The following is a 70,500-nucleotide window of genomic DNA, read 5'->3' on the forward strand; positions in this document are numbered from 1 at the left end:
TAGCAAAACTTAAAAGGCTACGTATTAAGACCCTTATTATTTCAGAGAAAGAAGATACCACACCCAATGCGTTAGGGCACAGCATTCTAATTTTCCCCGAAAAATGAATTGGGCCAAAATACTTGTACAATAAAACTTTAAAAGAATATCCACTTATCCAAGATTTAAGAAATCACACCCAATACGTTAGGGCACGATTCCTCTAGAATCCTAAACTCAGAATATTTCCTTTACTTTAAAAGAACATCCACTTATCCAAGATTTAAGAAATCACACCCAATACGTTAGGACACAATTCCTTTAAAATCCCAAACTCGGAATATTTCCTTTATAATTTTTAAAAAATCTTCATTTCGAGAAATCAATGCGTCACATCCAATACGTTAGGACACAACGTGTTGAATTCCCAATAATGAGTTTTTAGTTGGTTTAAAGAGCAATCCTCGATTGTTAGATTTTCAAAAAAATCGGAACCCAATACGTTAGGGCTCAATTTCCTTGAGCAATCCTAAATACGAGTATTATCTCAATTTTGAAAATTATATTTTTAAATTTGAGTTTTTTTAAAAAAAATAAAAATTAAAATGATGTAACATTATTTTATATGCGCAAATGTCATAATAACAATGATAACAAGTACAATAATAGCATGGAAATAATACAAACAAATGAATATAAATAATGACATGCAAAAGATATAAAATAAATGAGCAGAAAATATGCAAACATAAATTAATAAGCAAATAATTAAAATAAATAACATAAAAATACATACAAGTACACATAAAATACATAGGTTTGAAATAAATAATATCAAAGATAATTAAATAAATAAAACAAGTATATATATAAGTACATGAAAAAAATACTAATTTAAAAAGGGCATAACTACATGTTTTTTAAAAAAACATATATACAATATAATAATAATTACATATAAGAATTATAAGATAAGATAAAAACAATTGCATTATCAAAAAAAAAGGAAAAAAATAATGATTTTTGAAGAAAATATGAAAAAAAGGACTAAATTGGATTACAAAGAAAAAATATGGGGTAATTTTGCAAATAAATAAAGTCTGGAGGACTAAATTGAATACGCGAATTACATAGAGGGGCTGGAAGGGAAATTTTCCCTTCTCCTCTAAAACGGTGTCGTTCAAGAAGGGTTAAATTGAAATTAAAATAAATTAAAGGGGGAATTTTAAAAAAAAATAAAAAACCTAATTATAAAGATATTTGAAGGCGGAGGGGCTAAAAGCGCAATTTGCCCCTCCGCATAAAAACACATGGATCCTGGGTCCGAGTCGGGTCGACGCGCGGATCCTCCCCTCAATTAAAACCAAATTTCATTTCAAAACCCATTTTAAAAAAAATCAAATCTTTCAAAAAAAAAACCTCTTAGCCCTTCAGTCCTCCGACCATCAGTCGGTCATCGGATGATCACCGGCCACCGCTACGGCCACTGCTTCTCGGCCGGCACCACCGTCATGGTGGTAGAAAAAGGAAAAATCCTCCTTTTAGCCTTCTCGACCCCCTTTGCCCAAATCTGGGCTTAAAACTTTCAAAATAAAGGCAGAGACGCCTCAAAAACTCGAGAAACCTTTCGGTTTCTAACCGTCTTTCCTCGGAGACGGTTACCTCGGAGGCACACGACGGTTTAGGCTCCGAACGCAGGTTGTTTCCTTCATTCCCTTATCTATTTTATTCGTACGTAAATAAAAAAATACATGTAACAGTAGAAAAATAAATAGAAATTGCAAGTATCAACCTTTGCTTCAATCTTTGCTTTTGATATTGTGTAAGTAGTAGTTTGTATTTTTTTATTTCGAAAATCCCGACCCCTTTTACAGTATTGTCTATGGCTTTATATAGCCGAATGAAAATACAACAGGAGAAACAAGAAATTTGCTTGATTTGATCTTGATTCGATTTGATTTTTCTTTCCTTTCTTGTGTTTGCGGTGAAGATTCGCTACACAAGTAAACGAGCTTGGTGGTTCTTGTGTAGATGACCTAGAAACCCTAGGGTTTCTAATTTTTCGCCATTGTATTTGGGCTGTTTTATTTCAGTTTGGGCCATGTATTTTGGGCCACCTTATCTGGTTTTGGACTTGTAAAAAAAACTGAACTTTTATTTATTAAGGGCCGGGCGAAATTTAGGCATTACAAAATTCATATATCTTTTGTATTGATCGATGACATCAACCGATATTACAAGAAAATAATTTTAATAGCATTGAAAGAAATTATATAAATTGTGATTTAAAAACATTTTTATGTTTTAGCCAGGGTATTGAGAATAAGAAACTCTCATATATCTTATTAAATAGCTTTTAAGATTATATTTCATCCTATTAATCTAGTTAAATGGTTGTGGAAAATAATTTCTTGTTTCAGAATGAGAAGCTTGGTGATGGGCTAATTTGTTTTTGTTTTTTCCTTTAATTCTAGTGGAAAGTTGTGATAAAAACTTGAAATAGACAGAAAGGAAAATAAAAAGAAAAGGCAGGAGAGTGAAAAGAAAAGAAAAAGGAAGAAAAAGGACCATTGATTGATGCCCCCAAGAAGGTGAGACAGTCCATGATACAAAAGTCATCATCATGTCCTCTAAAGAGAGACCCCAATCTCAATCAATATTCAATACTGATCTCCCACAGTGAATTCCTAATTTGCGCCATCTTCTAAAACCTTATGAATTCAATAGGTTTTGATTAAATTTGAAGATAAATTGGATTAAATTTGAAATGGGAAAAAATATTTTTTATTATTTATTTCAGTTTAAAATAGGGAATATCAAATCTTAAACCTTAAGCTATTATTAATGGAGATTGCTATAGTGAGTTAGTCATTATTAACAATCATGTCAGCATAATAATAATCAAAAGCAATTTTTATCGATTAAATGTTAATTCAGAAACATTTTTAACATTATTTTGGTGGTAGCATAAAACTGAGAAATACCAAAAAGAAAGTTGGGAGGTTTACCCCACAAGCCATCTCCACTTGCGCGTGCCGTTGGTTGGACGGTGGGGCGATCCCGCCCTTGAAATGTTTCGAACAAAGGCGTGGAGGGAAAGCCAAAAAGGAAAGTGTAGCTATGCCTGATTTGATACGATTTTCTACTACTTTTGAAATTAATGTAACTCTCATGTTAATGAAATATTTATGTACGTGCTGACATATACACCCAAGTATTCCACCGGCATGCAAATATATATGTATGAAGAAATAGTGTGATTATTGTTGTGGCTTTAATTGCTTTCTGAAGTTGATAATATATTTGGATAGAATTCCACAATAGGAATAGTGTTAAGAAGGGAAAATATAGATTTGATTGTAGGGTAGGGTAGGGTAGGGTAGGGTTGGGTTGGGTTGGGTCTGAAATGATGGGTTACAGTTGAGTTGTTTGTAAATTGGAGCAGATTGAACCCTCACTTCTGCTGCACTGCACCACCCGAACCGCGGCCGCACGCACCTGACCATGCCTTGGATGCTGCTACCACCCTCCCAAAAGTGTTTTGTTTCCTAGTAAAATTTCAGAACAAAGAATCACTTTCCACCCTCCCAATACCAAGACTGAAACAAAGGTGAAACTAAACTTCAACACCACTGTTCATTCATGATTCATGTCGTTGACTGTTCAAGCCTCGAGGGATTATCTTCATATCAATTATTACAACCATTTTAATTATGTTAAGCCTATGCATCTTTAATCCATAAGCCTTTATTATTGTAATTACAATCTAATAAATATAATCATGATTAATTATGATTATTGATGATATCTATGTAAAATAAAATAAAAATTGCTGGTAGCTGTAATTAGTAGATACATAGTACCATTTAATATTTGTTTAATTATTACTTTGTTTTGCTTAATTTAAAATAATAATAATAAAAAGCTTTGCATAGTTGGAGACATTAGCTTTACAAGCAAGCATTCCTAAGAGAAAAGCCTTTTTTCTTTAAATTTCTTTTTTGCATGTGAAGTCAAATATATGGTGAGAGGCTACCATTGAAGCCATAATCACCCCCTATTGATTTTTCTTGACTTAATTGCTCCTCTATAAATCACACCATTATGCCAAATTAGAAAAATTGATCTGCTCATAAATCTTGCCAACTTTTTCTTTAAAAGAATTGAGAGTAATTACGTAAAAAAAAGTTAATTATACGGTTGAAAATTGGGACTAATAGCCAGGGAGGGAGAGAGCTTTTTGTTTTCTTTTTCAAGGAATAGTATTTTGATATTTGTAATTGAAGCATATGAGCAAAAAAGTGATAAATACGGTATGAAATTGTGATTCTATGTCATCATTATCTTTTTCAATAGGAGAATGATAAATTAGATTTTTCTCCTAATTTTTAATTTTTTTCTCTTGCAAAATTTAAATTCAACTAAAATACTAAAAATCAAGAGAAAAATATAATTTATCATTTTCCTATTATAAAAGAATAAAGATAATATCAACTCTCAGTTTCATACCATTTTTCTCATTATTGTATTTGGCTTTATTAAAAATTGTTTTAGAACGAATTTTGAATGTTGGTGACATTCTTTATATATATATATATATATATATATATATGCAATTATCTAATGTAACACTAAATCTATGATGTTTACATAAGATGGTGGGTCAGTTTAGCGTCAAATAGACAAGTCATGTCCCCACTTGTCTGAAAGATGTCGCAATTAAAAAACAAAAACAAAAACAAAACCCTTTTTTGAGGTCCCACATTCCTGATGAAATAATTCATCTAGCTTAGGCTTTCCCCCCCTTTTTTTTTTTATTTAGGAAAAAAAAGGGAGGAGGTTTCAATTTCTAGGGGACATTAGCTTCATCAATAATTTAGATAGTAACAAACAAGAAGTCACAATATTTGACTACAAACCTGTTGCCCAAAGTATATATTTGACAGGGAAATAAAAGTTTCTACACTATGTAGCAGCTACTTATTGTTAATTTCACAAATTTTGTATTGCTTTATTATCTTGGATTTTATATATATATATATATATATAAATAACTCAAAGATATTAATTAATTACAAGAATAATTTGGAGAAAAAATTATATACGAAAATGATTCGTTTGCTATAGTATCAATCAGTGTTGCCTGACCAATCAGTAGTACCACTTCCTTTTTCCTAATCATGATCCAATCATCAATTTAAAAAAAAAATTGTATATTCACTGTGTCGAGAGGCACCTTATGTATTTTTAAAATACCCGTAAAAAATACAGATATTCACGGTGAAGAAAAAAAAATATTTTTAAATGGGCACCATCGATTTGTTAGGCGACACAAGTCCATTTTTTTCTAAAAAAAAATTCTATCAAAGGAAAAAAGGGAAAAAATTAATAGCAACCAATTTCCAATTTCATTATAAGTTCAACTAACATTTTATAAATCTCAATTTCATAATCATGTAAGCCATGCAACTTTCTATTCTACTTAATTTAGTCCTCTATCTCAATATATCGTATCAATCATCTCAACTTAACTCATACAAGTATTATATTCTTACCTCATGACTAAGTCATGCAATTTAACATGAATAAGCAATAATTAAATTGAATCGAATCGTAGAAATACAAATTGAAAGCTTGCACACTCATCGTCGACTCTCTCCTTTCCTTTCTCTCTCGACAGTCCTGCGTCGTCTTTAACTACAAATAATAGTTCAATAATAATCCAATATCAAATTCCATATCAAAATACATTCAATTTCACAGCATATATATTTTACAATTTATTCAATTTAATCCAAAAAAGCGGGACAAGCACAACTTCCAATTTAAAACTCCAAATTGAAAATCTATTTCACTATTACCCATTAGAGACCTCCTAATTCTTATTCCTACAATAAATTTTACATTTGATTCAATTTGGTCCTTATGAACAAAACTAACAATTAAATTTTACAATCTAGTCATTTTTCTCATCTAAGCTTAAAATCTATTAATTTAACACCAATTTCTTTAAGAAATTAGCAATGACAACTTTTAAAAACTTTAACAATTTTGCAAATTGGTACATGAGCTAGCTAAATCAAACTCTCACAACTTCAAAAACATAAAAATTATAAGAAAATGAATTGAAAACTTACCAATTTGAAAGGCTGAATAGTTTGAAACTGAAAACTCTTTTCTCTTTTTCTCTTACACATGAATGGTGGAGAAGAAGAACATGTCAATTCTCCACCATTTTATCTTTTATATTGTAATTAAAATCTTAATTACTTAATTAAATTAACTTACTTATTCATTAAAAATTATAAGTGGATTCAAACATCATATTCCACTATCTATTAATAAGAACTGGTTTAATTACCAATTTAGTCCTTTAGCCAATTAAAGTTTTATAGTGATAATTTTTTACAATTTAATCCCTACACCTTAATTAACTATTAATTCAACAAAATTAGTGAACCAAATTTTAATATATTTCTATATTAATCTCGTAAATATAAATATTTAATATTTACGTACTCAAACTACAGAAATGGTGTTTTAAAACTGTATTTTTTAACATCACTGGCTTTCAAAGCGCTACATAAATTAAGCTCTCATAATCTTAAATTCATAAAAATTACAATAAAACGACTTAAATTTACCTACCACATCATGGTCAAATGGTTTTAAGCTCCCTTAGGTTTTTCTTCTTCATGCAAAGCAATGAGATGAAGATGAAGGATGAACTTCACATGTTTTCCCACTAACTTGGCTGATATAGTTTTATTAAAGTTTAATTAAACTAATTTAATTAACATAATCATGGTTTAATTAACTTAATCTAACTTTAATCAACTTTAGTGGATTTTACCATCATCATCCACCTTCTCTTAAAAATGGTCTAATTTCCATTTAGGACCTTTGACTATTTGCTATTTTAATCCTCAAGTTGTGTGTTAATTAAAAATCTATACTGATTGGAATTTTACAATTTAGTCACTAAGCCTTAATTAACTATTAATTCGAAAAAAATTATTGGACCAATCTTTAATATATTTTTATATTATCTCCATAAACATTTATATTAAATATTTGCAGACTCAATTTGCAGAAATTGAGTTTTGAAACCGCATTTTTCGATACCACTGAAAATCGAATCGTTACAATCTCCACATCCATTTGATGCAAATCAAAGTCAAAATGGGCAACTACTATCATGATAATATAAAAGAAATCTTTTTTTGGAAATGAGAGAAAATGTTTCCTTATAATCAATTGCTTCTTTTTGAGTTAATCCTTTAGCAACAAGTTTAGCTTGGTGTCTTTTCATGTTGCCTGTTGAATCACTCTTGGTCTTAAATATTCATTTACAACTAATGAGTTTCTTTCCTTAAGGCAAATCAACAAGGTCTCTAACTTGATTATCTGACATGAATTTCATCTCATCATTCATAGCATCGTATACAATTTAGATTTACTAGTTTCCATAGTAACAAACGTAATCACATAAATAATCTTGTTTTTTTTTTTTATTCTAGCCAATTGCGCAGTGACCTTAGGTCGACAATCGACCCTCCTTCATCCCTAACCATCTTCATTCTATTTCCCTTTCCCCTTTCTTTTCCTCCCCTGTTCCTTTACTTATATGTTTTTGTTTCCTTCCTTTCTTGCCCCACAACAAGGCTGCTAGAACACCTCTAATGAGACTATTTCGTTGGTAGCAACCTTGTCCTTCCTTCTACCCCCTCATTTTCCACCCTTTCTCATTCTTTCTCCTTATTTTTTGTATATTGTATGTTTGTTTTATAATCTATATTTGGGTTCGTGGTTGTCCCTCCCAATAATATCATCTCCAAATAATGAACTTGCATTCTCGAAAGTGCAATGTGCATTGAACCCAACATCTGTTGATTTTATGGCTTTATGTCTTTGATTGTAACGATTCTACATATCAATGAAATTTTCTCTCCAAAAAAAAAAAATCACAATTAATTACGTGTTTTATTGCTAAAAGTGTTTAGTGTTTTTGAAATAAGTTTAAAGGTCTTATTCACAATTTAGCCTCCAAACTATATTCGTTTTTTATTTTGGTACATAAACTTTTTGTTTCATTTTGATACCTACACTATTGCTCCATTATATTTTTTGGTCAAAAAGTTCATGGTGTTAAAAATATGTGGCAAATTCAACCAACCAGATCATGCCAATTGTCCAACTCTGACAGATGATATGGCCAATGACCATCGTTGACTAATAAATAAGAAAAAAATTAGGAGCAAAAATGAAAAAAAAATTATAAAATAGATGTTTTTAATAAAAAAATGACATAATAGTTCATAAGGTAAATTACATGTGCTTTATAAAAATTTACAAAATATAAAAATTATTAAAAATCAAAAAATTAATAAATATTTTAATAAAATTTCTACTTTCGACGTGAATTGTTACACAAGTTGTCATGTCAATATTATATTTTAATCATTTAATTAGTTTTTGCTTTAAAAGATAAATTTATTAATATTTAAAAATTAAAAACTAAAATAATCTAAAAAATTAGGAAAAAAATATTAAATTAATGATTATGAAAGTAAAAATAAAAAGATTTTTAAAATAATATTGTTACTTGTGATTAAAATTAAGAGCTTTCATAAATGAAAATAAGAAAATAAGGTTATTTAATTAGTAAAGAAACAAAGAATTAGTTTGAAAAAAATATAGTAATTATAATATATTAACATTCCATATTTGAAGACTGACCAGACAGATTATCGAATAAAAAAAAAAAAAGACCTTGGCAGTATCATGTCTGATGACACTTATTCAGGAGAGTGCAGTGCAGCCTCATTCACTCACCCCTGCTCTTTTCTCGTGACAAAGCCCTTTACGTGAACTCCTCGTTTTTCTTTTCTTTTTCAGACCACCTCTCCTTCCCTCTCTTTTGTTTCTGCGCAACAATATTACAAACCATCTTCTTCTTCCTTATATAACCAACATGCCCATCTACCCTCCTCTCTCTCTTTTGTTTCTTTCCCTTTCTCTCTCATTCAACCCTTTCTTTTCCTAAAACTATGGGCTCCTCTCCTTGGATTCTGATACTATCTCTACTGGGATTTCCTGCAAAAAAAACTTTCATCTTTTATTTAGGTTTTCAATCTCCAGCTTTATCTCCCTTCTTTTTGTAAGCTGTGATGTTTTTCATCCATATGAAAGTTGCTGTCTTTAGCTCCAACCTCACAGCTTCTTCGTCTAAAATTTGAGATTTGGAGCCAAAATTGAAGGGAAAACGTAATGTGGGTTCTAATCAGCAAGTGATTGTATTTGTTGTTGAATTTTCATTTGATAAAAAGATAAAGCTCAAATAATGGCATATTTGTACTTGTCATTTTTGCTTGTTTGGTTTCTATCGAAATCATTTCTTGGGGAGGCTCAGCTCAATGACCAAGCTACATTGTTAGCCATTAAGGAAGAGCTTGGGGGTGTAGCAGGTTGGGGTGATAACCAAACAGATTACTGCCGCTGGGAAGGTGTTCGTTGTGGCTTGAACCATTCCCTTGTTGAAAGACTGGATCTTTCTAGGCGTATGCTTAGAGGTAATGTTACTCTCATCTCTAATCTTAAAGCATTGAAGGAGCTTGACCTTTCTTATAATAACTTCAATGGACGGATTCCTTCAGCTTTTGGGAATTTATCTGAGCTTGAATATCTGGATCTGTCATTGAATAAGTTTGAAGGTTCTATTCCAGTGGAGTTGGGTGGCCTTAGAAACCTTAGATCATTGAACTTGTCAAACAACTTTCTTGTAGGAAAGATACCTCAAGAACTTGAGATGCTAGCAAAGTTGCAGGATTTTCAGATTTCTGGCAATAGATTGAATGGTTCTATTCCCCATTGGGTTGGCCGTTTGACCAATTTGAGAGTTTTTACAGCCTATGAGAACCAGTTTGTTGGTAAGATTCCTGATAATCTAGGTTTGGTTTCTGAACTGGTGTTGCTAAACCTTCATTCAAACCAGCTTGATGGGTCAATACCAAAAAGCATATTTGCCATGGGGAAGCTTGAAATTTTGGTTCTCACCCAGAATGGACTTACTGGTGAGCTTCCTGAAGAAGTTGGTAATTGCAGAGGCCTTTCTAGTGTTCGTATTGGGAATAATAAACTTGTTGGCACCATTCCCAGGACCATTGGAAATGACACTAGCCTCACATACTTTGAGGCAGATAACAACAACCTCTCTGGTGAAATTGTCTCGGAGTTTGCGCTGTGTACTAATCTTACACTCCTAAACTTGGCCTACAATGGATTTACAGGAATAATTCCGCCGGAGATTGGACAACTTATGAATCTTCAAGAGTTGATTCTTTCTGGAAACAGTCTGTCTGGGGATATTCCGAGATCAATTCTGGGGTGCAAGAATCTTAACAAGCTTGATTTAAGCGAGAACCAGTTTAATGGTACTATACCAAATAAAATTTGTAATATGACAAGATTGCAATACTTGCTCTTGGATCAGAACTCATTCAAAGGGGAAATACCTCATGAGATTGGGAATTGTGTGAAACTGCTTCATTTGCAGCTTGGCAACAACTTTTTCACTGGAAGCATTCCTCCTGAGATCGGTCGTATTCGCAACTTGCAGATAGCTCTAAATTTGAGCTTCAATCGTCTCCATGGTCAATTGCCATCGGAATTAGGGAAACTAGATAAGTTGGTCTCTCTGGATGTCTCCAGTAATCAGCTTACTGGTAATATTCCACCAGCATTTAAAGGCATGTTGAGCTTGATAGAAGTCAATTTCTCAAATAATTTTCTCACTGGTCCGATCCCGACATTCGTACCATTCCAGAAAAGTCCGGATTCAAGCTTTCAAGCAAATAAAGGGCTCTGTGGGGAGCCATTGAGCTTCACATGTGCAAACTCTGATCCCGCGGACTACCACCATACTGTCTCTTACAGGATCATACTAGCTGTTATCGGTTCAGGTCTAGCGGTGTTTGTATCGGTCAGTGTAGTGGTGGTCCTGTTTATGATGAGGGAGAGACAAGAGAAGGCCGCAAGAAGCGTAGAGATTGAAGATGAAGGAACCAGTGACCAGCCAACCATCATAGCAGGGACTGTGTTTGTCGAGAATCTCAGGCAGGCTGTAGATCTAGATGCTGTAGTCAAAGCCACTTTAAAGGATTCAAACAAAATCAACAATGGGACTTTCAGCACCAGTTACAAGGCAGTTATGCCTTCCGGATTGATTTTGTCAGTAAAGAGACTGAAGTCGATGGATAGGACCATAGTTCATCATCAAAACAAGATGATTAGGGAGCTGGAAAGACTAAGCAAGCTTTGTCATGATAATCTCGTACATCCTATTGGTTTCGTCATCTATGAAGATGTCGCTCTTCTGTTACATCATTATTTACCAAATGGCACACTTGCACAACTTCTTCACGAATCGTCGAAGCAGTCAGAGTATCAGCCAGACTGGCCCAGAAGACTATCAATAGCCATTGGAGTAGCAGAAGGATTGGCTTTTCTCCATCATGTGGCAGTTATCCACCTTGATATATCTTCGAGCAATGTACTTTTAGATGCGGACTCTAAGCCATTGGTTGGGGAGATCGAAATATCAAAGCTCTTAGATCCATCCAAAGGTACTGCAAGTATCAGCGCTGTTGCTGGTTCCTTCGGCTACATTCCCCCAGGTAAATTAACTTACTGTATTATCCTGTTTCCTTGTCGCCATTTTTATGTAATTTTGAATTTGTTTATCTGTTTTTATTTTTCGTCCAGAATACGCATATACAATGCAAGTCACCGCTCCTGGAAATGTGTATAGCTATGGTGTGGTGTTGCTTGAGATCCTCACCACACGATTGCCAGTGGATGAGGATTTTGGGGAAGGAGTAGACTTAGTAAAATGGGTTCATGGTGCTCGAGCAAGAGGGGAGACCCCTGAGCAGATACTTGATGCAAGGCTTAGCACGGTTTCCTTTGGGTGGAGGAGAGAAATGCTTGCAGCTTTGAAGGTAGCTTTACTCTGCACTGACACCACACCTGCAAAACGACCCAAGATGAAGAAGGTAGTGGAAATGCTCCAAGAAATAAGGCAAAATTGATCCACAATTATCTTATCTGCTTTCTCAGCCATTTAAGACGGGAATATATCCATATTGAGGCTTGGATATGTATGTCCCAACCAACTCCATTTTGAGTAATTCATTTATCTAAACAAGTGGGCGAAGGGGGTGGCAGGAGGGCGGCTCAAACAAGAACAACCTACCTTAAGATGCCTTCGATTGTAATATCCAAAGTTTTTGGTTTCTGAACTTGCTAGATATGGTTTTCTTTTCTTTAACGGAGTTTCACTCGTATACTAAATTATCAAAATCAACATTCTCTGATTGTCGCATTGCAGTATGCTCTGTGTCAAAACACCAAACAGTTGAGACATAATGCAGGGAGTGACTTAAGTTCGGATCAAACCAACTCGTAAGTGTTGTACAACTTAATATTATAAACAGTAAAGTAATAAACAACCCAGCCGTTGGGTTGTCCACCTCGATCTGCTCAGACAACTACAATTTGCGTCCAAAAACAATTGGGAGAGTTGGAACTGATGATAGATGAGAATCCGAAACAACCCATTTGTATTCATTCATTGACTATATATTAAGGAGTGATCCCACACACCTTCATTAATGCAAACCAAACTGCAAATGATTTTTTCCTGTAACCACACTCCAAGCATTTGATTATACGAGGCCAGATGTCACTATTTATTTGCCTTGCAATATAAAAGGAAGTTATCAGCCTTCTGTTACACCATTAAAATTTGTTTTGTCAATGAAACCTGGAGTGCCAAAACAAAAGTTTGGTACTGCTTTGCAGATGCTTATTAAGATCTTGTACGATTGACAACATCTGGTCGATCTGACCGAATTTTGACCTTTTAAAAGAGTGCAGACATATTTAGGAACCAAGAACTACTCTTAAATGCAAAGCCGGATTAACCCAAGTCTAATACAACAATTTCTTCACAGCGAATGTAGAATCAAACTGAAACTTTGACTAAAATACAAGCAAATATTACGTCATTCAGAACCCGACTTAACAATGAAATTCTGGCGGCTGATGGGATTCATCACCACAGGTGGACCGGCAGTGCGTGGCCATGCCTGAAATTTCTTGTTAGTTCTTCCCACCATTCCTTGTTGGAAACAGTGTTGGGTGTAGTCCCTGCGTTAGAGCAGAAAGCAATCATTAAAACCCTGGAAATGAAATAGCCAATAACAAAATCTGCAAAAAGTAAACAGCCTACCTCCAAAAATCTTCTCATCAGCAACAAGTTTATCAGCTACATAAGCAACAGCAAATGATGCCGCAACAGAACCAATAATATATTTTGCCGCCATTTTCAAGCTGCGATGGTAAGACAATAAGCCGTGAAAAGAATAAGTAAAAGTTGCAACTTGCAACTGTTGTATGTAACAAAACTTATTGCCCAATACTGTAGTCCTTGTTTAATGCCTTTAGACTAACCGCACTTGGTTCGCTGTATTGAAATAGAAGCGTAATGGAATAGAGGAGTAATAATAAATCAATTATTTGGTTAAATGTAATGGAATAGAGGCGTAATACTATTCTTGTGTTTGGTTGAATGGAATAGAGGTGTAATAGCATAATGGAAAAAACTAAAATGACTAGAATACCCTAAGCATAAATTTGTATGGGTAAATGATTATTATTGTTATTTAAAGTTTAATAACATTATTAATATCAATAATAAATAATTTAATCATATTAATTATTATTAAATATATTATAATTAAAATATATAATTTAAGAAAATTCTTAATAATCAATATTCTTATATGAATTTACTCAAATCATAATATATGATACTATAAAATATAATTTAACATAATTATTATTAAATATATTTTAATTAAAATATATAATTTAATAAAATTCTTAATAATCAAAATTTTATATGAATTTACTAAAATCATAATATATGATACTATAAAATATAATTTGAAATAATTAAAATTAAATATATTTTAATTAAAATATATGATTTAATAAAATTAAAATAAATATCACTAATAAATTTTTATATGAATTTGTATAATTTAAAATAATTATTATTAAATATAATTTAATAATAATATATAATTTCATAAAATTCGTGATAATAAATTTTCTTATATGAATTTATATAATTTAAAATAATTAATATTAAATATAATTTAATAATGATATATAATTTCATAAAATTCTTGATAATAAATTTTCTTATATGAATTTATACAATTTAAAATAATTAATATTAAATATAATTTAATAATGATATATAATTTCATAAAATTCTTGATAATAAATTTTTTATATGAATTTATACAATTTAAAATAATTAATATTAAATATAATTTAATAATAAAATGTTCTTATATGAATTTACTAAAATCAAAATATAACTTGAGAATTATATTCTGCATAAACATAATTAACTTATATTAAGAAAATGTTAGATGAAAATGAAATTCTACATCATAATCCATATGTTATATAGTTTTTCAACATCAAAAAGTTTGAACATTGATTTTTAATGGTCAGAAAGAAATCTTCTGACCCATTCCAATCGCGCAACAGAAGTTAAACTAAAAAAAGCGATCATTTGAGTTGGATGATTTGGAATTTTGCTCAAAGCTCGATACCGCTCATCGTCGATTAAACCTTCAATTTCCCATAAGGTTGAATATAAATTTGAAGCTTTCTCTTGCATGATCTGAAATTCTTCTAACTTCTGCTGAACTACCACATCGGAGGCAATACTCCTACTGATTTTATCGCCAACGGCCTTGATGTTTTCGGCCAATAAAGTGGCAGCCTCATCAAATGAAGAAGACATATTATCACGAGCATCAGATTTCTTCTTTCTCTTGTTTGAAGATGAGGAACCCCCTTGGTCTCTATCTCGTTGCGGCTCCGCAGTAGAAACATTCATGTCATCCAAAGAGACGTCAGCTTCGTAGTCATAGAATGAGTTTCTTTCTTCATCCATACCTGTAATATGTACATCCTCAGCATTTATTTCTTCAAGAACATTAGCAGTTGTTTGAGCATCTTTCCCAGTTGCTCAATCTCTTGCGTATTTTAAAAATACGCACAATCAATCTGTGCTATAGATTGGTTTTTTGAAGTTTTATTGTGATTAGAATTAAAAATGTTTTAAAAATTTCAAGTATTAATATGAACATGCATACATGGTTATTGTACAAATTTATGTGTGTATGTGTGTGAAAATATATGATATATATAGATGTAAATCAATGCTATATTGGATTGGACAAGCTAAACGGAAAACTGATTGAGATATCAAATCGGTTAAATCACGAACAGTTATGGACTGATTGAATAGACTAACAAACTGATTGAGCCAAATTTTTTTACTTTAAATTTTTTAGTTAAATCGATAATATCGGTTAAACAGACAAACTAATGACCTGATCGATTCAACCATCAATCCAATTCTAAAACCGATATAAATTAATTAGACAAGATTTTGATATTTTGATTGAAAATGTTGACACTTTGATGAATTTTTCACAAGTCGCACCAGTTTTAAAGGTTTAGAAAGAGATGCTTGGAGTTGATTCTAACCTTCAAATCCTAAACCAATGACAACAAATTTAAAGTCAATTTAGATGGACGATGAATTTACCTAGTGTAAAAATAACAGTGACAATAAGATTAAATATTATAGCATGAAGCACAAAATAAGTTAAACACACCGTACCCCACCGCCCATTCAAACCTACCCTTAGAATTGGTGACATCTTTTGTGTATCTATATGTATACTGATTGAGTTGATGTCACGAGAATAGAAATATAGACTTTATAATAAGTATAGATGATATTTAATTTAGTCCTTTTTTAACTAAATATATTTACATGTTTGGATTAAGTCTACAAATAGTTCAAATATATAATTGGTTCCAAAAATAGAAATATATCATGAAGAACGATATGCAATGGGTTCTCAAAAGTATATAACATGAAGAACAACATGCAATATAGATTTTAAAAATGTTATCAATATGTAGAGAATCTCTCATCATCTTCTTCGACTGTCCCGGTAATCTTCTTCGCTTTCTTTATCCTTTAGGAAGCCTAAAAACGCGAGGAATCCGAAAAGGAAGAATCCACCTGACCAGTTGCCCCCACCACCTCCCCCGCCACCTCCACCACCATCATCGTCACGGGGAGGAAATCCTGAATCACCATCATCTAGCTGCGGTGACTTCTCCTTTGCTGCATTTCAATACATGATGTTAGCTACGCTTTTTTTAAAATTATATGCTGTTCAAGCCAGTTGGATATATGATATATCCCACCATAGGTAAGGGAGTTCCTTAGGGCCAGGGATCTATCCCTGTCACCTGAAGGCTTAGGTGTTCATCACCAGGACAATAGTACACCGAAACTACGAAAAAAGGTAACAAAAGAATTGCTAAGAGCTCATAGTGATACGTTTATCACACGAATAAGATTTTTGCTAAAGAGAGGCAGTAGAGAAACCAGAAACCACAAAAGGTACATTGTCAATGCTTTTAGCCAACAAGCAGCATCTGGATTCTAATGTACTGAAATCAAACATTGGTCATCCCTACTAAAGATGGAGCATGAAAGTGCAAGCATCGACACGGTGAGACTTAAGTTTCCAAAACTAGTATGAGATGATACATGACCTATCGGTCATTCTGGCAAAATCAGTTTAACCCACCGTGACCTTCCTAACCACAATTCAAACCTAAGTTGGGGTGCCTAAAGTCGAACTAGAAAATCACGAAAAGGAATACATCTAATGAATATTGACAAACTACTGAAAGAGAGTATGTGTTTGTTCTTACAATGAACAGGAGCTTGGGTGATAATTGGTGCCTCACGAGTAACAGTTTGAGTTTGTCCTGATGCACTGCAAGTTGCATTCTGCTGGAAAAAAGGAAACCAGAATCAGAAACTCCGAATTCCAATATCATTAAAAATCGAGTATAAGCACGCGCAAAGCACACACAGAGCCATAACATACGTGCACGCATGTAATGATTTGTCACTAAATCTAATATCAGGATTTAATACCGTTTACATTGACAAAAAGATGAGCAACAATTCTCAATTTCTTCTGTAAAAATAAAAGTAAGCGATTAGTTATGGCGACAAAACGTACCAAAGCAGTTGCGGTGCATGCAATGGATGAAGATTGTTTTCTACTTCTTCCTACACTAGGTTGTGATTGCAAGCCAAGTTCCCATGGCCTAATCCGAGCCGGAATTCTAACCAAGCCACAACGGCTACTGCATTCAATTCGTGACTTTAATCGATGTCCTGCCGAAAACCAATAGCAAATTTTATCATCATTAATCTAAGAAAATTGAATGAAAAATAAAATAAAGTTCCAAGAAAATACCAGTAGATAATGAAGGCCGCAGAAAGCAGTAACACTAGCAGCCAGCATTTTGCAAATAGCTACAACAAAGGCTATTCAAATAAGAACAAACCCTGAAAAATATACGAAAGATTGCATTATTAGATAAAATTTCAACGTTTAAAATAATGAAACCCCATCAAAAGAAACTGAAAAACAAATGAACATGTAGGGATTAATAATTAGCAACCCTATAGAGGCTAAAAGAACACAAAAGAAACTGAAATAAAAATGACCCAATTATTTTTTATGATTCTCAAGAGCAAAAACAACCTCAATAGGCATAATTAAATCCAAATTAAAATAACATCCATGGAATTCAATACAACAGAAATTAAAGGAGAAACAAAAAGAACTTGGAACCTTGAAGAAGGTGCTGGGTAGGAGAAAACTGGAGAAAGCAAAGGAAGATGCCGACTTTAAGAAAGGGACGAGAAGAACTGGAAAATGGAAACCCCACGTCTAGGAAGAAGGAGAAGAACATGGCTCAAATAAATGCCGTAAAATCCTGCCGACTTTGAAGGCTGTTATTTTTTAGAGATGTGGGCGTGTGGAGAACTATGAGAAACAGAGGGAGCAAATCGGCAGAAACTGTGAGAAACAGAGGCAGCAAATCGACAGAAAAGAAAAGAAAAGAAACAGAGGGAGCAAATCGGGCAAAACGCTTAGAGCAAATCGGCAGAAGCTAGAAGGAAGGAACAGAAGAGACAAAGGGGAACAGAAGAGGCAGAGGGTAAAACAGGGAGGGTAAAGTGAAGCAGCACCTAAACTGAGCAAAAGGGACAGATTAGAAATCGGTGGATTTCACCGATTAGGTCACTAATGTATTACCCCCGTAATAGCATTACCATGAACCAAACAACGGAATAAAGGGGGCTTAAGTGGGGCCCACCGATTAGGGGTGTATTGGCAACCAAACCTAGTGTAAAATTTAAGTAGCAACAAACAACTGACTAGCTTACCCAAGTTCCTATGCATATAACTGAATGATAAAAGGTTTTAACACCCCAAAAATATAGAACCAACAAATTTATGAAAGATAACTAGTCACAGCATTATTTGACCAATAAACGGAGCCATTGGGATCAACTGAAAAATGTGACAACTAGGTCTCTCAAACATATTAATTGTAATCTTTTATATCTAATTCCACATATCATACACAGCTATAGCAACCAACCTCTAATCACAACTTACGAAATAGCAAAACTCAAGTTCAAAAAGGGCACTATGATATATGGTGAACTACAAAACCTCCAATCAATTATTCAATTTATAGTTAATTTCAACAAGTTTTTATTCAGAAGAAAAAATCTTAGGTTGGATCCTTGCAAAGATAGTCAAGTTACCCCGTAAAGGAGCAGACTGGCAGCAACCTCTACCAGCCTTCAGAAGCATGCTAGGTTTGGTGCTTAAGTAGGCATTATTATAAAGAATTTTATCACTTCAGAGAGTGGGATTTGAGTAGTCATTTTTAGTTTTTTTTCCACTTTAAATCACCATTTCACATGTCTTTTAAGTTGAAGTTGCAGAATATTTTCTGAGTATTAGTAAATCTCATTTGCTAGAATTTTAAAGTTTCTAATACAGTTAGCTCAGATGGTTTCCAAGTTTAAGTTACGGCATCCATGGTAGTCCTCATCGAAATAGGAGCGTTGGCTCTTATCAGATTAGGAGCTTTATAGAATCTATCATAAAACAATTTCTATTGCTCTCCACATAGTATGATCCAATCAATTCTAACAGTGAAACTCACTCCTACATGAAACCCTAATTACCTAACCGAACCTTTAGCAATCCCATTCCTGCTCCTTTTTTAAAGAGGAACCAAAACAAGATACCCAAAAAGAAAAACCGAACCTCCGAAATGAAATTCAGAACACGAACAATCAGTTAGACCCAAAATACTAATCTTCTGGCCTTATTCGATCCAATCTGAATCACATCCATGCAAACCCAAAACATAAAAAGAAAATCCTACCCAAAATCAATAATAATGCCAAGAAAGCAATCATTTCTTTTTCTTTTTAATAACAAACTCAAAATGAATTAAACAAAGCCGAATAAAACCGAAGCATCATCAAAGACGTGAAATCAAACCCACAAATCTAAAATAAAAGCGAAAAAAGTGTTTCATTGCCGTTGCGAGAAGGGATTGGACAAACCTGGACTGCTGGGTCGGGGGTCAAGGAGATGCAGAAAAGTCGAGGTGAAGAGAACGGATCGGCTAGAAGGAACACCAATTTCGGTAAGCATTAGCTGAGCACAAGGAGGTTTAATTTATACCATTTAGATCCAAGGGCTACATTCTTTTTTTTTCAATCCGACGGTTCAAGAAGGTTCTAGCGGAATTTAGTGGAAAAAATTGGGAACAATAATTTAAGTAAAATTTCACCAAATTTTTTAAAGTAAAATTAAATATAATTTTGAACGTAATATCAAATTTAGTATTTAAGTTTACATCAATTTGTTTCTTATGTTTTAGTATTTAATTATAAAACAGATGATGTAGCCAATGACCATCGTTTACCAAAGTTGACCAATAATTTAGGTACCAAAATAGGAAAAAAAAGTTAGGAGCAAAAATAAATTTTTTTATAAAACATATGTTTTAATAAAAAAATGACATAATAGTTCATAAGGTAAATTACATGTGCTTTATAAAATTTACAAAATATAAAAATTATTAAAAATCAAAAATTAATAAATATTTTAATAAAATTTCTACTTTCAGACGTGAATTGTTACACAAGTTGTCATGTCAATATTATATTTTAATCATTTAATTAGTTTTTGCTTTAAAAGATAAATTTATTAATTTTAAAATTAAAACTAAAATAATCTAAAAAATTAGGAAAAAAATATTAAATTAATGATTATGAAAGTAAAAAATAAAAAGATTTTTAAAATAATATTGTTACTTGTGATTAAAATTAAGAGCTTTCATAAATGAAAATAAGAAAATAAGGTTATTTAATTAGTAAAGAAACAAAGAATTAGTTTGAAAAAATATAGTAATTATAATATATTAACATTCCATATTTGAAGACTGACCAGACAGATTATCGAATAAAAAAAAAGACCTTGGCAGTATCATGTCTGATGACACTTATTCAGGAGAGTGCAGTGCAGCCTCATTCACTCACCCCTGCTCTTTTCTCGTGACAAAGCCCTTTACGTGAACTCCTCGTTTTTCTTTTCTTTTTCAGACCACCTCTCCTTCCCTCTCTTTTGTTTCTGCGCAACAATATTACAAACCATCTTCTTCTTCCTTATATAACCAACATGCCCATCTACCCTCCTCTCTCTCTTTGTTTCTTTCCTTTCTCTCTCATTCAACCCTTTCTTTTCCTAAAACTATGGGCTCCTCTCCTTGGATTCTGATACTATCTCTACTGGGATTTCCTGCAAAAAACTTTCATCTTTTATTTAGGTTTTCAATCTCCAGCTTTATCTCCTTCTTTTGTAAGCTGTGATGTTTTTCATCCATATGAAAGTTGCTGTCTTTAGCTCCAACCTCACAGCTTCTTCGTCTAAAATTTGAGATTTGGAGCCAAAATTGAAGGGAAAACGTAATGTGGGTTCTAATCAGCAAGTGATTGTATTTGTTGTTGAATTTTCATTTGATAAAAAGATAAAGCTCAAATAATGGCATATTTGTACTTGTCATTTTTGCTTGTTTGGTTTCTATCGAAATCATTTCTTGGGGAGGCTCAGCTCAATGACCAAGCTACATTGTTAGCCATTAAGGAAGAGCTTGGGGGTGTAGCAGGTTGGGGTGATAACCAAACAGATTACTGTCGCTGGGAAGGTATTCGTTGTGGCTTGAACCATTCCCTTGTTGAAAGACTGGATCTTTCTAGGCGTATGCTTAGAGGTAATGTTACTCTCATCTCTAATCTTAAAGCATTGAAGGAGCTTGACCTTTCTTATAATAACTTCAATGGACGGATTCCTTCAGCTTTTGGGAATTTATCTGAGCTTGAATATCTGGATCTGTCATTGAATAAGTTTGAAGGTTCTATTCCAGTGGAGTTGGGTGGCCTTAGAAACCTTAGATCATTGAACTTGTCAAACAACTTTCTTGTAGGAAAGATACCTCAAGAACTTGAGATGCTAGCAAAGTTGCGGGATTTTCAGATTTCTGGCAATAGATTGAATGGTTCTATTCCCCATTGGGTTGGCCGTTTGACCAATTTGAGAGTTTTTACAGCCTATGAGAACCAGTTAGTTGGTAAGATTCCTGATAATCTAGGTTTGGTTTCTGAACTGGTGTTGCTAAACCTTCATTCAAACCAGCTTGATGGGTCAATACCAAAAAGCATATTTGCCATGGGGAAGCTTGAAATTTTGGTTCTCACCCAGAATGGACTTACTGGTGAGCTTCCTGAAGAAGTTGGTAATTGCAGAGGCCTTTCTAGTGTTCGTATTGGGAATAATAAACTTGTTGGCACCATTCCCAGGACCATTGGAAATGACACTAGCCTCACATACTTTGAGGCAGATAACAACAACCTCTCTGGTGAAATTGTCTCGGAGTTTGCGCTGTGTACTAATCTTACACTCCTAAACTTGGCCTACAATGGATTTACAGGAATAATTCCGCCGGAGATTGGACAACTTATGAATCTTCAAGAGTTGATTCTTTCTGGAAACAGTCTGTCTGGGGATATTCCGAGATCAATTCTGGGGTGCAAGAATCTTAACAAGCTTGATTTAAGCGAGAACCAGTTTAATGGTACTATACCAAATAAAATTTGTAATATGACAAGATTGCAATACTTGCTCTTGGATCAGAACTCATTCAAAGGGGAAATACCTCATGAGATTGGGAATTGTGTGAAACTGCTTCATTTGCAGCTTGGCAACAACTTTTTCACTGGAAGTATTCCTCCTGAGATCGGTCGTATTCGCAACTTGCAGATAGCTCTAAATTTGAGCTTCAATCGTCTCCACGGTCAATTGCCATCAGAATTAGGGAAACTAGATAAGTTGGTCTCTCTGGATGTCTCCAGTAATCAGCTTACTGGTAATATTCCACCAGCATTTAAAGGCATGTTGAGCTTGATAGAAGTCAATTTCTCAAATAATTTTCTCACTGGTCCGATCCCGACATTCGTACCATTCCAGAAAAGTCCGGATTCAAGCTTTCAAGCAAATAAAGGGCTCTGTGGGGAGCCATTGAGCTTCACATGTGCAAACTCTGATCCTGCGGACTACCACCATACTGTCTCTTACAGGATCATACTAGCTGTTATCGGTTCAGGTCTAGCGGTTTTTGTATCGGTCAGTGTAGTGGTGGTCCTGTTTATGATGAGGGAGAGACAAGAGAAGGCCACAAGAAGCGTAGAGATTGAAGATGAAGGAACCAGTGACCAGCCAACCATCATAGCAGGGACTGTGTTTGTCGAGAATCTCAGGCAGGCTGTAGATCTAGATGCTGTAGTCAAAGCCACTTTAAAGGATTCAAACAAAATCAACAATGGGACTTTCAGCACCAGTTACAAGGCAGTTATGCCTTCCGGATTGATTTTGTCAGTAAAGAGACTGAAGTCGATGGATAGGACCATAGTTCATCATCAAAACAAGATGATTAGGGAGCTGGAAAGACTAAGCAAGCTTTGTCATGATAATCTCGTACATCCTATTGGTTTCGTCATCTATGAAGATGTCGCTCTTCTGTTACATCATTATTTACCAAATGGCACACTTGCACAACTTCTTCACGAATCGTCGCAGCAGTCAGAGTATCAGCCTGACTGGCCCAAAAGACTATCAATAGCCATTGGAGTAGCAGAAGGATTGGCTTTTCTCCATCATGTGGCAGTTATCCACCTTGATATATCTTCGAGCAATGTACTTTTAGATGCGGACTTTAAGCCATTGGTTGGGGAGATCGAAATATCAAAGCTCTTAGATCCATCCAAAGGTACTGCAAGTATCAGCGCTGTTGCTGGTTCCTTCGGCTACATTCCCCCAGGTAAATTAACTTACTGTATTATCCTGTTTCCTTGTCGCCATTTTTATGTAATTATGAATTTGTTTATATGTTTTTATTTTTCGTCCAGAATACGCATATACAATGCAAGTCACCACTCCTGGAAATGTGTATAGCTATGGTGTGGTGTTGCTTGAGATCCTCACCACACGATTGCCTGTGGATGAGGATTTTGGGGAAGGAGTAGACTTAGTAAAATGGGTTCATGGTGCTCGAGCAAGAGGGGAGACCCCTGAGCAGATACTTGATGCAAGACTTAGCACGGTTTCCTTTTGGTGGAGGAGAGAAATGCTTGCAGCTTTGAAGGTAGCTTTACTCTGCACTGACACCACACCTGCAAAACGACCCAAGATGAAGAAGGTAGTGGAAATGCTCCAAGAAGTGAGGCAAAATTGATCCACAATTATCTTATCTGCTTTCTCAGCCATTTAAGACGGGAATATATCCATATTGAGGCTTGGATATGTATGTCCCAACCAACTCCATTTTGAGTAATTCATTTATCTAAACAAGTGGGCGAAGGGGGTGGCAGGAGGGCGGCTCAAACAAGAACAACCTACCTTAAGATGCCTTCGATTGTAATATCCAAAGTTTTTGGTTTCCGAACTTGCTAGATATGATTTTCTTTTCTTTAACGGAGTTTCAATCGTATACTAAATTATCAAAACCAGCATCCTCTGATTGTCGCATTGCAATATGCTCTCTGTCAAAACACCAAACAGTTGAGACATAATGCAGGGAGTGACTTAAGTTCGGATCAAACCAACTCGTAAGTGTTGTACAACTTAATATTATAAACAGTAAAGTAATAAACAACCCAGCCGTTGGGTTGTCCACCTCGATCTACTCAGACAACTACAATTTGTGTCAAAACACAATTGGGAGAGTTGTAACTGATGATAGATGAGAATCCGAAACAACCCATTTGTATTCATTCATTGACTATATATTAAGGAGTGATCCCACACACCTTTATTAATGCAAACCAAACTGCAAATGATTTTTTCCTGTAACCACACTCCAAGCATTTGATTATACGAGGCCAGATGTCATTATTTATTTGCAACATTAAAATTTGTTTTGTCAATGAAACCCGGAGTGCCAAAACAAAAGTTTGGTACTGCTTTGCAGATGCTTATTAAGATCTTGTACGATTGACAACATCTGGTCGATCTGACCGAATTTTGACCTTTTAAAAGAGTACAGACATATTTAGGAACCAAGAACTACTCTTAAATGCAAAGCCGGATTAACCCAAGTCTAATTCAACAATTTCTTCACAGCGAATGTAAAATCAAACTGAAACTTTGACTAAAATACAAGCAAATATTACGTCATTCAGAACCCGACTTAACAATGAAATTCTGGCGGCTGATGGGATTCATCACCACAGGTGGACCGGCAGTGCGAGGCCATGCCTGAAATTTCTTGTCAGTTTCTTCCCACCATTCCTTGTTGGAAACAGTGTTGGGTGTAGTCCCTGCGTTAGAGCAGAAAGCAATCATTAAAACCCTGGAAATGAAATAGCCAATAACAAAATCTGCAAAAAGTAAACAGCCTACCTCCAAAAATCTTCTCATCAGCAACAAGTTTATCAGCTACATAAGCAACAGCAAATGATGCCGCAACAGAACCAATAATATATTTTGCTGCCATTTTCAAGCTGCGATGGTAAGACAATAAGCCGTGAAAAGAATAAGTAAAAGTTGCAACTTGCAACTGTTGTATGTAACAAACCTTATTGCCCAATACTGTAGTCCTAGTTTAATGCCTTTAGACTAAAATTTAAGTAGCAACAAACAACTGACTAGCTTACCCAAGTTCCTATGCATATAACTGAATGATAAAAGGTTTTAACACCCCAATTATATAGAACAAACAAATTTATGAAAGATAACTAGTCACAGCATTATTTGACCGATAAACGGAGCCATTGGGATCAACTGAAAAATGTGACAACTAGGTCTCTCAAACATATTAATTGTAATCTTTTATATCTAATTCCACATATCATACACAGCTATAGCAACCAACCTCTAATCACAACTTACGAAATAGCAAAACTCAAGTTCAGAAAGGGCACTATGATATATGGTGAACTACAAAACCTCCAATCAATTATTCAATTTATAGTTAATTTCAACAAGTTTTTATTCAGAAGAAAAAATCTTAGGTTGGATCCTTGCAAAGATAGTCAAGTTACCCCGTAAAGGAGCAGACTGGCAGCAACCTCTACCAGCCTTCAGAAGCATGCTAGGTTTTGTGCTTAAGTAGGCATTATTATAAAGAATTTTATCACTTCAGAGAGTGGGATTTGAGTAGTCATTTTTAGTTTTTTTTCCACTTTAAATCACCATTTCACATGTCTTTTAAGTTGAAGTTGCAGAATATTTTCTAAGTATTAGTAAATCTCATTTGCTAGAATTTTAAAGTTTCTAATACAGTTAGCTCAGATGGTTTCCAAGTTTAAGTTACGGCATCCATGGTAGTCCTCATCGAAATAGGAGCGTTGGCTCTTATCAGATTAGGAGCTTTATAGAATCTATTATAAAACAATTTCTATTGCTCTCCACATAGTATGATCCAATCAATTCTAACAGTGAAACTCACTCCTACATGAAACCCTAATTACCTAACCGAACCTTTAGCAATCCCATTCCTGCTCCTTTTTTAAAGAGGAACCAAAACAAGAAACCCAAAAAGAAAAACCGAACCTCCGAAATGAAATTCAGAACACGAACAATCAGTTAGACCCAAAATACTAATCTTCTGGCCTTATTCGATCCAATCTGAATCACATCCATGCAAACCCAAAACATAAAAAGAAAATCCTACCCAAAATCAATAATAATGCCAAGAAAGCAATCATTTCTTTTTCTTTTTAATAACAAACTCAAAATGAATTAAACAAAGCCGAATAAAACCGAAGCATCATCAAAGACGTGAAATCAAACCCACAAATCTAAAATAAAAGCGAAAAAAGTGTTTCATTGCCGTTACGAGAAGGGATGGGACAAACCTGGACTGCTGGGTCGGGGGTCAAGGAGATGCAGAAAAGTCGAGGTGAAGAGAACGGATCGGCTAGAAGGAACACCAATTTCGGTAAGCAATAGCTGAGCACACGGAGGTATAATTTATACCATTTAGATCCAAGGGCTACATTCTTTTTTTTCAATCCGACGGTTCAAGAAGGTTCTAGCGGAATTTAGTGGAAAAAATTGGGAACAATAATTTAAGTAAAATTTCACTAAATTTTTTTAATAAAAATATTAATTAAAATTTTAAAATTTTAAACATGAAACCTTATATGATAATTCGCTTTTATTTTATGTTCATTATTTTGATTTATTATGAGCTTTTTATAAAATTTTAAATGTTTTTTATTTTTAAATTATTTGATGTGAATATAAGATAAATAATATGGATTGTCACACAAGTTATATGGATTATCACGCAAGCATCGTTAAAAATTAATATTTCAGTCAATATTTTATTAAATAAAATTAATTTAAATTTTTTGAAATACTAATAGTCAAATTTAAATAAAAAATATGAATAAGATTAATAAAATATATCAACATTGATAACTAAATTATTATTATCCATTTTCTGAAAGCATAAAAGTTGCCAAGGGAAAAAGTTTTTATAATTATTATCTATCATTAGGTTTGATAAAACTTAAGGATTATAGATATAAAAATTGCTAACAAAATATTTGAAAATCAACTAAGTTTTTAACTTAATTCGCATTTATTAACTAAAATATCAATTAAGTCCTTCCATTAATGATTTTTGTCTTTAATTACGTTGATCTGTTAAAATTAATCGACAAACCAATCAAATGGCAACGCAACCGATTAATATTTCATTTTCCAATAAAAATCATACAAATTTATTAAAAAATTCATAAAATTTTAAAACTTAAAAATATTAAAAGAATATTTTACATTTTATATAAACTTATAAATTACTATTTCTATTATCCAACACTGATCTAATACCACTTATTTATCCTGATTTTATAAGTTTAATTTACAAAATGAGGAAGCAATGACTTTTTATAATTTTATAAAAATAATTTATATTTTTTATAACATAACTTATGAAATATGAGATTCATAGCTAAAACAAAATTAATAAAATTAATTTATATGCGAAGAATTAATAAAATTAATCAGTTGAATAATTTATATACAACAAATTAGCAAAATGATCAGTTTGCATTCATGTGATTTACGAGCAACTAGGTTAACTTCTATGAACACCAAATTCAGAAAATTAAAATAGAGGGACTAATTTATTAATTTTTGTAAAGTAGAAAGATGTGATTCAAAATTAGACTAAAATTGACTCAATACTCAGGCCCAATTCAAATCGAATTTACTCAGTCTAACGAATAGGTTTCATTAATGAGAGTAAAGAACAAGTTAATGAGATTAGTAGTGTAAGTCTTAGCCTACTTCCTACCTGTTTGAATGCATATATATGCGCTAGGCAACATTAAAAGAAAGAAACCCTCTATATATCCAACATAACTGAAGGGGGAAATAACAATGGAAGGAGACTTGTTGAGTAAATTGCCATGGCTGAAACCTTTGTTGCGAACTAAATTTTACAGTTCATGTGAATGTAATAGTGCAAAACCGTGTAGTTTCTTTTGTAGGGATTGCATGGGATCTGCTTTCTGTGAAGATTGCTTATACCACCCTCATAAACATGTTGGCCATCAAAGTCTCCGAGTATGTAATCTTTTTTTTTGTTGTTGATTTAAGAAGAATGCTTATCATTATTGCATAACATGCATGGTATTAGCATTATATTTTTGGGTTTTTTTTTTTTGAAAGGTTTACAAATCTTCAAGCAGAGTGGGACTTAGGGTTAAGAGCATAAGGAAATTAATGGACGTTTCAGATATCCAACCTTATACTTGCAATTCTTCAAAGCTGGTTTATATTAATAGAAAAGGAAGGAACGATCACGTAAATCGCATGAATGGTCGAAAAGTTGATAAATGTGAAGTTTGTGGCCACGAACTTCAATGCTACAGTTCCAAGTTTTGTTCTATTGAATGCAAAGTGAGAAGAGAACCCTTTTCTTTTCTTTTTTTTCTGTTGAATTGTGAACGATTTTTCTAATCATGGGAAAATAACAACATTTGTTTTCGGTAATATTTTTATAGGTCCAGAGTGAGATAGAAGTGGAGGAAACAGAGAAGGAAGAGGTTGGTATTTCAATTTCAACAACTCGGCTTCTTCAAGTGGACCCTAATTCTTTTAGGAAAAGAATGAGAAAAGGGACGCCTCTAAGGTCTCCCTTCTTTTAGACCCTTCTTTTCTCTTAGATTCTTTTAATGTGAAACCAGTCAAGACTTTAGGGCAAAGATATAGAAATATTTATTTTATAGGGTTTACTATTGAAATCAAAATTATTTGTATCAATATACTCAACACCATGCACATCAAGTCCAAATATTTAGCTAAACGTTACAATCTTAATGTTTTTTGCTCATGTATACTCGTAGGATTATTGTACAATTTTAATATGAATCACATTGGATATGAACAAGCAGATTACTTAATGTATTCCCATAAAAATTTATAATTAACCTTAAAGTTTTAAGGTTACATGAAACAAACTAATTGAAAGTTGAAAAATCATTTGACCTGAAGTTGAGTTCTCAAGAGCAGCTTACCAGTTTCCATTTAATTTTGAGGTATAAAAAATTCAAGCAACACAAGATGATACAATTACATCTCCAGCAATATGCTGTTTACAGTTTGCAGTTGAACCGTCCTTAAGCTTTCGAAGTGCCACCGTGATCCCTTTCAACATGCTCTACAAGCGCAACTGGATCACGAAACCCTTTACTACACTTGGGGCAGACATCGATCGACATCTTAAAAACTCGAGATTGGTTGTTCCTTTCATGTACCTTCTCCACATGGTCCACCAATGTTGTAACTGAGGAAAACTTCGCTCCACATTGTGGGCACTCCTCTACTTGCCCTGCATTCCCATTGCTGCCGCCACCGCTGCTGCTCAGCCCAACTCCGTCCCTTGCAATTTGCAACTTTTGACTTATTTCACTGCCCAATTTGGTCATACCTGCTTCAGCTGAGGCTCGAACAGTAGAAGCTGCATTAAGAAAACTTGTAGCCCACTTGGATGAAGATGTTGCAGGAGCTTGGTTGGTTTTCGATTCTTTTCTACTCCTGCTTAAAAGACCCATAAATGGAAAACCTGGGTCGGATTTCTTAGGTCCGGGACATTTGTGATCTGGCCCAAAACGGTGCTTTAAGCAGTGGTCTAGAGTACAGTCCCTACATTTGATTGTGTTTGAGAATGTTAAAACTTCCCTGCAGCCTGGAACTGGACATTTTTTCTTCTTTGTGACTTTGTCATAATTTGAAGGATCACATTCAGTATTAACATGCATTTCCCAGGTGATGTTTGGATCTTCATCTGGAATCAGGCGAACTCCTTTAGCACATAACGGACAAATGACAACGGTAACGTCTTTTTTATCAGCTTTTGGACAGTGATGTTTAATGTAGCTTCTATGTTCCAGGCAATATACCTGTTGAAAGATTTTTCACATTTTACAAGAATGAAAAAGAGAAACTTCACTTAAAAGATTTTAAAAAATAATTGGCTGGAAATCAACAATCCATTACACAGAAAATCATTCAAAACAAGATCCAAGCTTTTGGTTGATATGAATCCCTTGGAAGTTTTGCTTGTTCCAGGAACAAAACAAAAGAAACTACAGAGCAATATCTCAAGCAGGGTTGCAATAGAAGAGCACTCCAGTTCTCACCTAATCTTAGCCAACAAATAATTATAATAGCTTATCCATCATCGAAAATGATTAGATTGGATACTGAACCAATATTAGTTACTAGTTAGACTAATTGCAGATGATTCTTGCTTTTGCTACTCAAAGTAAATGATATTTTTGACGATTTAGATATAAAAAGGTAAATTTCTTGAATTGGCATAACCGTCCTACGTATTAAATGGAATACAGTGATTTACTTTGGAGGGAAAGAAACAGCAGGATTTTCAGTCGGACCAAGCAGAACAAGGGCAGATTGCTGGAGCTAATTAGAAAAACTGTTTCCCTGTGATTGCATACTCTTTATAAGATTAGAATTGATTCTATCAACTTAGCATTGTATAGGAATTGGAAGTTAAATGCTGAGTTTTTTACTTAAATGTAAATAACAGGACACTGTAAACTTGGATCTAATTCCGAGTTTCATTCCAGTAATTTTCACATGGTCAATCAATTTCATTTAGCTTTACCTTTTCAGAAACTTAAGTCAAAACCAAATAAAATCACAACCAGAAATAGCCTAAATTGTGTGCGAATTATCTAAATCTAATACTCTCTAACACATATAGGCAGTATAACGTATAAATCCTTATGTACTGATTTTATTTTTTGGGTCCATAGGAAACACACAGGGAGATTGCCAATATAAATCTAAAGTATAAAGCTGCAAAGGGTTCAAAAGAACAAGATATGGAAGCTAACAGGAACATATCAAAAGGAATCAATTAATATAAACATTGGGAAAAAAGGGGGGGGGTGAATTGAAATGCAGTGATATGAAGGTAAAGCAAGGTCCAAGAGATAGAAAAAGAAAGAAGAAAAGGAATACCAGGTGGCAACGATCGCAAGTGAAAGGCAAGAAGTCGATCTGTTTACAATCTTCGACGGAGCAATGCTTTCCAAGATCAGGGAATTGGGGAGTTCCCATTCTAATTCAATTACCCCCAGCTGAATCAAACTGCAAAAATATAGTATTAGTATATATGGGGATAAGATTAGAAGAAGAATTAAGTTTTGGTTTCTTTTTGGGTTTCCCGAGATTTGCCGCGAGGATCCCGTCGGCCGTCGGAAAATCTTCTAAATTCCGCGTATTCAGAAAGCGGAATCGAAAGCAGAACAAAAAAGTCGTCGAAGCTTCGTCTCGTATTCTTTTTCCAAGTCAAAAAAGAAAGTAGGACTAGGAATGTAAAACAAACATGGGCGGTCGGATTTTGTTTCTTTGGGCCGCCTAAGCCTTCACGTCCGCCGCATATGATCTCATTACTTCTGATGTATGAATATATGTTTTGGGCAGTCACCAGCTTAGCCCATTTCCAAAATGGAGAAAGCTATTTGTTGGAATCAACATGCCATAGGCCCAATTTGATTTAAATAACAACATTCCAATCCACTCCTTCACACTTGGGAGGAAATATACTCCAGACTAGTGGTTCAACCCAAAGACCAATTTTAAATTGAGAGGATTTAAAAAATATATAAACTTAAAAAATGGGCTCGAACAGAAAATAATGCCCGTTTTTGGGTCTCAGGTGAGGTTTTTTTACTCGAGTTTGGCTCGGCCCAAATTTGGAAAAAGAAACTCTGTTGTTTTGTTGTTTTTTCACTGTTTTGCTATCATTTCACTATTTTGTTGTTATTATTTGGATATTGTATAACTCCCGTTTTATTATTAATTTTACTACTATTTTGAAGGCATTTGCTTGTTAAATTGCACCTATATTAGTGTTATTTAAGTATAAAGACTTTTTTTATAAAAAAAATTTAATTTGTTGGGAAATATTTATTTTATTATTTTTTGTGTTTTATCCGAGCCGAGCTTGGACAAAAATTTAGGCTCATTTTTTAGGTTGAACCTATCAATCGAACCTAGAATTTTATTAGAGTCCAAACCTGATCCATAGACAACTCCAGTCAAGATTGCAGCAGTCATTAAATGATAAAAAAAAAACCTTATCCATTTAATCCACCATCCATAAATTTGATAATAGATAAAGAAAATAATTGAATGGGATTACTTCAACCAGTTAGAATTATTAAAAAAGAGAATTGCACAAACTGCTTAAATAGATTAGTATTTTTTTTCTATCAAGTGATTCGACATTGTTATTTGATTTCTAATCCTTTCTTAAAGTTTCCAATCCAGATAACGTCATTGATTTTTTTCCCTTTCCCTCTCTCTGCATTAACGCATGATGTGGTCAGGCTGGCTGAGGCGAAGGCATTGGGTCAAGTGACTCTTTTACCTGCTTTATGCCTGTCTTTGTCTTTGTGCATTTTGACAAACTACACAACTGATGAGTGGGCTCAGGACCAGGGGGAACCCTAAACACCGAGACCCAAATATTATTATTAATATTGTAAAGTTCCCTACTTCTACAAGACACAACAAAATAGCTAATAACTAGGAAACTCTCAATAACCTAAACTACTTGCGCATTTCATCTTGGGACTCTCATTCTTTAACATTCACATGTGATACCAATAGCAACAAATTGGGAACACAAAAACGACTACAATTTAAATAGAATAATATACAAAGCAGATAAAAAGTAATGAAAAGCTGGACGAGAAATAATCACAGCAAAGAAGATCCAATGTGCCCAAAATTGAGACTGCAAATGCCTTTTTCTATTTATTTCTGGAATCCTATCCTATTTCCGTCTTTCCCACCTTCAAATATAGTGTTCCTTCTCTCTTCCAACCCAACAAACATCACTGCTCTCTCTTTCCTCCTCCTCCTCCTCTCAACTGTTTTTTAAGCCTTGGTAATCTGCTACTTCATTTGCTTTCTTGGCTTCATAGTCTGCTCACCTTTTCACCCTTCTTTACTCTCAATTATGTTTCATGGTCTGCTCACCTTTTCACCCTTCTTTACTCTCAATTATCTCTCTCTTTTTTTCCCTTTTACTTACATGTATGCAGGCTTTCCTTGAGTGGTCCTTGAGTTCAGTCTTACACCGTTATTCAGTAACCAAAATAGAAATACAAAGTGTATGAGCATTTAGTTCAGTTTCCATTGTCACCGTAGATATGGAAGCAGGGTCAAACAATCAATATGTACCGGTAGTTGAGGTGCCACCCACAGTGAGGGAACCAAGTCGCTATTCGCATCGATCCATCGAAACACTGATCGTAGTGCTGGCAGCCATAACTATCATAGGTGTTATTGCAGGGATCATTGCTCGGCTATGTGGTGGAAGGCATTTCGGTGGAAATGGGGAGAACGACATTGAAGGATGGATAGAAAACAAGTGCAGAAGTTGCATTGATGGTGGAGTCCCCGCTGCAGTTCCACCTCCCAAAGAAGAACCAAAGCCAGCAAGAGAAGAGGAAAAGAAATGAAGATTTATACATACATGAAATGATTTGATGCAAGTGTAAGAGTTATTATTGATTACTTCAACTATATGATGTGGAACTGTTGTACTGAGAACACTATAATAGTGTATTAGCATGAACAGATAAAGGGGAACTCTCTTGGCAGTGTCTAACAACAAGTTATTACTGTATTCTTTACCATGGCAGCATCACAGGAGACTGCTTTTAATGGAAACTTAAATCATGCATGTTACCAGTTTAATTACCCCTGTGATTTATTTACATGTTATTCTTAGCTAAAGTGGTAGAGAGGTTAGGTCTTAACTCAAGATATCAGGTCCCTCTCAACCATCCTACCAAAAAGCCATCAATGACATTTTTCATATGTGCTATATGTTGGAAATAACTTTAGAATAAATTCTTAGCCCGGAAATCATGCGTGCATGCTTCCTACCATATCTACAGTGGTCAAAAGGCATTGCAACAGCAAGGCACAAAGGAGGCCACCATCTGAAAAAGCATATCATATACTCTAGTAATTACAGCCTTTTGAATTTAAAACTCAATGTTGCTTTTCCAAAAGCTAATATTTCACAAGATTTTATGAGATCCGACCATGAAAACTTACCGTTGCTACTTTTTCATAAAGAAACAAAATGATACTAAAAGCATCATGTAAAACATGTTCATCCGATCAAGCAATGTCCAAAGCTTGATTGATCAAAGGACAAGTGATTACCTTTAGCAATCTGTCATGTTTTTAAGCTTTGCTTTCACTGCTACATTTGCAATCATAGCTTACCCCCACAAGCTTAACCTTTCCCTTTTTATGCTTTACTTTCATTGCTACCTAATATAGGGAAAAACTCGGGCAGGATTTCTACCCTTGCACTCAATGTTATGTAACGCTGATGAATCTGTTTTAAATTTAGGAATGGTTGAGAGAACTTTGAATAAAATTATTTTCCTGCAGATGCAGTACTCCTCATGTTTAAAGACCTAAATGCATGGATATACTCTATGTTTTTACAATTATGAATGGTTTAAGTGGATGGATTGAGATTGCACTTGGGTGACTTATGAGTTTAAGTGTTTAATTTAAATGATTCGTCCGGTTGCCATCATTGATTAGAGTTAGGTTCTTTTAATTACCAACGCTGTTAACGGATCAAATTGTGGAAGTGTCTTTTGGGGTTATTCCTTCAGAAAAAGTTTATTGTTAGGTGGTTCCTAAAGTCGTTTTCAGATGTAATTGAAGGTAAAGAGGGAAGATTTCGCGAGACTTTGCTTGGCAAACGAGTCGATTATTCGGTACGTTCTGTCATTGTTGTTGGCCCCTCACTTTCATTACATCGCTGTGGATTGCCTCGCGAAATAGCAATAGAGCTTTTCCAGACATTTGTAATTCGCGATCTAATTAGACAACATCTTGCTCCGAACATAGGAGTTGCTAAGAGTAAAATTCGGGAAAAAGGGCCGATTGTATGGGAAATACTGCAAGAAGTTATGCGGGGACATCCGATTAAGGAAATTGGTGGTTGAGACATCCTTGATCACTATAACTAGCTTAGCAGTGAGTGAGAAAACATCCATAATATGTGATTAATTCTAAGACCGAGACTGATGTTGTACCCGAGGATAGAATATTCATCAATTGAGTTTATTTTATTTGATTTCGAAATCAATTTTCATTTACTTATTTAATTTAGTATTACTTTAACCCTTTTATTTATTTTACGCAAGATTGCAAGAGTCATGGGCATGAAATTGCTCAAGTGTCCTGGTTGTGAGAAATTCGAACACGGTCAAACCAATCCCTATGGGATAGACCTACTCTTTATATTATGATTTTTATATTTTGTTTTTAGACGTAGAATTTATTTTTGGTGGATTTGTGTACAATTTTCGAATCTACCAAAAATAAAATCTACTGTCGAATCTACCAAAAATAAAACTTACTTGAAAGATGAATTAGTGGAAAATTACAAGTAGTGTTGTATCCACAGACACCGGTGATAATTTTATTTCTTTAACAAACAAGTAAAATAAAAATAAATAAGGCAGTTTAGAATTAAAATTAAAATTAAAAGTAAATTAGCGTTAAAATAAATAATAAAACAAAAAATAAGAAAACAATGAGGGAAAACTTTAGTCAAAGTAAATTATTCAATTGATTCAAGGGCTTGATCATTAATGCAAAGATGAATTTCAATGTTCTTTAATAAATTAGTTATAGTCACCGATGATCGCCTAGTAACCTAATTTATTTTTACCTTCTCAATAATTAATACAATCACCATTAACTACTTCTCTTATTGACTAACAACCTTATAATGATCGGTTCAGAATTTAATTTACCAATAGCCTTAAGAACGAAAGAGACACAATTCAAACCAACAAACAAATTATCAAAGTTTATTTAAGTTAGATTGCATGTCCTTACTATACAAATAATCATGTAGTGGTCACAAATATTAGCAATTAATCGATCGACCAGTTATCTATTGACAAAACAATCATTCTAAGCTATCAAATACCAGCCGACTATTTAACAAACCTGAACAATTGTGATTAAACAAGAAAACATGCAAATACTAAGGATCAAAGAAAGATTAAAAGCAATTCGATCTCACAAACTTGTAGAATCAAACTTCGAATATTACTTCAACTAGAAAAAAGGGTTTAGAAAGCCATAAAATAAAGAAAACAAGATAAAACTAATAACGACTAGGTCTGAATCTTCTAATATTTAACTTAATCACGTTTATTTATAGGACAAAAATAATATAATGGAGAAAATATAAAAGTGACCTTAATTAAATAAGTAAGAACTTTTTTAGGTTTTATTTTTACTATTTTATGTTAAACATTCACGCCATTTTGGACGTCTTTCTAATATTTTTGGGCTTTTGTGAAATAATTTTAGATAAATCTTTCAATTCTCTTCAAACTGGTTTATTATGAACCTAATCTAAGTTATGGTCAAAATGTTAAAATGGTACTATTTTCAAAATCCAATCACAAAAGTTGCTAAAATTAAAATTCCATTCTCTCTTATTATTTTCTAAATTAATAATGAATAAAATATAAATTTAAATAAAATAATTAATAACATAAATAGTATAACAGAACGAAAAATATCACAAATAATAGAAAATTACGGCGATTGGTGATCCCACTAACTGTGGACTAAATACTATGTGGTGGCCATATGATATCTTGAAAGGTGGGCTCAACAAGTCCTTATCAATATTATTTCAGGATATGCTACACATTGATGGAATCTACTCCTCTACGCAGCTACCATTTAGGGGTCCGCCCCAACCTAATCTCTACTTCTAGTAGCCCTAGTGCACGACACTAAAGTAGTGACCCCTCTTGACATTTCGTTAGGTTTATTCACATCTTCTAGGGATACATCTTGCTCAACCTCTTCAGGTTTAAAGCTTATTAAGCATGGAAAGGAACTAAGAGCACCTTTAAAATCTTAACTTCGCAGAGTTGTTTTTACTGCAACACCACCAAAAAGATGCCCAAGGCATTCCAATGGCAACCTCACCAGAATTCATCGTCACGGCCTAAAGCCCCTTGTTCTCCAATGTGTCAACTATAACAAATTAAGGGAGCGAAAGCTCGCCAAATTCTCCTTAGATTTTTCCAACAAAATGAAGCTCCAACCGAAAGGTATCTTCATCACAATAATCGAGGAGCTACCCCCTCCTTGATGCCGAGGGAATGGACTCAGTCCTACTTTGCTCTAATGGTACTCTTCAAGTGACCTCGAGGGATGCGAGACAAAGACACAAGTAAATCTCCCAAATGCTCCCCTATGTAGTGGACTATGGTTATCTCCCTACTATCAATTAAGTGACTCGCCATTTTTGATCTCCCTTGTGCAGCAGACTATGGTTATCTCCTCGCCATTAATGAAAATGCTCACCATTTTAGTTCTCCCTTGTGCAGTGGACTACAATTATCTCGACATCAACGAAGTTGCTCTCCACTTTAGTTCTCTACACTGAAAAAAAGATCATTCCTTAGTTCTCCCAAATAGATGCAGATGCAAGACTTAAAACAGAAACTATGCAATCACCATCGTCAACACATTTTAGGGAAGACTTGATGGGGGAAATGGGGTATCGGCTAATAAATAGCAATAAGGATACCGTATGCCCATCCTCTGACAAGTAATCAATTGAAGGATTACTTGGCACCACAACACCACCCCAAATGCAGTTCAAGTCTCGCACACAGAAGCTTACAATGCACCAATAAGAAAGCAAAAGCAAAAGCAAAGGTGCCTTATAGGCACCTAGCCTTTTCAGGCAAAACCACCGCAGAAAAAGAAATAGCAAGCAAACACCATAAGCATAAAATAAATTGAATTCAAATTTATATATCAAATCAAATATAAAAAGCTCCCCTTCAAGGAAACAACTTATGAGCACATTTGGCAAATGCGTTGAGTATTTCTTAAATCATCCAACATGACCTCCCTACGTCACATAACATGGTTCACCGCATAAAAAAAAAGATATTGCGAGCCACATGTATTACCAACCCAACACATGCATATATATAAACAAAAATAAAACACCAATATATGCTAAAAGCAAAAAACAATGGTATGCAAAAAGAAAAAAAATGTTATTAACTTGTAAAAAAATGATTCAAGGGGAATCAATAATATTAACAATGTTTCCAGTAGGGTGGACACCCGCAACTTCCTCGATGAGTAAAGTAGTGCCATCATCAATAGCTTGGGGAGTAGAAGGCAGATGATAAAGTACACTAGAGTTTGATAGCTGAGGGATTATACATGTCAACTCCGGGCAAAACTCTCTAATGGCGGTAAGATTAAACATCGCTTACATCAAAAGGATCATGGTTCAATTGAAGATGCAACGTTGTCAAGTCTTGGATGAAATAAACTTGCTTCCCTTTATCAATCTCCCCCTTTAAAATAACAGCCTAACATTAGTATCTTGCTCAGCAAATTGCTCCTTAAGGGATTCCTTCCCCCTTTGCCATTCACTTTTCAAGATTCGGGGCTTGCTGAAGATAACAATCGTTCAACTCTAGCATCCTTCTCGCGTGATCTTCCTTGACATCCAAGCTCCATTGAAGGTGTTTAGCCTCCTCCACTTGCAGCTTTTTCCTTCACCAAAGCCTCTTTCACTGAACATTTGTTGTGAATGAGTGGTCAAAATTCTCCAATAGCTTATTCATCTCCAGGTTGGCCTTAACCTGTATATCATATGATCACCTTAACTTGTCAAAAAAAAGCCATCCAAGCCTCACAATCCTTCTCAACTAGTCTTTCTCCCAAGTCAACCTATGGATATCTGATGACTTCCTAGTGTACTCTTAAAATATATCAACTTTAAACATAGTTCATTCCCAGGGTCGTAACCATGAAAATTGAGTTTAATTCACAACTTTGTTTAACCAACTCTAGAAGTACCAATTAAGGATGGTAGTCAATGCTAACATTAAGAAAGGATATGAAGGAATAAAAACTAACAAACTAAATTAAAATAGTAATCTCAAAGTTAACTTCTAATTAGATATAGTTAATGGAGTGTAACGAATGAATTAATGATATAACACTTGGCCTTTAGGATAAAAGATCCACACCCCTTGTTGATTTCTTGACAACTAAGTTTCTTATTTACTAATTAATAAATTTATTATTATTGTGTTTTAACAAAATTCTACAAATATTCAAAATACATTATTATTCCAATCTTGATGATTTAGTTAATTATTTATTTGGTTTATTATGTACTACACATAGGTAAGTAACATCATCTGTTTAATGAAGAAAATTTGCAGCCCTTATGACATTAGACATGGGGATAACAGATAAATTTGTTTGCTTAACCAGCTTGATGGTGAATGAGGATTTATCCTGTAGAACGTAAACAAATCTCACGATGTAGGAATTTAATTTTATTCATAAGACAGACAGATATACGTAATTAGATTTTACAACAATGTTATTACAGTATATCCCCTATCAAATAAACAATCTGCCTTGTCTATATTTCTAAATAAGACGTTTTGTTGTTCTTCAAATATAGTACTAATTTACAGAATCAGCCTAGTCATTGTAATGAGAAACAATCTCAGTAGCTTTGTAAGTGAGTCCTCCAAGCACTTCTAATCCCATGTAAACCTGAAATAATTAGCAAATCATAAGACAGTAAGGGGAAATGAAGGATCTCAAGCGCAACAAATGAAGCAATTGTCTCACCTAAAACTGATTTCTTCATTTCTCCATATCTGTAAACAAATAATCTATGATTCTACTATTGACACACATTTATATATATAGTATATCTATTATTCCACATGTGAAGGCCAATTTAACATTGTGGGAAAACAGTTCCCTTTTCAGTCAATTTAACATTGTTGCAGATAGCTTTGGCAGTTCTATCTCCTTGTTCCTGTAACTTAACATTTTGCAGCAAAATTTCTTGGCAAGGATGAGTCTTGCTGCAATCAAATTTGATTGCTACTTCAGAAGCACTAGTCCCATTGATGTTCTTATACACCACATCTTTCACTTGAACTGCAGAGCTCTGCACAAATTCAACATAATCGAGTTCATATACATTAGAGTCAATAGTAGATTACTCTTTTGCATACATAAACAAACACTTAGCATAGGTTTGCGTCACCTGTTCTTTGCATGGTTTATCTTGGTCACAATAGTTTTGGTCTATGATGATGGGGTTGCTGACGTTATTCATTTCAATGTTCTGGAATAAGATGTTGCTTGCACTTCCTGACCCGCCCTGCTCATCATTAATCATACAATATTGAATCTTAATGCCATCAGAGTTATTAAAACACATCTTGAATGGATATCGTAGATATTATTTAGAATGCTTCACTTGCCTGCCATGTCTTGATCCTCACACCATTTGTGGTTCCAGAAAGCTTAGCTCCATCCACAGTCACACCCGAGACATAAGCCTTTGAACTTTTAGATCCCAAGCTCCCAATACTGGCCTCCCATCATAACAATCGGATAGATGTAAGTAACGTATATAGAAACATTGTAAATCTAAAAAAGAAAAAAGGGCGCTAAAGTTTAGGGTTAAAGACCTGATTCCATGACCAGGGCCACAAGTTATGTCCATGGCTTGCACATTTTTGGATCCACTTACAATGGAGATACAATCGTCACCTTCAGTTAAAAACGTTAAAAAAAAAAAATCAAGTCAAAATCAATATAGAATAATAATAATAATAAATTGTAGAATTTTGGGTGGGATTCTGTTAAAGGTGTCCATGGGCCAAGACCATATGTGATTGTTCAAGCTTGGTCCATGTACAGTACCTGTTCCTATTACAGAATTTGTGATCCATATGTTTTGAGTACGAGTGACATGAATCCCATCGGTGTTGGGGCTGCTCTCTGGGGCTGCCACCGTAAGACCAGAAGCTTGAACACCGTTGCATTTTTCAAAAGAAACATGAATTTGTTGTGCATCTTGGATGTTCAAGTTTTGAACTTTCAAGTTTTTGCTATGGTAGAAGGTGAGAGCCTGAAACCACAGTTTTTATTTTACACCATCATAATTATGTTATAATTAAAATTTTTCGAGCTCGTATTTAATAGAGTGACAATAAAACTTTTTTTAACTTCACTAGACTCATGTTTCATTTCTCAGTCTTTCTTGCAACTTTAAAAGCTGGATGATAAAAGAAAAAACGACTCATTTTAACCTACCGTTGGTGCATCCTTGCATGGCTGCAAAACAATAAAAGAAAAGAAATAAATAATAATTAAACAGTTGGTAAGAGAAAGGAAGAGCATAAATAAAACTTGAAGCAAATATTTAGAAACTTTTGGAGGTTGGGGGGGGGGTAAGCTTACAAGAGTTTTATTGATTTTGCAAGAGTTTTGCCACCATATCTTCCCATTACCATTAATATTTCCAGTTCCACCACCTTCAATTAACAGATTATTAATACTATCAAAGATAAGCCAGTGCTTTGTATCTTCCTTGTAGTCTGACATATCATCAGATGCTTCCATGCTTCCATATATCTGCAATTTTGGTTGAAATATTGGATTATGATCCATCATTGGCTTGGCTTTGAAGTTGAGGGGCATAACTAAATTAATGGGGAGGGGGGGTTTCAACCTCACCTGGATTGTAAGATTGGAATTGCAGGGACCTGAAAATCTAATAGGCTTGAGTTGATAGCGTTGTCCTTGAGGCACCTCAAGCACAACTTCACCCTTGGACGAACAAGCTTCTTCCCAAGCCTTCTCAAATGCCTGAAACCATCATTGATTATCACATAAAACACCCTTTGAATTTTATGAACGCTATATATGAACTTTCACATCTATATAGATATTTCTGTGTGATCTAACCTGAGTGTCTTGAGTGGCATCACCGGTGGCTCCAAAATCATTGACATTAACTGTTTTAGTTGATGGTGCTGATGTGACACCTAACTTCTGGAGCTGGCTAATAACTTGAGTCCTTTGTGAGATCAAATCCTTAAAGTGCCCATCATCAATGGTGGTGGTGAAATACGAAGGGTAGGCTTGTGGATCATATCCAGCAGATACAAGGTCTTCAAAGTAATTATAAGAGGGAGGAGGGGGGTCCTTTTCCAAGGAGTTGTAACGTGAGAATAAAGAGAAAATGGTTATGAAATATAGGACGACTACTTGTCTAGTTTGTCCATCCATTTGTATCTTGTTTTGTAAGAGAAAAGAATAAAAGAAAAAGAAATATGCTAATCTGATGAAAGGTAGGGGAGAATTGGTATGGTTGTGAGTTAGTTTAATGATGAGATTCTATATTTATAAAGAAAAAAAGAAATACTAAGAGAAGGGAGATTGCTTGGTGTCTTTGGGCAACACTCTTTGAGGTATGGTCTAAGATATGAGAGGTTGAGACGAAATAATCTCTGCCTTTTCTAACTCCAACATCATTCAATGTTGAAGATTAATAAAAACTGATTTGGTGGTAATCAAAGTCGGTTTAATTTTTGTTCATCTTAAATATTTAAAATTATATCGAAATTTAAAATCGTCTATTAGTACTTGGATTATTTGTATTAAAATATTGAATATTTTTTATTTCCATTTATTGTTGAATTATATATGTATGATGTACTTGGTGAACTTATGTTTGACAGATATACCGAAATATATGGATAAGCCAATCAAATGCTGATAAGGTCAGAAAGAAGAATGTACGTACGTTTGGCAATCTTAATCCATGAAATACTGAAATAAATTCTTTTAACAATTTAAGTGTAATAAATAATTGACTTTAAAAACAATTGATTGCATGACATTATAATGAACGAAAATGATACATACCAAGGTGAGATAACTCTTAGATACGTCCAATCTTTCACATGCCTTGTTTTGGGTGCTCATTTTATCTATAGTCAATTTTATCATCTTGTTAGGAAAGGTGGTGGGGTGAAATGGTGTTAAATGTTGGAATATTTGATTCTGTGTTTGATGTCTGAATACATTTAACTTTATTCTATCCACCTCGTTTCAATTTGATTTTTCGTAGTGCCAAATGTACGTTCTAGATACAACATTAGCTGCAATTAGACATCCGCTTTCATAGATGTTGAATATATACATTTATTCCTAGTCCACACTACTCTGTCTCAATTCGAGTTTCGCTAGTTGTTTCTGTTATTGTCAATTGCATGTGTCTCAGATGCAATGTTAATGTTATGCAGCTTATTTGTTTGATATTATAATTGAGAAGAGATTAGATCAAGGAAAGTTTTCAAGAGTCCTGGTGATATACTTACCTTAATTAAAGAGATACTAATTTTAAAGAAGTTAGAGTCAAGAAAATCTCTTTTATTTTATTCCATAATAAGAGGTTTACATGGAGTGGAATTTTAGAGATTCATTCGAATCGCACTTTTCATTTACAAAGTACTACAATGCATATATAAAGACATGTGTTTCGACTTTTGAAGAAGAATGAGAGAGCACTTATTTGCTCAATGTTGTTAGGATCGAACTTTTTTTACGAACCATTCTAAAGTGATCCTAGATTAATATATAAGAGTGAGATTGCAACTTGTTAATGTATAGGAGTAAGGTTGTAACTCTGTGAATGGGTTAAACTTAAATCATATTTATATATAGTGAATTACTCTCTTGGCAAGGCCCCATAAAGTATGGGAAGGTAAATTCAACGAACTCTCAATTTTTAATATTTGTAATCTTTTTAAATACAAGTAAATATTTAAAATTTGATGATTTTTGCAATACTATAAAACTATATATAAGGGTATTGTGCAATACGAAATATTAGAAAATTGCCTTACTATAAAAGTTGAAGGAAGGCTAATTTTCTGCCTACACAAGGGTAATTTTGGCAATTTAAAAATATTTGAGGGTTTTTTACTTTGTCCGGATGAAATAAAGTGTGATTCACATTTATTCATATAAATCTTAGATATTAATAATTTGATTTTGTTATGTTATTCATTGTATATAATTATATATTTTTATTTAGAATATTATAACTTTGCATATATTTTTACATATCAATAATTTAATTTCTTTGTATACATGTATGTTATTTTCTCGTGATATATCATGCTTCCACAATCTATCATAATGGTTCCATTTATATAATAAATTATGTGTTGTGTCTTAATTAATCTCATATTTTGTATAATTTGTTATTGTGGTTGAATTAAATAAAAAATTTATATGTTGGTAATGAATTTAAAATTTTATATAAATTTTGACACAATTATATATTTATATTACGATGGTGTAATTTTTGTAAAGCATGAAAAAGCTTAATTTCTTTGGGATTTTAGAGTTCTTCCTTCATGTCACGTCATCCCGATCATAAGTTATAATTTTAGTGGTCACCGTGGCATCCATGAAAAAATTAAGATTGTTTTTGATTATTTTTGTACAATTTTGAGTTAAGTAATTTTATTTTCATATAATTTTGAGCCATATTAAGCTCAAATTTTTTTTTAGTTTGGGTTTATAGATGTTGACATGCTTATACATAGTAATTCATAATTTATATAGTTTATCATAGTAATTCAATTTTAACTCTAAATTTGTCCGTGGATTAGGTCAAGCCTCATTTTCAAAAAACAATTTAAGCCTAAGCTTGTTTTTTGGTTGGCCAACCTAGTCCGGGCGAGCTGCTAGGCCCTTGGACAACTCTAGTCCTAGCCTATTCTCTTTATCAACTTAAAAGTATTAATGAGTTAGGTGGGTATATTTTGGTGGAAGAATTGGTGAGGAAAAAGGATAAAAACATACATGTTTTTATTTCTTTTGTGCTTCATTGTAAAAATTTGAGGGAAAAAAAGTTGAAAAAGAAAGAGCACTTAGAATAGAAAAAGGGAAATCAAAAGAAAATGTGCTTGTGCTTGATTGTTGAAAATCTTTTGTTTTACTTCTTCCTTTTTAAGTATGTTTTATCCTTGCAAATGGAGAAATAAGGGATTAGTGTAAAAAGGTAAAGTTGAAAAGAAAATATCGAGTCATCATTGGGAGAGATGGGAAATTAATATTTATTGCTTATTTTGATCATTAAGTGACTTGAGTCTAGGTCGAGCCTTTCTTATCAATTTCCTTAAATTACCCTACCTTGACCTAAGCCCAACTACAAGCTTTAAAGACTTGGTGACTCTATTACATATTGGAACTGGTTTAAGGGAGAAAGGAAGAGTAATGAGTTTATTTTCATGATGTCCATGTACTTATTGTTTATTACATTTCTAATGTACTGATGAGATTGCACAGGTGTAATTTGCACACACTTATATACAAAAGCTTCAATGTTTTAGTACTTTCAAGCTATGTGAGTTTTTTAAAAATCATCTGTGACATTAACAACATCCTCTTCAGACATATTCAAGGAGTTAAGTTAGTGATAATGTTACTTTGATTTGTCTTCATAACTTTGTATTTTGTTCATTGGATTGATGCCAAGTACCTTAGGTTGAATTTGCATTTAATGTCTTGATTTGCTTGAGGTCAAGAAAAAGTTTTAAGTGTAGGGTATGATGAGTGCTCATAATATTTATATTTTTAGGCCTTTCCACTTAGTTTGTTTTATTCTAAAGAAACATTTCAAACATTTAGAGTAATTTTTATTATTTGCATTATTTAGATTTTCATTATATTTTATTTGTTTTTAGGTATTTAGAATTTAATAAGTGTTTTATGACTTTTTCATAGGTTAAATTGAATTTAGAACACAAGATCGAGCACGAAGGAAGGAAAAAGAGGAAGTGAAAATGAAGAAAAACGAAGTCGAGCATGATAGATTAAAGAATAAACCAGGGGAGAGTGCAACAAGATTATGGCTTAACCTAATAAGTGATACCGAACTCACTAAGATATATACAAATTATGAGACTACTTATAAGATATACACCAACTTAGGTAGTGGGAGATCGATGATAGTAACAATCAACAATTTAATTAATTCCTATATACCAACTTAGGAATTCCTTAGATGCTTGTAAGCTATACAACAATTGAGAATACCTCCACCTCAATGATCATCTTAGTTATGAACCTTAAATTCATTAATAACTGAAATAGATTATTAAATTTCACTAATCAAGATTTCTTCACCACTACATCCCCGTGAATTTTCATTAACAATCACTTTCAATTTACTTTTATTGTTTTAGTTACATTATTAGTTTAGTAAAATCTTATTTCCTTAAGTTTTAGTTAATTCTAAATTTAGCAAGTAGTTAGTTTAATTAATTAAATTGTATTAGCTATTTGTTCATTCTCTATGTGGGTTTGATCCTCAAAATGTTTTCTTTAATGGAATTGTTTTGTTTTAATTTTATTACTTGGCAACAATCTTGTATACTTACAAGTAGATGGGAAAAATAGTTACTCTTTTAAGCTTTAAAAGTATTTATCTTATTTTATTATTATCTCCATCATCATTTTTAGCACACCACTAACCTACTAGTTATCTATTGCTAACTAGATACACAAGTGTTGATTCAACATTTGGTGTAGACGATAATGAGGTTAAACTATATTGAACTTCAATAATAGCAAAAAACAAAAAAAAAATCATCCTAGAACAAAATCATCAAGAATCATTGGTTACTTGTAACCCAATATTTATCCATCATATCTACTTTCCTTCATTTAAATAGATGAAGAAGTTGATGATAGATATCACCAATGAAAACAAATAAATTTGTAAATATCACTATAAAATCAATAAGAAAGCATCAACTAAACCACACAAAAATATATGTAAACAAGTGAAATGATGAAAAGAAAGAAAAATTGAAAAGGATGAGAGAAATGGAGATGAGTTATATTTATACAATTGGTGTGTCGGAAGAGTAATTAGCACTAACAGCATTCTTAACTAATTCTCAACAAATTTCAACTAAAGAAACAAACTTTCAACTATATGATAATATTAAATAAACTATAACAATAGCAACAAACTAACTAATTCTTAAACTTAAACAACAATGTTTAACACATATTATATTACCAAAATATATATAGATAGATAAATAACTATATCAAAAGATTCATGTATTAAAATTATTTATCTATTATTATAAATTTATCTAATATTTCTATTGTGTATTAAAAGTGCCCATACATAACAAAATACTAAAGTGTAATTTATATTGTTTTAGGACTCTAGTACTTAGGTTGTATGGTAATTAGTTACATGATAATATTTAAGAGTTAAGCAAATGTTGTTTCCATGCATTTTGGTTATTAAGGGTTGTCACAATTTATGATTTTTTTTTATATAATAGGTTATAGTTTGAGCATAATATTATTCGGGTCGAAAGTGGTATTCAGATAAAACTCTTTTAATAATGTCCAGTACTCAAGGATTCGAATTTAATCCAAATATCTGGAGAATAAGTCTACTTCCACTTCTTTCAACTATTTGTTGGTTTATAATTTTCTTTTTGTGGTAGAAATTTATGGTGAGAATAATTTTACTTGCAACCAAAATTTTGTGGTGGGGTATTGATATGGTTACTTGTTGGTCAATAGTTTTTTGAGTCAATATGTAGTTTGTTCCTTCAACTTGTTCAAAAGTACTTAGTTGCTACTTGAACTTATATTCTGCCACCCAAGTTGGTACCTCCGCACTAACATCGTCACTTTATTCTGACGTGACATTGATGGCCAATTCAATGGTGACATGTGGTAGCCTCTCAGTATGACATGTGGTGGATATAAAATAAACAATCTTTTAAAATATATAAATTAATAAAAAATATTTTTTTTTTCAAATCAATAATAAATTTGGACATACAGTTGTCCATATACATCTGAAGTTGGACATCCATTTGTCCAAATTCATTTTAGATACATTTTAGTAAGTTTATATTTTTTATTTTTTATAAAATACTTTTTAGGTTACTATCATTTTAAAAATATATATAAAATATAAATTTATAAAAGTATATAATAAATATATATATATAAGTTTACAGTATATAATATAAATAAAAATTTAAATTCTTTTATAAATTTATAAAATTTATAAATTTATAATATATATATATATATAAAGAACTAAACATCTACAATTAAGTTGGATAACCATCTTTCTAGGTTCATTCTTGATGTAAAATATTTTTATATATTTTTATTACTTTATTTATTTTAAAATTTTACATATTTTTAATTTCAAAATAATAATACCTTGATATTTTATAATAATAAAAGTAAAAACATATAAACTAGCTAAAAAATACATCCGGAATGAATCTAGACAAATGGGTATCTAAATTGAAATATATCTCGCAATTATTTGTACAAGTTCATTCTTGATGTGAAAAAATTATAATTTTTATAATTTTTTATTTTTTTAATATATGTCTGCTACATGGCACTATTGGATTGACCATCAGTGCCACATCAACATAAACTAACAGGGTTAGTGTGGAGGTACCAACCTGGAACAAGGAATACAAGTTCAGGTATAAACCAGATAAAAAAAAATTATGATACCAACTAGATACTTTTTAACATATTTACGAGGTAAACTACATATTAACCCTAGCCTATGATTTTTTTTTTATCTATAAAAAGTGTGGTTCTTATTTAAAGCTATATTGGTGGTCGAAAATTGTAACAAATTTTTTTGGTTCAAGTAACCATTTTTTCAACAGTGAGCGTTACAATTTAGTGCGAAATTGTCTTAAAATTTTTATTATTTATTAGTTTAATTAATTATGAAAATTATATAAAAATAAAGAAGAGACAACGTCCAATCGGGACTTGCCACAAAAATTTGTGGTAACTAAATTAAAATATTCTAATGTTATCTTATTCACACTTCAATGATTAGGGTTTAAATTCATTCTCTTCTATAAAGGAAAAGAAAACCTGTAATGAGTTTTAGAGTCAATCATGACCATCAAACCCTAAACAGATGATTAAAGTAGGGAATGAAGTATGAAGGGTTAGATGGGTTACCTTGCTTGTTCAAACAACAAGATGAAGCGTGTCAGTTCTATGGTACAAAATGGAAGTAAGAGAAGGTGTTGAGGTCATAGTTTGTTTGAGTGAAGGAGATGGCTTTGGACTGGAATATTGGCGATGCAGCTTGTCATTATGTATGATGAATCTAAAAGACTTTTTTATTGTTAATTAATATTATTATTTTCTTCTTCTTCTTCCACCAAATCATTGTGCACCAAGAATAAGCAATCCCTAACTATTGATTTCCAGTTATGACATTTGGATAACAAATTCGGTACAAGTTCTTGCAACCCTAATTTGTCATCCAAAATAAAGCAGCTTTATTTGATTTTTGTGGCACCCAACATGGTGCAATACATCATTTCCATACCATTTGTATATCGGATCAGTTTAAGGATTCGGTCTTAGTCCAATTCAAAACGAAATGTGTAAAGATTTAATGATCATTAAATATTTTTTTTCTCACCATAATAAATCTTATTTCATATCTGAAGGAGAGACCATGTTATTTGATTCCCTTTGTTATTATGAATTTGAGAGTTTATGTTGATGTTTTAATTTTTTCCGGTCGTTAAAATTTTAAGAATATTTGATTTTATAATTTATAACCATTTTCAATTTATAAAAAGTAGATTTAGAGATTAGATGCCTTTGATGGACGTTGCCATTAAGCCAATGTATGGCACCTACATTTACATATATTACGTGCCATCAGTGACAATTTTGGGTTAGGCAAATCACTCAATGGGTTGTTGACTACAATGTTTAATCTCTTCAATTAGTTATGGGAATCATATATAATTATATAATTGATGGCCAATGAATTAATAGTCTATAAAATCATATGTGATTTCGAGGGGTTTTTTTTTTTTTTTTGTGTCTAATGTTATCTTCATCAAGGGCTTGTTCAGAATCTTTTATCAGTGGTATTAGGGGACCGGTATGGTATGTAGGACCATATGTATTTATACGATTTTTTCTGTATAAATGTTATCTCTCAATCTCACTTTTAAATAGGTTAATTGGTATATATATATATGGTGATGTTTGCTATCTGCTTTTTCTCCTAACTTTTGCTAGGATGTTGTAATAGTAGTCTTTTATTGAAATGAAATCGTGTTTGGTAAAACAAAAATAACCTCATAATTGAAATCAAGTAGAAAATGGCTTCAAAAGTTGGCAATAATGACCAGATTACCATAATTGTGCAATGGAAATAAGTATAATTGTGGGGTTCAGATCTTATCCAATACCATAATCATCATTTGCGTTTATATTTCATTTATAGCAAACAAAGGGAAGATATTGATGTTCGCAACTTCTACCAATTTACGATGAACTGCATTAATGGCTTCCTCTTATATATAGCAATCACAAACCTTAGAGGTACCCACACATGTACTCTTATTTCAGATAAATTTTTTTTTTGTATTAATTGAAATATATTATATTAAATTATTAAAATTGATACAAATTTTATAACATTTTATAAATATTATTATTGAAAAAGTAAAAATAATATATATTTTTTTATAATGATAACAATTTAAATTAAGACAAAAAAAATAATAGTTAAAAAAACTATAACAAAATTCTTTCAAAGATTTATTTATCAAATAGACATACCGATTTGCGCCGGAAAGAAAATAAAAGTATAATATGAAAAGAAAAAGAAAATTGGGCTTTACAACCTCAACTTTGTAAGCCCAAAAATGATGCAGGCCTAAGTATTAGGCCCATATATCTTCACTATGTTTTATTTTCAGTTAAAACTTTTCCCGGGTTTTAAACTTAATTTAAAGACAGCAAAAAGAAGAAGAAGAAAACTCTTGAGGTTGGATGGAAGAAGAGAGAATTGGTTATCTGATTGAAATATGCCCAGATACACGCGTCATCCGTCAAATCCACGCGCATGTTCTCACTCGCCTCCTTCCTATCTCCGCCGTATCCTTCCTCCTCTCGAAAATAGTTGGGTTTTGTGCTCTTTCTCGCCATGGAGATATCAATCATGCTCGCAAAGTTTTCGCTCAAACCCCCAACCCTAACATCTTCTCTTGGAATTCCCTTATTCGGGGTTATTATCTTGTCGGAAGCCAATCGAAGGTGCCCCTTTTTTTATATAAAGAATTGGTCGGAAAAGGGTATCCTTCTGCTAATACGTTTACCCTGGCTTTCGTGCTTAAGGCTTGCTCCAATATTTTGGCTTTCGATGAGGGAAAACAGGTTCATGCCCGTGTGTTTCGATCTGGGTTTGGCTCGAACCAGTTTGTTCAAACGGGGTTACTGAATTTTTATGCGAAATGTGAAGATATTGGGCTGGCGGAGAAAGTGTTCGATGAAATTCACGAGAGAAATGTGATAGCATGGAGTACGATGATAAGTGGCTATGCTATGATGGGATTGGTCAATAAGGCGTTTGGTGCGTTTAGGGAAATGCAAACCTCGAATGTTGTTCCTGATAAGGTAACAATGGTGAGTGTGATTTCTGCATGTGCTATGGCAGGGGCACTAGATATTGGTAGGTGGATTCATGCGTATATCGAGAAGCACATGATTGAGACTGATATTATGCTTAGTACTGCACTTGTTAACATGTATGCCAAGTGTGGATGCATTGAAAAAGCTACAGAAATTTTCAAGGGAATTCCAGTAAAAGACCATAAAGCTTGGAGTTCAATGATTGTTGGATTGGCAGTTCACGGCTTAGCAGAGGAGGCTTTGGAAGCATTTTCTAGGATGGAAGAATCCAAGGTATTGACATAGATGAGCAGGATAAGCATCTTAGATTTTAAACTCATATAGCATTGCATTCCACAAGACAATGTTATGATCCCATGCATTTATGCTCATGCTCCCATCAAGCTAGCTTGCCAGGATAAAATCCTTTTGTAGAATGTAATTATAGTTTTGAATGACAAAATTGAAGTTCGTGATCCTCATTTTCTGCTTTCTTTTTCCAGGTTACACCTAGTCATGTTACCTTTATTGGTGTTTTATCTGCTTGTGCCCATGGTGGACTTGTTTCTGAGGGTAGGAGATATTGGTCAAGCATGATTGAATTAGGAATTGAACCATCAATAGAGCATTATGGTTGTATGGTTGATCTTCTCTGTCGGGCCAGCCTTGTTGGTGAGGCTTGCAGTTTTGTTCAAACAATGCCTTTCTATCCAAATCCAGTAATTTGGCGAACATTACTCATTGGTTGCCAGAAGAATAAGATGTTGCATAAAGGTGAAGTTGCGGGCGAGCAACTTCTTGTGTTAGAACCATCTAATCCGGAGAATTATATTCTGCTTTCAAATTTCTATGCATCAGTTGCACAGTGGGAGAAGATGAGTCATGTGAGAAAGATGATGAAGGAAAGGGGCATGAAGGTAGTGCCTGGGTGTGCATCAATTGAAATTGATGGCTTTGTTCATGAGTTTGTGATGGGAGATTGGCATCATCCCGAGGCAAAGGAGATAAGACAGGCTTTGAGGGTTATTGCTGAGCGAGTTAGTGATGCTGGGTATGAACCTCAGGTTTCTGATGTGTTACACAATGTTGGTAATGAAGAGAAAGGAATTTATTTGTGTGAGCATAGTGAGAGGCTTGCTATTGCTTATGGAATTTTAAAGACGAAAGCACCAGTGCCAATTAGAATAGTAAAGAATCTAAGAGTTTGCATCGATTGTCATGAAGTGACAAAGATCATCAGTAAAATCTATGAGCGTGAAATAATTGTTAGAGATCGTGTTCGGTTCCATAAGTTTGTAGATGGTACTTGCTCTTGCAAGGATTATTGGTGATTCTCATTTATTAAGCTAAATGCAAACATGATCCAGATTCTTATTGACAGTGGTAGCACAGTGGGAGTGTTGCATTGCATTATCCGGCTTCCAAACATATGAGAGTTCCTGAGGCTAAGCTAAGGAAGGGGGGCCATATCTCCGGCTTCACAAATCAACCAATTACAGTGGTTAGATAAATTAAACTAACGGTAACCATAACAACGATGAGCAAACAGTGACAATGGAAGCTTAATTTCTAATAGCTTATCAATCTTTGGGAGACCCCTGATGAGGAAGGCTAAGTTGATTCTAGCAACTTTTAGCCAGATAGTTAAATTTCCAACCCCTTGCGGCACAAGGTACATGAAGGATTGTAATATTACCTTGCATAACATTTTTTTTTTATTCATAATTTTATTTTAATAAGAAAAATGGAGATTATGAACAGGGCTCTTCTTGGAACAAAATTTATCTATTAATATGCTTTGGTTCGATAATGGCTAATAAATCTTGTCTTTCCGAAGAAACCAGCGAAAAAAAATCCATTTGGCACCTATCTTATGACTTGAAAAAGCAAGTTGACACCAATAAAGGCTAAACTACAAGCACACACTTCCATTCTTCAAGTATACCTATAAATAACAAAGATAATTTACAATACAAATGAACGAACCCCATTTTTTCAATATTTAGATAGATGGACCCCTTGGCATCATTGCATGGCTCAATCCTAGTAAATAAAAGGAATTTTCTTTGCATCTCCCCAGAACAAAAGGAATTTTCACACACAGGTAATACTGATGAATTCAACAGCCTTTTTCATCACTATTACTTCTGGTTTTTTTTTGTCTAATTTTCTCATTAAGGGAAGTTAGTTTTGTTGGATCACATAGGATTATCAGGCGACAGCAATGATCCATCCTTCATCAATTTGAGACTGAGATTGTTGAACCGCTGTCGTGAGTATTGCCTTGATGCTTTTCTCCAATCTGTACCGGCTTTCATCATTGCAACAAACTCGTCATAACTAATTCTCCCATCCTGCACGTTCAACAATCATAATTCCACATGAGTTTACCAGAATCCACGTTTAAGTCACAAACATTTGCTTCCCATTCTTCTTATTCTCATTAAATAAAATCATCGGTTTGGGTGTCACATTACTCGAACCAGAGGCTTTTCTCATTGATTTGCTTAAATTGATGTATGAACATCATGTTTTTTACTTGAGAAAATGTTGGCTATATGAACATCAGAATAGCATGCTTCAAAAAGAAAAAGAATGAAAACCAGTCTTACCTTGTCTGTGTCCACATCGTGCATGATGGCAGTAATGACTTCTTCGCCGTTGGTTTCAAGCTCATCAGCCAACTCGTCTCTTAATTCCTCAATCTCGATATAACCACTCTGGTCTTTATCAAAAAACTCAAACGCCTTTTTAAGGTGATTGTCATTACCCATCTTTCTCAGGTGAATGGAGATGGCAATAAATTCTCCGTAGTCCAAATATCCATCTCTATTGACGTCCCCCTGCAAAGAAAATATTAAAAAAAAAAAAAAAGTTCAGTTACTTTTTTCCAAAAGATCCAAACACTTCGATTATCCTCACAATGCACATATTTCAACAGGTTTTTTTTTCCGTGCTCAATATAACAATGGGTCACTAAAAGAGATAACAGCATTGTTGTACCAAAGCGAAGTCCAGACATTATAAACCGCTAGCATCACTAACTAATGGTGACACTTATTCAACCCTTCCCAACCTAAGATCAAGGACAAAAAAGATAAAGCAATTTTAAAGTAGAACTTACTGCATCCATTAGTACTTGAAGATCTGCATCAGAAATAATTTGGCCAAGTTTATGCAACCCATCCCTTAGCTCATCAATGTTAATCTTGCCTCTATTGCCAGTATCCATCTCTTGGAATCGCTCTTTTATGTCTGCGGTTTCCTCCACCGTAAGATGCTCAGCTATTACCTATTAGTATAAGATTTTCCCAGAATACAAAATTGGGAGAAATGTCAAAAAGCTAAGGAATGGAAGCTTTATTCAGGTTCTATTTCCAAAAAAAAAAAAAACAGAAAGAAAAAGGGATTACCCTGAGAGCTCTTTTCTTGAGCTTATTCATTACAGAGAACTGCTTGAGCCTTGCCTTCACAGTTTCACCCAAGGAAACATTTGGAGCCGTCTTTGCATTTTGCAACCAAGGATGAGCTGAATTTGATAAGCAAGAAATGATTCAGTTCCAGGAATTTTAATAAACAGCAATGTAATTTTGCTAAGAAACTTCTTTTGTTTTAGTGGCAACTAAAAATTTTCATGAACAGAGAACCTTTATCATTCGAACTACAATATACCTAGTACTTCCTGAGCTGTAAGTCGCCGCTTTGGATCAGGATTGAGCATCTTCTTCACAAGGTCTTTAGCACTAGCAGAAACCTTAGGCCAAGGATCCCTCTTAAACTCTACTACAGAGCGAAGAATCGCTTGTGCAACTCCTTGTTCAGTTTCTGCATAGGAAGGAAAGTTAGAGCGAACAAAGAGAAACTGAATAAAAACGAAAGATGGAAAAAAACAAATAAAAATCTGGAAAGGAGCATCAAACTGAGGAAAAATGTGTTGAACTGTTCAGTCAGGTATTGAAGGGTAGAAATAGTAATGAACTAGTGTATTCATGTACCATTGTCAACTTTCACATAATATCGCCCTTGTGCGGTAGAATAATTCTTGTAACATGAATGCATCAGAAGTTACATACTAACCTGCCCAAAAAGGTGGGACACCACAAAGTAAGATGTAAAGGATCACCCCAGCACTCCAAACATCCACTTCAGGCCCATAATTCCTTTTCAGCACCTCCGGAGCCATGTAGTATGGACTTCCAACTATCTCCGTAAACCTTTCACCTGCAAAAGGAAAAGATTCAAACTTCAATAGATTGAACAAAGAAAATAAGTTATTCATGTCATGGTTTTAAATTACATTACCTGGTTTAAAGAACACTGACAAACCAAAGTCGATCGCCTTCAAAGCTGCTGTCTCTTTCTTATTTTCAAAAAGAAAGTTCTCAGGTTTGAGATCTCTATGCATCACCCCATGCTTGTGGCACATCTGTCACAACAATAATAAGTAGCCACCAAACAAAATTCAACCAACATCCCCCCGTAGGACCAAGCTCAAAAAAGAAAAGAAGGAAAAGAGAAGAAGTTACCTGAACAACTTCAACAATGGTCTTGGCGACAGCAGCAGCAGCTCTCTCGGTGTAATGGCCTCTTGCAACAATCCTATCAAACAACTCACCACCTTCACACAACTCCATAACCAAATGCACCGCATTGTCATCCTCAAAAGTATCTTTCAAGGTGACAATATTTGGATGTTCTGGCAAATGCTTCATGATCTTAATTTCCCTCCTCACGTCCTCAATATCCACAGCCGTCCTCAGCTTCTTCTTTGATATCGATTTGCATGCAAAGTTCTCGCCTGTGTCTTTGTCCGTACATAGATATGTGATCCCAAACTCGCCACGCCCAAGCTCACGTCCAAGTTCATATCTTTGTTCAATTTCTCTACCGGTTGGCTCCTCTAAAACGATGAGTTTAGGGCTTCCGTTGCTATTGTCAAATGGGTTTTGCTTCTTGTTTCCTTTCTTCTTATTCTTTTTCTTGTTATTCTCATGGGAAGCAGCTGCTGAAGTCACACAACAATTTCCCATGAATTCAAAACCAAAACTTAATCTAAATAATAAAAATGGGTGTTTGAATTTAAACCCAAGAAATAATCAAAATTTGGTCTCTTTAAGCAAAGAGAGCGGGGAATGGCCCTCTTAAAGACTCAGGCTTTGAAATTTAAAACTTGTTTCAAATAGGCCAATAAAAAAAAAAAACTTCAACAACTTTTTTTTTTTTTTTTGAAATCTTGTTTCTATATTATCTGGAAAAATTTTAATAAGAGGATTCCGACCAAAAAACAGGGGAAAGGATGGAACTTTAAATGGAAAATAGGCAATGAAATGAAAAAGAAATCACAATTGAGGAGTGAATTATATTTAAAAGAAGATGAGAAGAGAAAGGGTAGGGAACAATGAGGATGAGATGAAGAATATTCTTGTATTAGTTTTAAAGCGCATGAAAATTCAGAAGAAAATTAAGAGAAGAAGGAAGAAAGAGGGAATTGCAGTTGAATTGAATGGGAAGAGGGAGAGATAAAGCAGGGCCTCCAATCCAAGCCTAACTTGTTAACTTTTCTTCTTCTTTTTAATTCCTAAAATTATCCAAAACAGAATTAAGAGATTTTGGATTGCTAGGACCAAGCTGTAAAACTACCTCATTCTTTGTCTCAATTTGCCATGCGTGGTCCTTTCTTCCGTTTTACTTTTTTGCCCTCATTGTAAGGACAAAACTACACTTTTCACTCCTTTTATAAAAAAACTTTTTAAGGAAAATTTAACTAATTTATTAAAATTTTAACAACATTAATGTGATAGCGCATATGGCAATTCATGTGAATTTCTGTTATAACTTCACTGATTGGGGACACATGACAGCACGACGGGCTACATAAGCAACACACTTTGTCTGCTATAGACCAAAAGATCACCAAAAGCTTCATTTCCTAGCTCAACCACTCGGTCAAGCGAGAGGTAGTTGTTCAAGAAAGCTAACCACTTGCTCGCCAGAATGTAGCCACCACTCGTTCCTCTAGGCACCCGACCATCTATTAAGAATGCAATCCCTCTGGTCACTAAACTCCACGTAAATTCAATTGCTTTGTACCTCGAATAAAAAGAAATGATAGAATACATCCCATCAAGGACATTTGCCCCACGCGTCCCATATTGATGACCTGATTGCGGATATGCCATGTTAACATTACCTAACGTGGGATCTCGCCTATAAATAATCCCCAATGCGATGAAGAAATGATTAAGTCTTTAGCACATTCACCTACACTCTCAGCATCTATCTCCACCATCTTCATTCTTTATACTTTTTGGCTCTTTGTCCAGATAGGGTGAATTGACCTCCGTCAACACTACTACTTCCTCCTTTGTGTCTCCTCTTTGTTGATCCCATACATCAACAACTTCATAAAAGTTATTATAAAAATAAAAAATAAAAATGATAGCAATGAAATACATGTAAATTGCCTGACAAATTATCATGTTTTTACCATTAAAAAATTAACAATTCGTTCAATTTTTCAATAAAAAAAAAAACAACTCAACTAAAATTGACAAATGTCTTTTGTACAAAAAAATTGACAAATGTCTCTTTTTAAACTCTACAAGTAGAGTTAGGGGTTGACAAGTGTTCTGCAAAGTTATAGTAGAATATATAAAAAAATTTTAAAAAAAGACGCATGTCAAAATTTCAAGGTTGCTCGTGGAATAAAAAAAATCACTATCAGTATGCCAAATACTAACCCTTTTACTAGATTTTTATGGAATACTTGTCAACCTGTAATCTCACTTGTAGAGTCTAAAAACTCTAATGATAATATACCAAATAATTTTCTTACATTTATGCATTATTTTATGAAATAATTATTTTATAATTGTGGCAGGGATTTGGGTTGCCAAGGTTTACAAAAAAAAATTCAATTTAAAGAAAAGATGGTGAGACAAATCCATTCTTTTAAAAAATAAGTTAAGTGTTTAATGCATTTTCCTTTTAGCTGTTTAATCAAATTCAAAGTTGTAGGCCGAGAATTGCACATTTTATATTGAGTAAAACCCTATCTATAATTTTAAAAATTAAAAAAAGAAACATGTTTTCTTTTATGAAAAATAAAACAATCAAAACAAAAACACGTTTTGACTACTGAAATAAAGCAAGGGACAATTGGGGAATTTCAATAGAGGCTAAAATCTTCCATTTTTAATTTTTTATTGTTTACCCAATTTTCTCAATTAATCCTCCAAACAAAGGATATGAAATTTACACTTTTGGGGGAAGGTTCTAAAGAAATTTGTGGGATGTCGGCGAGATTAAACGTCATCCCATTGGTTCATGATTCCCCATCTAGAAGGCTGCCAAATTTAACCAATAAATAAGGAGGTAAATGACCGTGCTACCCTTAGCTACTCAATATTGGTCAATGGGACAGGCCTGCCGCATGATGTTCAAAGAAAAAAGGAGAAAAGCCAAAATCTGTCTCACTCACACGCAAGCAAGGTAAAGGGGCTAGAAGGGCATATTTGTCAATAAGAAGAAAAAGTCCATGAAAAGCACTGCTACGCCACCTTTCAAGCTTTCCGGTCAAACTCGTCCATCTTGACGCTTGGAAAATGCCATGTTTGGAACCCAAGTTTCTATTCCACCTATCCCTCGCATCTTTTGTTTCTTTTTCTCAAAATATATAACATCTCAACAACATAACTTTAAATATTATACATTTTTATTTCATTTTATATAAATTAATTAATATATAAACATGGTCATGCTCGTATATGGAGATGTTCATGACCTAAGTTTAAGCGATACGATTCAAGATATAAGCTTCAAATTTTACCCAAACCTACTCACATTTATAAATGGTAAACTTAAGCTTATTTTAAATCTATTCATATTTTTTTAATTTTTTTTAAAAATTAGTTATATCATTTTTACTTTAATATTTTTTTTATTTTTTCGTATTTTAACACTTTTTATATAGACAACTTAACATTTTTTAATATTTACATTATAGTACTATATATTACTATAGATTTAGTTTTTGTGTTATAAATTACATAATATATAAAAATATCATAATATAATATATTACAAACTTTTTTAAAAAATAGGGTTTGTCGAAACCGTTTTTTTGAAAACAAAAATTTAGTTGTCGACTTAAAAACAAAAACTGGAGTCACCACCGATCCTTAATTGAGGTGTGATCGGCTCACCTTAAAAATAATTTTGGTCTACGAAATTTGAGAAAATAGGTTCGAGTCGATTCACATACGAGGAAGGATTAGCACCTCGTAACGCCCAAAATTGGTACCAAATTGATTTTTTAATGCCTTGGTGTCGAAAATTTGAAAAGATTTTAAAAGGAAACTTTTTATTTCATGAACGAATTAAAATAATAAGACATTCTTATTTCAAAGAAATAAACACAATGTTTTTAAATCTTCAAAATACCCGAATATTGCCTTTTGCTTTTGAAAATTCTTATTTCGAGAAGAAAATGTCATGACCAATAAGTTAGGACCCAACATTTTGAATTCCCGAGAATAAGCTTTTATTTAAAATTTGCGAATTTATCGCAAAACAAATACTTGGCTTTCTAAATTCATCGAAAAATAATCGCAATCCAGTAAGTTAGGACACAATCTTTCCCGAGAATCATGAATGCCAAGTATTTTGGAAATTTGTAAAATATGATGATTTTAATGTTTTGACAAAACCAAAATATATTTCCCGAAAGGTATGTTAAAAGTTAATGTATAATATGAAACCAACTTTAATTTGAGACCAATATGAATAAATATTTACAAATTTATATATAAGTACAATATACAAGTAAATTTGCAAACAAAAAGAAGGAATGAAATACATCAAACCAAAAACTAATAAAAATGCATGTATATATGTATATGAAAATCATGAAAATAAAATAAAGATAAAAATGTATATGGGTATATATTTACAAAATAAAATGTATAAGTATATATATAGAATATAAAGTATATAAAAGTTTTTAAAAATATAAAATATATATATAAAAAAACGTATGAATAAAAGATATGCATGTATTCATAAAAGCTTAAAAATATATATATTAAAAAATGCATACATATATATTATGTAAAAACCATGCGTGTATGAATATAGAAATAATGATAATAACCATAATAATAAATAAAAAAATAGCTAAAATGGACTAAATTGAACTTAAAAACAAAAAATGGGGTAGATTTGAAAATAAATAAAAGAGGACAAACTTGAACACGCGAACAACTATGGGGGACTAAAAGGGAAATTAATCCCACCCTCCAAAACGCTGTGCAGCGAAGGACCGAATTGAAACAGAAATGAAAGATGCGACTAAATTTAAAAAAAAAAACAAAATGAGTTTAATTGAAGTGCATCGCAAAAAGGAGGGACTAAATGCACAAATTTTCCATTCAAGGCCAGAACGCGCTTGGATCCTCCCCTCCGGGTCGGGTCACCGCGCGGGTCTGGCCATCAAAATGGCGCCGTTTTGCTTATGTGCTTTAAAACAATTTTTTTTTGAAAAAAAACAAATGTTTGCAGCAGTAAGAAGGAAGAAAAAATAAAATTAAAAATAAAAAACCCTCTGCTAGGTTTTTTCAACCCCACTCTCACCGCCACCGTTCTCCGGCGAGTCAATCCCCGGGGCTCCGTCAAGCTCTGATTTGAGCGAGACGAACGCAGTTTTGACGGCGAATCCTTGAAAGTATTACCCCTCTCCTCTTTTATATTATTGTTAAAAATAAAAGAATAAAAATGAAAACTAAATGTATAAATAAATAAATCAAACATCCACAAAACAAACTAAAAAATAACAAAAACCTCTGTTATTCAAAAATTTTGAATCCGTTTTTCCTTTCCTTTGTATTTCCAATCTTCTCTCAATACCCTCCTCCCCTTTTCCAATCTACAGATTAGGCTTTTTATAGCCTAAGAAAATACATTAGTTTTACAATATTTTCCTTTGTGGACTCTTAGTCCGTTTTTGCAGGTGTTCATGGAGAGTATGGCGCGTGCGGAGAAGGTCGGTTCCGGATCTTGTGGCGGCTGGAGACTGCTGGAGGCACATGCAACTAGGGTTGCTGCTTCTGAACATTTGCTTTGGGCTATGCTGAAAACGGGCTAGGGTAGAACCTAGATTTTGGGCCAGCTAATGATATTGGGCTTGTAAAAATGGACTCTTTATTTGGGTTTTTACTCTCTGCTTTGGTTCATTGTTTTTAGAAGTTGGCCCAGGCAAATAATTGGTATTACAGGGTTGAACTAGGAACGGGTCTTGAATTTTTGAGCCCAAAGTCGACCCATATTTTAAATGGATCTAATTTTTTTTATCTAAATTCATTTTTCAATCCTAACATTTTTAGCCAAACTCTTCCAAATTTAGAACAAGCCTTTGGGATTAGATGGATAACCTGACCCTTAAAAAGGTCTACTCATACGGTATTCCAAAATTCTTCCGAATATTTTTATTCAAACCTACCAAATTTCGAATCCAACTTTATACTTAGATGGATAATTCAACTCTAATTCTAATATTATTCCATAAAAGTTAAATTTCAATTTAAAAGGTGAATAATGCCTTTATTAACTCCTATAAAACTCTATAGAAGTAGGCAATATATATGGATACCTAAATATGGCGATAGGTTTTTAACTCCACAAAAGTATTAAGAAATCATTGCATATTCTTATTGACCGTTAAAAATAAAATAAATAAATGTTACGTATAATAATTTTTAACGTGGAATTAAAAGCTTTAGTGCCAATGTATTATAGATATAGATTTAAATTATTTTTCTTTTAAATTACCCGAACACTTAATATTATTTTTCACCACCTGTTAACATAGCCGAATCAAATCGATTGATTGATCGATCTAATCGATTGAGTCAAGAACTAATTGATTCAATAGTCCAAACAATATTATTTGTTGGAAAATTCTTAAAATATTTATAATATTTCAATAGTTATAATTGAAAGGTACAAGAGGCTCAAAAGTTATGTCGCGTAATTATTAATCAAGATTTGCTATTCATAGTGATAAATTATATCTCTTGTTATCAAAAATTATGTTACTTAATTAATAATAAAGAGTCATAATTATTCAAATATAAATATCTATTGAATAATTTTAAAATAATTATGCTTATTATTAAAAGACATGACTATCCATTTGCATTTAATGTATTTGTCTTATGTCGAGTCAATTGCCTTTTAAGGTTTGCTTTAGTGTCCTTGTTGATGTAGAACCAAGTATAACTAGTGAAAATAAGACCCAAAGTTGTTTCAAGGTTTAAACGAACAATTCAGTGAGGAAAAAGGAGAAAAACAGATGAAACCTCCAAGGCAGCGCCTGGCCACCCGCTACAGTGCCCACAAGGTGTTGTTGCTCCCTCCTCCTTTTCGTGTTTTGAAGACTTTTTTTAGGAATCTGATCATATAAATTTAAAAGGTTATGAAAATAATTCAATTTCAAGATTAATTATGGAAATAACCTGATTTTTATAATAGAGTTGGGTACTGCCACTTTCTCAAGTGATACCACCTTAAAAATCCCTCAATCATGCTTTAATCATTGTAAAAAATAAAAACATAAAACAATTCTTTTTAGTTTCGGCTAACAAATTGGCGGCACTAAACTGAAGTGCGTAAAGGTAAAACGTTTAGGGACCTGATGAAGTAATTACCCTTTTTAGATTGGTTAAAAAAAAGTGCCACAAGAGAGTATGGCAACACCAAGTTAAACTTTTGGTCTATTTACATGTTTGGTTTGTCCCCTTTTGAAATTAAATTTAAATATATAAGAATAACAAAATAAATTCTTCTCATTTTTATTTTTAAACAATAAATTTAAAATATATAATTTTATTTAAATTACCCAATTATACCCTAAAAAATTTCCTCAAGTTTATCTAAATTTAAACATATTCAATCCATTCCTAGCATATTTGAATTTAGATAAACTTGAAGAAATTTTTGAGGGATATATTTAGGTAATTTAAATAAGAATTTTATATAATTTTTAAGTATATTATTTTAAAAAATAGAATATATTTTAAGGACTATTTAAATTTAATTTCAAAAGGGACAACCTAACATGTAAATAGATCAAAAGTTTAATTTGGTGCTCATATGGCACTTTTTTTTCAGTGGGTAGTTTGAACAAGAGATGAAGAGAGTAAGTTTTGGTGAGATGGTTTTAACTTGCTTGCCTTATTTGTTGAATATGTTGAGTAACATCTCTTAATTTTTTGGTGCAATTATTTCTTAGATAACATACATTAATTTAAATAATAAATGCTATCCTGCAAACACTCGTTTTCATGTGGAGGAAGAGAATAACGTTTACTTACGCTAAAGCAAGTTAGTGCTATTAATTGGCAGAAGCAGACTACTTAATAAAACAAGAAAAGCCTGTAAGATTTGTGATCTATATCAAATCTCATCATATCTTAATTATTTAAAACGAATTAAACTTTAAATAATTTCATCTTCAAGTGGTTAGAATCTGAAAACATTAAAAACAATTTTAAATCTCGAATCTGAATAACTTAATATGGATTTAAATTCGAAATTAACACAAAGCTGAAATGATACGATAAATTTATTTTAAAAATACAATAAATTTATAAAAAAAAATACTTTTTTCCATTAATTATTTTTTAAAAAAAAATATTTCTTTCTCGTCCCCTGGAATCGTCCTCATTCACCCCTTACATTACACCAAAAGAGAGAGCAAGTTATGAAGCCCAGGCAGGGATTAAAATACATAAAACTTTCTTCAACTTTGGAAGACGAAGATTTGTCCAATTGTTTTAGCTAATGGTTATGAGCTATGCACAATAAAACCCAATAGCTTATTCAACACGAAGCCTATAACAATTACCAAAATTTTGAGTCCAACATCAATCATTTTAGCCCATATTGCTTCCATTCATTCAGTTCCTATGTTTTCTTTTCGGCCGGCTGATGAAATTTTAAAGATATCCTCACCAATCATGGTCTTCATTGTTAGATTATTATGATTATGTGGGTTATAAAATGATTAAAAAGAAGAAGAAAGCGACGTAATTTCTAAAGTCTTAAAAGTGAAGGAGGTTACGTATAGAAAGCCACGCCATGCTTTGACTTATCTACCACCTTTTATTCTTAGCTAAGGCCGGCGGAGGCGGAGGCGGTGGCCACCAGGGATTTGCTTTAATTATTGCAAGAAATCCTAAAATTCCCAAAGTAAAGAATCTTTATTAAATTCATGGATGATATATCCTTAGAATTTAATATTACCTATATAATCAATCATCAACAAACCCTCGGAGCATCTCCCAGTTGCTTTCTTGAAGGTTTCTCCATAGGGAAACCTTGCAAATCTTGATGAAGGGTTGTCTTGCACATCATTACCCGCATCTGCTATGGAATCCCCGACTTGACATATGGCGTCGAAATTGCAGCTACTAAGAATATAGTGATTGTTGCATGTGATGAAGTTGAAGAAAGAGATGATAATTAGTATAAAGAAAACAAATCCTGGTGGTATTACTGGGTATTTAGCATCTAAATCTTCGGATCAATAAGATTAATTTATTATTAAAAAAATTAGTAAATTTATTCAGGTTGGGTCGGGCTGAAAAATCCTTACTTGAGATTTAGTTCGTTTAAAAAATGGGTTTCATTTTTTGTTTAAGCCTATTTTTCAAACCTATACTTTTATACAAATCCTCTCACTTTTCAGGCAGACTACCCCATGATCAGGTCTAGTTGGAGCTCATGGCAAACGAATGTTTGACTATTCCATTAAAGTCAAGATATAAATTTATCTTTAATTTTATTTTCATATATTAAATATTGAATTACCCTTCCAGCTTGGCATGAATGAAACTTAACAAAATAAATTATAGTTTGATGTAGAATTTTAAATAAGCAAGTCAATTTTGGATCTTTGTAGGCCAATTAATGGCGATGCCATGTTTCATCCCCCTTTTAAATTTCTGTTATGATTAGTTATGTTCATGCTACTTACTGAAAACGTTGCGTTTTATATGTTTGTGTTAATATTTAATTTAACTAAATGGTTAATTGTGGAATAAAAAGGTTAGATTAGGTATTTAAGTTTTGCAAATGCTTTAAATTAAATTTTGGTTGAATATGGTTCAAAATTGAAATTCGTTTGAATTTTGAAAAAGTTGAAATAAACATATTATGTATGAAAAATAATAGCAAAATAAATACATGTGTTTACTTTATTTCATATAATACAATGAGGGCTTAGATGGGGATTATGAGGTGATGATCATTCACCATAAATCTAATTTAGATTTGACATAATTCCGCTTGCTGATATGGTAATCAAGTCAACTGCAAGATGCGAAATGTGTGGGAAAAATGCATTTTTCACGTTCAGGAAAACAACGACGACCCAAACGGAATAGATCAGAAGGGCAAATGTATACATGCCTGTTTGTCGACAGAATTATGTCAATGGACGGTTCTTGAATCAACTAATGTTCATCATCCAACAACTAAATTATCTTGCCTTGAACCAGCAACTGCAGAAGCAGTACTTACGGTCTCAATAATGGATAACTTATTGCTTTCAATCATCATAAGTAGAAATTGTGTGGAATGGGTCATTGGTCGACCTTGTGCTTTTAGTATCTTTCTTAATCACCCATAACTGTTGTGCTTCTAGTATTGAGCTACCTAAGTTATTTGGATTTCACATTTCATTATCTATACAGTATAGATTTTGATTTTTTTTCATTATGTTTGGTTTCCCATGATCTTGTTGGTAGCGGCAGGGTAAGTTGTAATAGCCCGATTTTAGGCTTAGTCGGAACAGTGGTTTTGGGACCACAAATCCGACGAAAAAAAAATGTAATGGCTTGAATTTTCAGAGGTGTCGGAACGGTGATTCGAGATCACTAAATTCGACAAATGGGTAGAAAATATTATTAATTTAGTAAGTATAAGTTAAATATGAAGTTAGGAAAATTTTTGAAATAGTGAATAGTGCACTAGAAATAAATATTAAAATAATTAGAATCGAAATGAGGTATCAAGACCTCGGGATTTTAAACTGAGCCATAAATATTTTTATAAATATTTATGGAGTGTTAAAAGTTAGTATTAAAGTTTCGTTAAGAAATTTTAAAGTTCGATAATTAATTGAACAAAAGGACTAAATTGTAACAAATGCAAAATTTTGGAAAATGATTAAATAGCTTAAATGATAAAAGGAAGAGGGCTTAAAAGACAAATAGACCCAATGTCTATTTGGGCTGGACAACAGAGGCATGAAATCAGCAAGAAAGTAAGGAGAATTAAGGGCAAAATTGGAAAATTGCAAAATTTGCTTAATAAAGTTAGGACCCAAGTGGAATTATCTAGATTTCTCTTCATTTTCTGAATTCTCATCAGCTAAAACACCATGGAAGGGCTTCTTCAAGCTGGTTCTTCATATTTTTATTACAAGTAAGTTCAATTCTTGACTATTTCTTGAAATTTTGTATTTTTATGACTTTTACAACTAGGCCCACTTGTTGAATTCATTAGTTTTGATTTTATGAAAGAAGTTGAAAGTTGATATGAATATGTGCTGGAAGTATATGATGATTTAGCATGAAATTAGAGCTTTAAATTGTTCATATGCTGATTTTATTGAAAGAATTGAATAGAAAGTGAATGTTTGGGACCTAAAAGTAAAAGAGTTTGAAGATAGAGTTATATGTGGAAATTCTGAATTTCAATAGTTGTGTAACAACTTATAATGTCTAGTAAAGTACTAATTGAGAAAATTAGATTAATTGAGGGTTAATTGAGAAAGGACCGAATTGTATAAACTGTGAAATTTGGGGCAAAATGGAAATCAACATTTTGCACTAAAGCAGTTTTGGACAGCAGCAGTAGTGTAACTTTGAAAAATCACCAAAATTGTAGAGATTGAATTAGAGGATGAATAAAATATGAAACTAAAGCTTATTGAGTCTAGTTTCTTATAAAAGAAATGATGTGAGCAATGGAATTGTAAATCATGAGATATAATAGATTTTGTGAGACAAGGTCAGAATGAATTCAGGTTCCCTGTTCTGACTTTGGAAAATCATTAAAATTGTAAAAAATGATTATGAGTTATAGTTTATATGGTTAGAATCCTTAATGAGTCTATTTTAGAAGAAACAAGCTAAAACATCATCCGAATTCTGTACAATGAGATAATTAATTTTTAGTGAAGAGTGGTCGGAACTGTCAGACAGCGAAACAGGGAAACTTTAAAGAATAAACTGTACTATTTGGCTGAACCAAAATTATGAAAATTTTATGGTATGAAGATATGTGAGTCTAGTTTTAGGGAAAATTAACGGATCTTAATTTGGAGCTCTGTAGCTCCGGATAAAAATAATTTAGTGACTCTGACTCGGATAAATAGCTTTGAATATACATGTTAGTGAATATTGAAATTATGGTTAATGTTGTTTAAGTGTGTTATACACATTAAGGATGTGGAATGGAGAGGAGGAGGAGGAAAATTGGGAAATATATGAATGATTCGTGTATAAATGGTCATATGTTTGATTATAACTCATAAACGATGAAATATGAATGATGCTTATTTTTGTGCATTATTGGTCATGGTTTAAGCTCATGTGTGAAAATAAAGTTTCATAGTATGTGTGTATGGTATATTCAGTATATGATTTGGCATGAAATAATACCATGAATGGTTTATGAATTAACACATGTTGGTAAGCGATATATGAATAAATGATCAAATTGAGCGGACGCGGATTTGAGTACTTCTGATCAAGTGACAAAGTGATAAGTGGTAGCTTTAGCTACACTTATCTGATCAAGTGACAAGTGGAAAGTGATAAGTAATAGCTTCGGCTATACTTATCTGATCAAGTGACAAAGTGATAAGTGATAGCTTCGGCTATACTTATCTGATCAAGTGACTAAGTGATAAGTGATAGCTTCAGCTACACTTATCTGATCAAGTGACAAGTGGAAAGTGGAAAGTGATAAGTGATAGCTTCGGCTACACTTATCTGATCAAGTGACAAGTGAAAAGTGATAAGTGATAGCTTCGGCTACACTTATCTGATCAAGAAACAAAGTGATAAGTGGCTACACTTATCTGATCAGAAACAAAGTGATAGGTGGCTACACTTATCTGATCAGGGACAAGTGATAAGTGATCATACGTAAGACCATAGTTATACTATGGCAAAGTGAAAGTGAAGTACTCAATTTTCCGTGACCGTTCCTAATTTGATTAAGGATGGTAAGTGACAAATGGGCCCGAAAGAATTAAAGTAAATGGATAAGTGGTAGTGTATTTATATCGGACGATGTTGTTATTCAAACTAAAGTGATATTTTCATTGCTAAATTGAGAATTTCATAAATGTGTTATTGAATGGTATAATCAATAAACATTGAGTTAAATGGTAAATACGTATTAGTTTTGAATTTGATGTCATTGAATTGTACGTGAATTAAATGGAAATTGCTAGTGATATGATTTAAATTATGAGCATGAGAAATTGCGAATTGAATGAAATGGAAATGAAGCATTAAATTGCATGAGTATGTATCGGGTCTCGCAGGCCCTAATTATTATGATTATAATATTTTGAGGATATATTGTGAAAAGTTATAGAAACATGTTAATTATTTTGAAAGTTTTAATTTTGATGAAATTTTATAACTCGGTTAAATACGTTTACAAGTGTATGTGTTTTGGTAATGCCTCGTACCCTATTCCGGTGTTGGATACGGTTAAGGGGTGTTACATAATTAGTAGTGTTATGCTTACAAAGGGGTTCGTCGAAAAGGATGGGATCATGGTCATGGTTCGTCGTTGTTACTGTTGGATTTTTCTTCCTAAAGAGGATTCAAATGTTAAGTGATGTGACTATTAAAATCTTCATGTTGTAAATAAATAGATAAAAAGTGTTTCAGATTAATTATAAAAAGGTCCTTAGCTTTAGTTAAACATAAAAAATATCACATCAGTAATCCATTAGTAGATTAACGGAACTTTCATCGACAGTGATCAATTCGAACAAGTATCTTAATTAAAGTGATTAAATTAAAAAAAATTAGAGATTAAAAAAAACAATGTTATTTTTAGAGTGATCTCTAGTGTAATTATATATTATATTTTTATAATTAAACTTAAATAAAAAAATTATCAATTTTAATTTGAACTCAAACACTGAGTTCAATAATATGTGGGAGCAGTTTACTCTGATTCCAAGTTTGGGAGCTCCATCTAGAAGTCGTAAGCAAAGAAGTTCACGTCTGTAGGAATTTGGATTCAACTTGTCCATGTGGGTAGGCCCTTCATTCATGCGGAAGCAGATATATTTTTTACTTCACTTTAAAATATAAAATAAAATTCTTAAAACATTAATGTCACGTAATCATAGTACTAAGAAAGATTTCTAAATGCAACTATGCGTAGGGGATTAACATATTTTAGCAACTTGCCGGGTACCCCGTTTGAATTCCCGCACACGTGTCATTGTCTATCTAAAACCCAAACCTAAATTTTCATGAATATTCTAAAAATTTGTTTGATTAAAAATTATAAATTTTTACAACATAGCAAAACAAATTCGTTAGAATTCACCGGAAAATAAATCCAGAATAAATGAATAAGGTATTAATGTACCATGAAAGAATTATTGTCTTAAAAACGAAATCACCCTCGTATAGTGGATGTTGTCCCCCAAAGCTAACACAATTCTACGATATTCGTAGACTCGAATAAGGAAGGTAGAACTCAATTAGTATTACTCTACTAAAATAATCTAAAAATAGAATTAATCGGAAAAAATCACACTAGGATCAATTTTCAAAAATTGGACGGGTCACAAACGGTCCCACTTAAAACCCAAACTCCTAGAGTCAAGAGGGAGAGAAAGAGAGTAGAAGAA

At 33.1% G+C, this 70,500-nt stretch overlaps 9 protein-coding genes, 1 long non-coding RNA gene and 1 pseudogene across 11 annotated transcripts; 4 read left to right on the forward strand and 7 right to left on the reverse strand.

Moving 5' to 3' along the window:
- Positions 1-5,385: 5,385 nt before the first annotated feature.
- LOC128032489 (uncharacterized) lies at positions 5,386-6,192 on the reverse strand. Its single transcript, XR_008188715.1, has 2 exons — positions 6,117-6,192; positions 5,386-5,676 (listed from the first exon to the last, which is right to left on the reverse strand). It is a non-coding gene; the product is annotated as an uncharacterized LOC128032489 (long non-coding RNA).
- Positions 6,193-8,756: 2,564 nt separating this feature from the next.
- LOC105799497 (leucine-rich repeat receptor-like tyrosine-protein kinase PXC3) lies at positions 8,757-12,369 on the forward strand. The gene is made up of 2 exons (XM_012630088.2): positions 8,757-11,654; positions 11,743-12,369. The coding sequence occupies exons 1-2, from the start codon at positions 9,323-9,325 to the stop codon at positions 12,066-12,068; spliced, it is 2,658 nt and encodes an 885-aa protein (XP_012485542.2). The 5' UTR covers positions 8,757-9,322; the 3' UTR covers positions 12,069-12,369.
- Positions 12,370-12,808: 439 nt separating this feature from the next.
- On the reverse strand, positions 12,809-19,888 carry LOC128032677 (uncharacterized; annotated as a pseudogene).
- On the reverse strand, positions 15,868-17,471 carry LOC105785057 (protein YELLOW LEAF 1, choloroplastic). The gene is made up of 4 exons (XM_052621251.1): positions 17,424-17,471; positions 17,184-17,378; positions 16,867-16,948; positions 15,868-16,267 (listed from the first exon to the last, which is right to left on the reverse strand). Exons 1-4 carry the CDS (start codon positions 17,469-17,471, stop codon positions 16,071-16,073), a joined length of 522 nt encoding a protein of 173 aa, XP_052477211.1. The 3' UTR covers positions 15,868-16,070.
- Positions 19,889-20,909: 1,021 nt separating the features above from the next.
- LOC128032675 (leucine-rich repeat receptor-like tyrosine-protein kinase PXC3) lies at positions 20,910-24,915 on the forward strand. Its single transcript, XM_052621378.1, has 2 exons — positions 20,910-23,421; positions 23,510-24,915. The coding sequence occupies exons 1-2, from the start codon at positions 21,090-21,092 to the stop codon at positions 23,833-23,835; spliced, it is 2,658 nt and encodes an 885-aa protein (XP_052477338.1). The 5' UTR covers positions 20,910-21,089; the 3' UTR covers positions 23,836-24,915.
- LOC105799499 (uncharacterized) lies at positions 24,539-26,623 on the reverse strand. Its single transcript, XM_052621379.1, has 3 exons — positions 26,459-26,623; positions 25,002-25,102; positions 24,539-24,919 (listed from the first exon to the last, which is right to left on the reverse strand). Exons 2-3 carry the CDS (start codon positions 25,093-25,095, stop codon positions 24,774-24,776), a joined length of 240 nt encoding a protein of 79 aa, XP_052477339.1. The 5' UTR covers positions 25,096-25,102; positions 26,459-26,623; the 3' UTR covers positions 24,539-24,773.
- A 2,485-nt stretch (positions 26,624-29,108) lies between these two features.
- On the reverse strand, positions 29,109-31,449 carry LOC105799498 (zinc finger AN1 and C2H2 domain-containing stress-associated protein 11). Its single transcript, XM_052621494.1, has 2 exons — positions 31,104-31,449; positions 29,109-30,016 (listed from the first exon to the last, which is right to left on the reverse strand). The coding sequence occupies exons 1-2, from the start codon at positions 31,200-31,202 to the stop codon at positions 29,234-29,236; spliced, it is 882 nt and encodes a 293-aa protein (XP_052477454.1). The 5' UTR covers positions 31,203-31,449; the 3' UTR covers positions 29,109-29,233.
- A 1,355-nt stretch (positions 31,450-32,804) lies between these two features.
- On the forward strand, positions 32,805-33,893 carry LOC105799500 (uncharacterized). The gene has a single exon (XM_052621372.1). The coding sequence runs from the start codon at positions 33,305-33,307 to the stop codon at positions 33,614-33,616; it is 312 nt and encodes a 103-aa protein (XP_052477332.1). The 5' UTR covers positions 32,805-33,304; the 3' UTR covers positions 33,617-33,893.
- A 5,638-nt stretch (positions 33,894-39,531) lies between these two features.
- Positions 39,532-42,392, reverse strand: LOC105799502 (polygalacturonase). 2 transcript variants are annotated; one of them, XR_008188677.1, is made up of 10 exons: positions 41,988-42,392; positions 41,757-41,888; positions 41,481-41,654; positions 41,334-41,354; positions 40,941-41,148; positions 40,706-40,787; positions 40,496-40,604; positions 40,276-40,392; positions 39,849-40,176; positions 39,532-39,770 (listed from the first exon to the last, which is right to left on the reverse strand). XR_008188677.1 is itself a non-coding variant. In XM_052620698.1 (9 exons), the coding sequence occupies exons 1-9, from the start codon at positions 42,309-42,311 to the stop codon at positions 39,961-39,963; spliced, it is 1,383 nt and encodes a 460-aa protein (XP_052476658.1). In that variant the 5' UTR covers positions 42,312-42,392; the 3' UTR covers positions 39,532-39,960. The 2 variants fall into 2 exon arrangements, 1 of the variants encoding a protein (XP_052476658.1); XM_052620698.1 differs by having other exon boundaries at positions 39,532-40,176.
- An 8,506-nt stretch (positions 42,393-50,898) lies between these two features.
- Positions 50,899-53,328, forward strand: LOC105799503 (pentatricopeptide repeat-containing protein At1g59720, chloroplastic/mitochondrial). The gene is made up of 2 exons (XM_012630094.2): positions 50,899-51,842; positions 52,052-53,328. Exons 1-2 carry the CDS (start codon positions 50,931-50,933, stop codon positions 52,877-52,879), a joined length of 1,740 nt encoding a protein of 579 aa, XP_012485548.1. The 5' UTR covers positions 50,899-50,930; the 3' UTR covers positions 52,880-53,328.
- Positions 53,329-53,456: 128 nt separating this feature from the next.
- Positions 53,457-57,117, reverse strand: LOC105799504 (calcium-dependent protein kinase 32). Its single transcript, XM_012630095.2, has 8 exons — positions 56,075-57,117; positions 55,851-55,974; positions 55,626-55,769; positions 55,221-55,373; positions 54,962-55,077; positions 54,673-54,840; positions 54,161-54,391; positions 53,457-53,902 (listed from the first exon to the last, which is right to left on the reverse strand). Exons 1-8 carry the CDS (start codon positions 56,576-56,578, stop codon positions 53,747-53,749), a joined length of 1,596 nt encoding a protein of 531 aa, XP_012485549.1. The 5' UTR covers positions 56,579-57,117; the 3' UTR covers positions 53,457-53,746.
- Between the last annotated feature and the right edge of the window lie 13,383 nt (positions 57,118-70,500).

Source organism: Gossypium raimondii, chromosome 9 (genome assembly GCF_025698545.1).
Source record: "Gossypium raimondii isolate GPD5lz chromosome 9, ASM2569854v1, whole genome shotgun sequence".
NCBI lineage: Eukaryota > Viridiplantae > Streptophyta > Magnoliopsida > Malvales > Malvaceae > Gossypium > Gossypium raimondii.

Coding starts and splice junctions, on each gene's coding strand:
- LOC105799497 (XM_012630088.2), top strand. CDS start 9,323: ATGGCATATTTGTACTTGTCATTTTTGCTTGTTTGGTTTCTATCGAAA. Junction 11,655..11,742: donor CTTCGGCTACATTCCCCCAG/GTAAATTAACTT, acceptor TTTTTCGTCCAG/AATACGCATATACAATGCAA.
- LOC105785057 (XM_052621251.1), bottom strand. CDS start 17,471: ATGCTGGCTGCTAGTGTTACTGCTTTCTGCGGCCTTCATTATCTACTG. Junction 17,379..17,423: donor GCGGCCTTCATTATCTACTG/GTATTTTCTTGG, acceptor CAATTTTCTTAG/ATTAATGATGATAAAATTTG. Junction 16,268..16,866: donor CACCCAAGCTCCTGTTCATT/GTAAGAACAAAC, acceptor ATTGAAATGCAG/CAAAGGAGAAGTCACCGCAG.
- LOC128032675 (XM_052621378.1), top strand. CDS start 21,090: ATGGCATATTTGTACTTGTCATTTTTGCTTGTTTGGTTTCTATCGAAA. Junction 23,422..23,509: donor CTTCGGCTACATTCCCCCAG/GTAAATTAACTT, acceptor TTTTTCGTCCAG/AATACGCATATACAATGCAA.
- LOC105799499 (XM_052621379.1), bottom strand. CDS start 25,095: ATGGCAGCAAAATATATTATTGGTTCTGTTGCGGCATCATTTGCTGTT. Junction 24,920..25,001: donor TGATGAGAAGATTTTTGGAG/GTAGGCTGTTTA, acceptor GCTCTAACGCAG/GGACTACACCCAACACTGTT.
- LOC105799498 (XM_052621494.1), bottom strand. CDS start 31,202: ATGGGAACTCCCCAATTCCCTGATCTTGGAAAGCATTGCTCCGTCGAA. Junction 30,017..31,103: donor CTTGCGATCGTTGCCACCTG/GTATTCCTTTTC, acceptor ATCTTTCAACAG/GTATATTGCCTGGAACATAG.
- LOC105799500 (XM_052621372.1), top strand. CDS start 33,305: ATGGAAGCAGGGTCAAACAATCAATATGTACCGGTAGTTGAGGTGCCA.
- LOC105799502 (XM_052620698.1), bottom strand. CDS start 42,311: ATGGATGGACAAACTAGACAAGTAGTCGTCCTATATTTCATAACCATT. Junction 40,605..40,705: donor GGCCCTGGTCATGGAATCAG/GTCTTTAACCCT, acceptor ATGGGAGGCCAG/TATTGGGAGCTTGGGATCTA. Junction 40,177..40,275: donor ATAAACCATGCAAAGAACAG/GTGACGCAAACC, acceptor GAATTTGTGCAG/AGCTCTGCAGTTCAAGTGAA.
- LOC105799503 (XM_012630094.2), top strand. CDS start 50,931: ATGGAAGAAGAGAGAATTGGTTATCTGATTGAAATATGCCCAGATACA. Junction 51,843..52,051: donor CTAGGATGGAAGAATCCAAG/GTATTGACATAG, acceptor TTCTTTTTCCAG/GTTACACCTAGTCATGTTAC.
- LOC105799504 (XM_012630095.2), bottom strand. CDS start 56,578: ATGGGAAATTGTTGTGTGACTTCAGCAGCTGCTTCCCATGAGAATAAC. Junction 55,975..56,074: donor CCATTGTTGAAGTTGTTCAG/GTAACTTCTTCT, acceptor TTGTTGTGACAG/ATGTGCCACAAGCATGGGGT. Junction 55,374..55,625: donor TGTCCCACCTTTTTGGGCAG/GTTAGTATGTAA, acceptor CTTCCTATGCAG/AAACTGAACAAGGAGTTGCA.